The following is a 72089-nucleotide window of genomic DNA, read 5'->3' as shown; positions in this document are numbered from 1 at the left end:
TTCCTGGCCTTTTTGCATTACTCACTTCAGGATATTTTAAGAAAGAGGACTGTGTTTTCTGACTGTAAATATGAGTGCAGCAGGTTGGACCAGGATACACCAAATATTTTTCTAACTGAGGGAGACCAGTGTAGAATTTAGATGCCAACAAGATGACTAAACAGCCGTTTGTCTCATATTTACTCATTTAGGGCTGATGGGAGTGGAAAGAAACAGCTGGTGTGAGCTATTTCTATGGGGAGCAACAAGATACAGCATGCCATAGGGGATTATTTTAAACCCAAGGTACGTTATTGTCCCGGGTCTTTTATAGAGCCCTCATATTCTGTAAGCTTCTTTGTCAGTGTAGATACACATCCACAAAGAAGGTTTAGCTACGTTTCATTGCAGAGATTTTTTTTTTTGGTCAGCACACTTTGCCTCTCACACCCATAAAACACGTTTGTGTGATAAGAAAGAAGACTGTATTCAAAGTTAGAACTTAAGTTGCTTTAAAAAGAGCAATGATAGGGGCATCTGGGTGGCTCATCGCTAAAGCACCGGACTTCGACTCAGGTCATGATCTCCCAGTTCGTGGGTTTGAGCCCCGCATCAGGCTCTGTGCTGACAGCTCAGAGCCTGGAGCCTGCTTCAGATTCTGTGCCTCCCTCTCTCTCTGCCCCTCCCCAACTCGTGCTCTGTCTCTCTCTGTCTCTCAAATATAAATAAACATAAAAAAAAGAGCAGTGACAAAAAGAATTAAAAAAATAAAACAAGAAACCTCCCACAAGTCATGTTGTGCTATATCAGCCCCTAATGATGACAAGAATTGCTCCTGTTAATAAAGCACAGTCCTTATTTTTCGTGTGTGATGTAGAATGACTGAGTGGCCTCCACTTTTTTCCACAAGCAGTTGGTAACCGCCTCACAAAGCCTCCCAAGGCCTGAATGCTTGAGCGCATTTACTTTTCCATTACTAACACTTACAACACACGCTTCACAGCCAGCCTCGTAGTCTCCCCGCCACCAGGGAAATAGCCAGCTTGGGTTCTCTGGAGGAGGGCTTCAGGTAGTGGCCTACTTGTAGTCCATTTAATATTTAAGGAAACTTGATCCAGAAATGCAATCCTAAGGAAGGGTCTCCTTTCTCGTGGAATTTTAGAGCCCAAAGCAATTTGGGGGAGTTTCAAAGTCAGTATCCTTTTTAATGGGTATATCCTCAACATCTAGCAAATTGCCTGGCACTTAAAGGCTCAATTGATGTCAGTTGATTGATACCAATGGTTTTTTTTCAGATCCTCCTGGCTTTTGTTTCCAATATTGGTCCTCATTATTCAAGATTCTTGCTGTAACCATGGGAGGGTATTGTGCGGGTACTGAGTGGAAGAGGTATCGAGCGTGTGGCTTTTTTGTTTGTTTTTTCTTTGCCAAACCCCTGCTACTTGTCTTTTGTTGTAGTTGTTATGGTGGTTGTTCTGTCTGTGCTGCTTTGTGTTATCAGTTTCTTTCTCCAAAAGACTAGCATGGGAAAACATATTAGATGTCTTTTCTTAACTGCTACATCCTAATGTCAATCTCCTCCATTGCCAATACTCACACACACACACACACACACACACACACACAGGTTTGGGTCTCCTATGAGGGACTTTTCTCAGGACCTCAGGCATCCTCAGAAATTCAATCATTTGCTTCTATCATCTACCCCATTCCTCAGTAAGGAAATTTTGCTTCTTAAGGAAACTCTTAAAAGCTGCAGGGGTGCCTGGGTGGCTCAGTCAGTTGAGCATCTGTTGGGCTCAGGTCATGATCTCACAGTTCGTAAGTTCGAGTCCCACATCAGGCTCACTGCTTTCAGCACAGAACCCGCTTCACATCCTGTCCCCCCTCTCTCTACCCCTCCCCCACCTCTCTCTCTCAAAAATAAATAAACATTTTTTAAAAAGCTGCAAAAATTTCAAGTCTCTTCATCTTCATTCCCAACATGTCTTTCATGATGACATTTCAGTCCTATGCTTGGAGCTATTTTATAGAAGGCCCTTTCAGACCACTTTTATATTACAATCTCGAGAGAAATTAAATGTTTCGGCCAAGGTCTCATATAAATTAGTTGCAGAAATAAAATGAGGAGCCAGGTTTTTTGACTCCCAGTTCAGTGCACTTTTCACTACACCTGACTGACGTCTTCCATCCAGGAGACATGACATTCTCACAGGAAAAAAACCAAGGCAATATTAACAACAATAATCACATTGTACAATGATCTCTCTAGTGTGATAAATGCCCACCATGTTGCTCAATGAAATAAAATGGTGCCAAGTCAAACAGCATAAGCTGTGGCCAGAGGTGATTAGAAGGTAATCATAGGAGTAATGCAATCTCAGATAAACCATAAAGCAAATATGACATTGATCAGAGGCTCAAGGAAATACTAGAATGGTGGTGACGTGAGAATTTCTGATGGGGAAGAGCTTAATGAGAGCTTAAGCATCTATGATGTCTTTTAAAAAAATCTACTCCAGCCTCAAAGTACACCTGCTTTCCCATAAATAGCATCATTTGCTTACATTGTGGCTGCCATCCAAAATACCCTTCCCTTTCTATTGTCCACATCCTACCTTTCCTTCAAGATTATAGTTTTCCCCATGAAACCTCTGAGCCTTGGCCCACAATTTTTTCTCCTTACTCTGAAACTGTGTGTTGACTCTGCAAAAATCTTTTTCTTTTTTCAAAAAAAAATATTTCAGGGGCTCAGTTGGTGAAACGAGTAACTCTTGATCTCAGGGTTATAGGTTCAAGTCCCAGTTTGGGTATAGAGATAACTTAACACTGAAAACCTTAAAAATACATATATTCTATGTTTTCTTTCCCCCAATTAATTAGAAACCCCTGTGCCTTCCAATTATATGTTTTTTTCCAAACATCTTAACACAACTCAATACATTTCTGATAATGAACTTACTCCAGGGTCAGGGAGGAAAGTTAGGTGGCAGTTACAATGAGAGGTGTGGAGCATTCTGGGTGTGTCGCAAAGGTGCGGGACCTGCATTTGTGGTCTGGTCTCTCCTTGCATGCCTCACTCCTCTATGTAGAAAGTTATCCATGACCATGAATGCTCTGCCTGAAATTCTAGAATGATCCAGGAGCTTATTCTGCCACGAGGACAAAGACTTATTATACATTCAGCTTTCTGGATGTCAATCAAAAGTCAGGAGCAATAAATTACTTAAAATTATAATACTTAATGAATCTGAAATCAGAATACAGGGCCAGAGAATGAATTTCTTGCCCTAGTTTTTAAATTTATGTTTTAGAGAAAGAGTGCATTATCTTTAAGGAAAAAAAAAAAGAAGAAGTCCAGGAGCACCTTGGTGGCTCAGTCAGTTAAGCACCCACTCTTGATTTGGGCTCAGGTCATGATCTCACGGTTCATGAGATAGAGCCCTGAGTCGGGCTCTGGCGTGGAGGCACAAAGCTGGCTTGGAATTCTCTCTCTCCTCTCTCTGCCCCTCATCCACTCATGCTCACTGACTATCTCTCTCTCAAAAATAAGTAAACATTAAAAAAAACGTTCAGCTATTACAATGACCAAAATCTGGAACACTGACAACACCAAAGTAAAAAGACAGTAAAAAGGGGTGCCTGGGTGGCTCTGTCAGTTAAGGGCTCATGGTTCATGAGTTCAAGCCCCACATCGGGCCCTGGACTGGTGGCAAAGGGTGCTCAGGATTCTCTCTCTCCCTCTCTCTCTTTACCCCTTCCCAACTTGTGCTCTCTCTCTCTCTCTCTCTCAAAATAAATAGACTTAAAAAAATCTATTTAAAAAAGACAGTAAAAGGATTAGTGGTTGCTAAGGTTGACAGGGGAGGAATAAATAGGCAGAGCACAGAAAATTTTTAAGGCAGTGAAAGTACTCTGCATGGTACTGTACTGATGGATACATGTTCTCATACATTTAACCAAACCACTAGTTAAGTTTGCAACTGTAAACCCATAGAATGTACAACTCAAAGAGAAAAGTGAACTGGATTAGGAATTACAGACTTGGGGTGATAATGATGTGTCAAATGTTGGCAAAAATGTGGAACAATTCCATCGTTCATTGCTGATGGAAGGGCAAAGTGGTAGTCACTTTGAAAGACATTTTGAAGGTTTCTTATAAATCTAAAAATACTCTTACCATACAATCCAGCAATCAGACTCCTTGGTATTTACCCAAGGGAACTGAAAACTGAAGTTTATATAAAAGCCTGTGCATAGATGTTTATAGCAGCTTCATTCATCATTGCCAAAACCTGAAAGTAAGCAAGGTATCCTTCAGTAGGTGAATGGATAAATAAATTTTGGTACCTCCAGACAATAGAATATTTTTCACACTAAAAAGAAATGAGCCACCAGGCCAGAAAAAAGGCTCAAAGGAAACTTAACCGCTTATTACTATGTGAAAGAAGCCACCTAAAAAGTTATGTACTGTGTGATTTCAATTCTATGACATTCTGGAAAGGGTAAAGCTATGGAGATGGTAAAAAGATGAATGTTTGCCAGGGTGAAGAGGGGGAGGGATAAATAGGCAGAGCACAGAAGATTTGGGGGCCCGTAAAATTACTCTGCATGTTACCCTAATGTTGGATTATGAACTGCAGACTTTGGGTGATAATGATGTGTCAATGCAGACCCATCAGTCGCAACAATGCACCACTCTGGTGGGGAATGTAGACAATGGGGAAGGCTATGCATGAGTCAGAAACAGGAGGTATATGAGAAATCTCTACCTTTCCTTCAACCTTTGCTGTGAACTTCAAACTTCTCTAAAAAAATGAAGTCTCCATTTTTAAAAAAAAGGCACACAGAAACATAAAAATTCGTTACAGTGATATACCTGCTGAAGTATTTAGGGGGGAATGTACTGGTATCTGCAACTAATCTTGAAATGCGTCAAATAAATACGACAGACTGTTGGATGGATAGATGGACGGATAGCAGATGGACATAGCGAGAACAGTGCAATGCTAATTCTTGACTCCAAGAGGTGGATTTATAATGTTCCCTGTAAAAATCTCAACTTTTCAGCATTTAAAAAAATATTTATGATAAATATTGAGATAAAAATCTAGTTATGATGTAAAAAGGCAACAAACATAGATGTTCCCTCAATTTTACTCACTGATTAATCTGTAAGCAAATGGTGATCTGTCAATACAGTCCATGCACGCGTGTGTGTGTACATACATGTGCTGTGAATCTGACAAATTCCATTTGTTAATAAAATCGACTAGTATTGACAAGGTTCAAAAGACATATATTGATATATCAGACTAAAATACATTGAATCTGACAAATTCCATTTGTTAATAAAATCGACTAGTATTGACAAGATTCAAAAGACATATATTGATATATCAGACTAAAATACATTCATGTCACTCGTAGCCTGCCTCGTCTATGCCTGGTGAAGGAAGCTCCTGTCCTCTTGGGCAGGAGACACATTTTGAAAAGAGTAATTCATCTGAAGCTTAAATAAAAATATTCTATGTAAAAAAAAAAAAAAATCGTAATTCCTGGGTGGCTCCGCCAGTTAAGCATCCGACTCTTGATTTTGGCTCAAGTCATGATCTCAGGGTCATGAGATTGAGCCCTGTGTTGGGCTCCATGCAGATGTGGAGTCTGCTTAAGATTCTCTCTCTCCTTCTCCCTCTGCTCCTTCCCCTGCTCGTGCTCTCTCTTTCTCTCTCTCTCTCTTTAAAAAAAAAAAAAATTTCCTTTTTTTCTATTATAAGCATAATACACACTATTTACAGAAAAAAAGGATATAGGAAAAAGAAAAAAGTTTTAGAACATATTTTTTACACTTTTTTATGTGCATACTTTTTTACTTACTTGCTTCACATGGTTGAACTTGCTTATTTTGATAATATTTATTTCTCATTCCAAACACAATGCATTATCATTGTAGTATTTTAGAGAATACAAAAAACACTAAGGGCAGTAAGGTATGGGTCAACATCATCCTCTGTGTCACCTCTGTGACTCCCATACAATAATTTGTACATTTTTAATGGAAAGCTGAACAAAGTAAGAATTCAATCATGCAAATCACCCTTGAAAAATAATCAAGAATAACTTTCTCAGTTTCTGGTTTCTCTGGATCCAGCCTGTCTAGAATCAGGCACTCCTTCCCAGGAAGTACCTGTTCTCACTCCTTGCTGTGTCCATGGTCCGAAGTCTCTGGGTTTCCCCAGCCACAGAGAAGGCATCATTTCTTACCTGTTACCTCAAGCAGTCTCCCTTCAGGCTGAACATCACTTCCCTTTAAAATAGCGTAGGAGCACCAGGGTGGTTCAGTTGGTTAAGCGTCTGACTCTTGATCTCAGCTAGGGTAGTGGTCTCAGGGTTCATGAGTTCAAGCCCCACATCGGGCTGGGCACTGACAGTGTGGAGCCTGCTTGGAATTCTCTCTCTCTCTCTCTCTCTCTCTCTCTCTGCCCCTCCCCCACTCATGCTGTCTGTCTGCCCCTCTCTCTCTCAAAATAAATTTTAAAATAGTGGCTTGATTGCAACCTGGATGGAGCCTCTTACAGAATGATCTTGAGGTTTCATACTTTTCTCTTCTTGCCTGTGCAGGTGCACACCTCCCTCCCCAGGGCAGGGGGAGGCACAATCTCAGATCTGATAGGTAAAAGCTGGGAGATTTGGGCATTTTCTTTAGCTTTCTCATCCCTACCACAGGAATAACGAGAGTTGACACATGAAATGGTTGCAAAGGTTAAGCGAGTCAATACATTCAATGCTCTCAGAACAGTGCCAGGCACCCAGTAGCCCTGAATAAACATTAGCTGTCATATGGGTTCTCCTTGACCTTCTGAGTGGATTTCTTCTTTTAGCCGTTGTCAGTTTCTCCTTGCTATTTTTTTGGTCATTACTGTAGAATGAGATAATATTTTGAAATGTTTTGGGGCGCCTGGGTGGCTCAGTCGGTTGAGCGTCCGACTTCAGCTCAGGTCACAATCTCATGGTCTGTGAGTTCGAGCCCCGAGTCAGGCTCTGGGCTGATGGCTCAGAGCCTGGAGCCTGCTTCCGATTCTGTGTCTTCCTCTCTCTCTCTGCCCCTCCCCCGTTCATGCTCTGTCTCTCTCTCAAAAATAAATAAATGTTAAAAAAAAATTTTTTTTTAATAAAAAAAAAAAAAGAAATGTTTTTGTGAAGTGTAAGGGCTTGGCATTAGCATTAATCTCTAGATTTTCCCCTAGGAACAGGAACATGCTGACCAGGGACCGTAGAGACCCACACAGACCTGGGCCCCGCTTTATCTGCATCGCTTTATCTCTTAGTCCTTGCAGGCCTGCCTGAACAATTCCACTGCTGCTCACCCAGTCTGACTTTGCTTCCAGTAAACCACACCTGCCCAAATCCCAAACCGATCTTTAGCTCCCCCTGACTGATCTTTCAGAGCACTTTCTGGCTGCATCACTGATTTCTGGATGTTACTTTTTATTTTTAGGTAGCAAACTCAGGAGCCAATGTTTTATTAAATGATAAACTATCTCAGAAGCATGCTCTCACTTTTTATTTAACCTTGTACTGTTCCACAAAAGAATACACATAAATAAAATGAGAACTAGAAAGACATAAAATTGCAATTGTCACAGATAATATAATTATCTCCTTAGAAATCACAAAGTAATCTATCAAGTATAATTCATGAAAATTTAGAGATAGCTGGATATGAGATCAACTGCATGAATATATACCAGCAAAAAACGTAGAGATACAAAAGATAAATAATCAGAATACTATTTGTGGAATTATTGGTAGACCAAAGGAACAACAGAATTAAGGGCCCAGAATCAGACCCACATGCATTATTTTTTAATGGATGTTTCCTCTCTTTCTTGTATATCTGTCTTTTTTTTCCCCCAGGTGAACTGTAACATCATTGGAGATAATATTTATTTCTTCTAAGTCACCTAACACAGAAAGACTAATTTTTTGCAAATCTTATTTTTGTTTGTTGTTTTTAGTATCAACTTTGTCTTGGGCAGGATATATGTAGATATAAATACCGGTGAGGTCAGGAAATTAGCAGTAGAGGACTTTCCCAAAAATTAGAGAGATGATAGTGCAAATAGGAATAAACCCAGACAATGTGAATCTCATATATCGTCTGACCTGTGGAGTGAAGCTACTATACCTTTTTAATGCCGATTTCACTTGCTACTGTGATAAGTCTGTGTTGTGTCCCAAGAAGCTGCTATGTTCTCTGGTCCCTCATGTCCCTACCACCTCTTGAGCCCTAAACATCATGCCCTACCTGGGAATACTCTTCAAAAGAGCTGAGGGCATTTTGGAAAATACAAACCTGAATGAAGAAGAAAATAAGATGTCAATAACCTTACTTGTTTTTATCCTGCTTGTGAATATTCCCAATGTAATTATAGGTTATATAGTGATATATGGTACTATGCTTTTACATAGCCATATAAGTTATCATGTTCTTCTAAAGTATGGAAGTTCTACTCAATAGGTTATCATATGTCCATCATTTCCCTTTTATTCAATACTTGGGGTTTTTCTGTCTTTCCTATTACATAGAATGCTAGGAAACATAAGACTTTATACATGCATATTCGTCAAAATTTCAACATTCGTCAACACACATTCTAAGAAACATAATTACTGGGTGCAAGGTATGAGTATTTGTACTCAGACACTTGATAAATATTGTTTTTTCCAGATTGCCTTCAGAAGAGACCACAGAGCTTTTCTTACCACAATATGCTAGTCACACTTTTCAGATCATTAAGTATTTTCTTAAGTGTATTTTTATTTATTTTGAGAGAGAGATAGAGAACAAGTGGGGGAAGGGCAGAGAGAGAGAGAGAGAGAGAGAGAGAGACAGAATCCCAAGCAGGCTCTGCACTGACAGCTTGATGCAGGGCTCAAACTCAGGAACCATGAGATCATGACTTGAGCTGAAACGAAGAGTCAGACGCTTAACTGACTGAGCCACCCAGGTGCCCCTCACTAAGTATTTTTTAATTGTTTCTAAATCGATAGTTGAAAATGAGAAAAGGGGCACCTGGGTGGCTCAGTCGGTTGAGCGACCGACTTCAGCTCAGGTCGTGATCTCACAGTCCGTGAGTTCAAGCGCCACATCAGGCTCTGTGCTGACAGCTCAGAGCCCGGAGCCTGCTTCGGATTCTGTGTCTCCCTCTCTCTCTCTGCCCCTCCCCTGCTCATGCTCTGTCTCTCTCTGTCTCAAAAATAAATAAAAAAACATTAAAAACAATTTTAACGAAAATGAGAAAAGTTTATTGAAAATAGAATTACCATATGATCCAGGACTTCCGCTGCTGGATATTTACCCAAAGAAAATGATAATGCTAATTCAAAAAGATATGCGCGCTGCTATGTTTATTGCAGCATTATTTACAACAGGCAAGAAGTAGAAGCAGGCCAAGTGTCCACCGGTAGATGAATGGATAAGGAAGAGGTGGTGCGTATCTACAATGGAATATGACTCAGGCATAAAAAAGAATGAGATCTTGCCCTTTGCAGCGACATGGATGGACCTAGAAGGTATAAAGTGGAGTGAAATAAGTCAGAGACAAATGCCACATGATCTCACTCATATATGGAGTCTAAGAAACAAAACAAAGAAAAAGGGAGACAAAAAACAGTCTTTTTTAAAAATTTTTTTAAAAATATTTATTATTTTTGAGAAAGAGAGAGAGAGGGGGAGGCAGTTTTCTGCCTCTAGAGGCAGTCTTAGTGCTTCTGCCTGAAATCCCCAGTGTGTCGTCTTACCAGATTCACCATTTCTGCATTGCCCTGTTCCCTACCTACCCAACTTCCAAAACTCCCTTATTATGGAGACCCTGTTCTCAGGGCTCAATACTTACTGCTTTGTAGAAAAGGAAGATAAGGGTGGTGTATGTCTATGGGTTTATGTCTGCTAGGTTGGGGGTACACAGGAGTATGAAGAAAATACTCTCACCCCAAAATGTAGAACTGGAAATGAGAAGGGCCACTGCATAATGCTTCTTGTTCCTGAGAGTTGAAACAGGATTTGAATACAGGCCTGTTCGACCACAGCATTCAAGCTCCATACAGCAGACACTGCTTCCAGAAGCTGATCCATTTTCATAAAAGAAGAAGAACCAAACACATCTCTGTCCCCTTTACACTACCAGACACACAAAAGAGAAAGACGTGCTTAGCCCTCAAAGATGCAAATATCTACATATAGATAACACAACTTGCGTGGTAAATTCTAGAGTAGAAATAAGGTAAAGGATTATATTTAAAAAAAATTTTTTTAATGCTTATTTATTTTTGACAGAGAGAGAGAGAGAGAGAGAGACCGAGCATGAGTGGGGGAGGGGCAGAAAGAGAGGGAGACACAGAATCTGAGGCAGGCTCCAGGCTCTGAGCTGTCAGAGCCTGATGCGGGGCTCGAACTCACGGACTGCGAGATCATGACCTGAACCGAAGTCGGACGCTCAACCGACTGAGCCACCCAGGCGCCCCAAGGATTATATTTTTCATGCAATTATTAGACAATCCACGCTCACACTATAATAAACTATAATCAGCTAGAAAGAGTATTCGGGGTAAGAGCTGCAGTACATTAGGTGTGGTCTGATTCATGCCGAGACAGCGAGAGTATCACTCCCTTTGGTCTGGACACTGCAGCCCTGTTAATTCAGCCCCAGATCAAATTCTGCTCTTGGCAGTCCCAACACACTGGTGACTCATGCTGGGCTGGCAGGCAGCTGAAATTGCTAATCCCTCTCACACGTGCGTCTCCCCCATCCTGGCCTGGTGGGTTGCTTCTCGGAGCCTGAATGCTGCATTTTCATATTCCCTAAAACCATCTCATTCACAAGGACGGAAATCTCACACGCGGCATAACCATCGCGACAAAGGGAAGAAACAAGCTGAAACTGTCATTAATCTGCCCTGTGAGGCTAAGTAAGAGACTAAGTAAATCAGAAAAAGATGCAAAAAATTAGGGAATTCTCCAGTTTCCCTCCAACCTCGGATGTCTAATAAATCAACAGTTTTCTTCTGTCCTCCTCCTGAATAAAAATAAAATTCTCTGTTGCCATATTTTCTCTGCAAAGAGCCCCGTTAAGGACCTTTGGGGAATTCTTAAACACAAGGGAGAGAGGTACCGTAGGCCCTCTAGGCAGGTCACCTACCCCACCTCAAATGTAATTCTAAATGTCCACGTGGCCCCTAAGAAAGATGCCCTCTTCTTTCAAAATGACTGGGCCACACTAAGGGGTAACCAACCTTTCCTGCGCATCTGCTATATTTATCTAGGTTTAGGTACTTTCTTTAAATATGCTATTTATTTCATTGTCATGACAACCTTGTGAGTTATATATGACTCGCTCTGTTTTATAGTGGCAGAGCTAGAGGTACAGGGAGAATAAAGATATTGTCCCAGGTTGCACAGAAAGTAAATAAAGGAACTAGGATATGACCATCAAATTGTCTGAATTTAAGGCTTAGTCTATTCAACAAACTATATAGATATCCCTTGCCAATACATAGAAAGCAGCCAACTCCCAGAGAAAGGCTCCAGGGTGGAAAAAGTGAAAAGACACTTAATGCGAAGGGTAGATAAATGAGGTAGTGTGCTTACTTTGGTCTTAGTTTCTAGAGCAAGGCCAAACTCATGATAGATACTCAGTAAATCACTGAAAATTAATAAATAGCCAGGAAATGGTCAGGTATTTTCAATTTTGCTTATCAAACAATACCTTGCAACTAATTAGCAGAAATCTATCAAGTTTTTACCATATGTTCAATACCTCACGGGGTATCATGGGTATGTGGTGATCTAAGACAATCTGATTTGAGTGAAGTCCAATATGCATGATCAATATTCCCCAATTTAATCAAGTAGCAAAAGGTATAATACTTGATTGTTCACGCTACAAGTATTTACAGACAAAGAGTACTTGAAAGGATTTGGGGATGGTGTCAGGCCGCTCACATGACATGGTGCTCACATGATGTGAGCCTTGAAGGAGAGATAGAGATTAGTGCATATCACGAAAGGAAAGCATTGTGAGGAAGGGAGGCGTAGGTACAGAATGGGGAAAAGGAGAAACAGAGACATAGGAGTGATAGGAAGCGACGGTAAGCTAAGGCAATGTTACCTGTTGTAATAAACAGGAATGTATAATGCATGGAGGATCTTACTGGAAGCTTTTTAGACCAGATCAGAAGTGGTACTCGACACATTTCCACTCACATTCCATTGACCGGAACTCGAATACGCGATCTTACTGAGCAGCAAGGCAGAGTGAAGAGTGTTGTCTATCTGTGCAAGTACAAAGAGGAGAAAGTGGTTTTGGTGAATAGCCAGTCTCTGCAAAGAAATGGAAGTAATTTGGCAAAAAAACAAAAACAACAACAACACATAGAACTCAAGGTTGAGACCTGATCTCTTTATGCTCAAGTTTTCTCAATTGTAAAATGCCGCTAAAACTCTCGATAGAATACTGGTAGAGTTGTTTTTTAAAGGGGCACAATGAGGGGCACCTGGGTGGCTCAGTCAGTTGAGCAGCCCACCAACTCTTGATTTCGGCTCAGGTCACAATCCCAGGGTCATGGGATCAAGCCCCGTGTCTCTCTCTCTCTCTCTCTCTCTCTCTCTCTCTCTCTGTGTCTCTTTGCCCCTCTCCTCTGCTTGCACTCTCTCTCTCTAAAAAAAAAAAAAAAAGTTAAGTTGATATTGTATCAACTTAAAAAAAAAGAAGATGGAGAATACAGTAATTCATTCAAGGATCAATGTAACAGGAGTTTCAGCTGGGAAAAATAGGAAGTTATCCCTTTAAGACGACTTCCCCTGAATCCAAGAATTTGCCAGCCACATGTTAGCGACTAGTTAAATATTTATTGGCTTGATGAATAGGGCCTTATTTTCTTAGTATCCAGAAACTGTATATCAAGGTCTTATAGAGAAAAGAGAATTTTGTGAGTGACGATGGAAGACAAAAGGAAAGAAGGATGAGAGACAGAAAAAAACAGGAAGAGGAAATATACAAGGATCAGAGAATGCTACCTTGCTTTACGCCTGTATGTAGTTTTTGCATATATTAAAGTATTTAATAATGGTAACTAATTAGGAGGGATGTGTTATTATATTCATTTTGCAGAAAAAGAAACAGAAGTCCATAAAAACTGTCAGTGAACAAGTTTGCATTGTTAGTAATTGGCCAAACTAGACTGAATCTTAATCAAATTCCAAATTGATGTTTTTTGAAGTAGTGATCCTCACTATTGCTATTAATTGGCAAGGTAGAGAAAAGATTAAAGAAATAATCTTTAAAAAAATTTTTTTAAGTAAGCTCTAGGTCCAACGTGGGGCTTGAAGTCATGACCCCAAGATCAAGAGCCGCATGCTCTACCAACTGAAACAGCCAGGCTCCTGGAAGGAATAATCTTTAAAAAAAAAAAAAAAAAAAAAAAAAAAAATCTCTTTGGCAAAATCAGACTCAAAATCCCAGAGCTTGAAGGGCCATTAGAGGCCAGCTAGACAAATGTCTTATTCTACAGATGAGAAAGTTGAAGACAGGGGAGGAGCTGTGTCTTGCCAAGGGTTAGAGACCTTTAATGGCAGAGCCAGACCTAGAAAACACAGGTTCCCCAATTTATGGTCCACTACAAAAGTTTCAACTTTTCGGTTGGGGTTGGGGTGGGAAATTGTGGGTTTTTTTTTTTTAAGTTTATTTGTTTACTTTTGAGAGGGGGGGGGAGGGGCAGAGAGAGAGGAAGAGAGAACGAATCCTAAGCAGGCTCTCCACTGTCAGCACAGAGCCCGATGCAGGGCTTGAACTCATGAACTTCGAGATCATGACTTGAGTCAAGATCAAGAGTCTCATGCTTAACTGACTGAGCCACCCAGGTGCTCTAGAGAATTATTTTTTTAAAGCAGCATGTGGTGCTGTAAAGTCACACACTATGCATGGCAACGGACATCTAAAAATGTCCCCAGAATTATGTTTCCCCCTGTGGGTGTTTGTGGCAGAAATAGACACCAAAGTAGAGCTGAATCAGTGAGTAGTGTCTGAACTAAGTTTTACTCAGGGGCACTAAGTATGCTCATATTACAAGAAGTGTCAGTTGTAGAAGATGTTCAGGATTCTTTTCTTTTTTTTAATGTTTATTTTTGAGAGAGAGAGCATGTGTGTGCAAGCAAGCGGGGGAGGGGCAGAGAGAGAGAGGGAGACACAGAATCTGAAGCAGGCTCCATACTCTGAGCTGTCAGCACAGAGCCTGACGTGGGCCTCAAACTCACGAACCGTGAGATCATGACCTGAGCTGAAGTCAGATGCTCAACCGACTGAGCCACCCAGGCGCCCCTAAGATGTTCAGGATTCTTAGGTGAGTTCCAGAAGTGATTGCCTGGCATAGAGGAAGGGAACCTGAGCTGAAAGTTAACAGATCTGACACTTTTTTTTAAAGTTGATTTATTTATTTTGAGAAAGAGACAGTGTGAGCAGGGGAGGGGCAGAGAGAGAGAGAAAGACAGAGAGAGAGAGAGAGAGAGAGAGAGAGAATCCCAAGCAGGCTCTGTGCTGCCAGCTGCAGAGCCTGATGTGGGTCTCGAACCCACAAACCATGAGATAATGACCTGAGTGGAAACCAAGAGTCAGTCGCTTAACTGAGCCACCCAGGCACCCCAAACACCTGACTCCTTATACCTGAGTGCCCCTGGCTACCTCTGTGACCTTAGTCCTCACTTCCCTTATTTCAGTAGCTTGTTATATCTTATCTCTTTCACAACAATTGCATAAGCTGAGTACCTCACATTTTCAGAAACCAAAGCTCTGAGAGGTTGTCTTGATGAACGTCATACAGGGTAGAGACTAGGTTGCAGGGTTCTTGACTATCAGCTTTATACAAAACACTATGCCAGTAGTACTAAGTGTAGTCCCCATCAACATCATCCAAGATTATGTTAGAAATGTCAATTATTGGCATCTCCCAGACTTCCTGAATCAGAATATTTGGGGCTGGAGCCTGGAATCTGTTTTAACAAGCCCCCTACGTAATTCTGATTTGAGAAACACAGTGCCATTGTGATGTGGCATGGACATCGCCACGTGTTAAACACTGTAGAGAAGAGAACCCAAGAGATAAGCTAGAGTGAGAGGTACAGGTCAGGAAAAAGAGGTGCTAAATCAAGTATAAGAAGGTGGGATGATGACGCAATCAGATTGCCTGGAATACAACCTATTATTCTTGGATTAATTTGAACTTTTTGTTTTGAAAAAGCATAGATTCACAGGATGTTGAAGGATAGTACAGGCAAGTCCCATGAACCCTTGGCCCAGTTTTCCCAATGGTTATATTTTAGATAACTATAGTGAAATATGATAATCAGGAAGTTATCATATTTGGTACAATGTGCGTCTATAGTTCTATACCATATTTAATACATGTGTAGATAGATGTAACCAAGATACTGAACTATTCCATCACCACAAAGATCTCTTCTAGTTACACCCCCCTACCATTTCTTACACTTGTCATCCACTACTTTGGACTCTGTTGCTATAATCTTGCCATTTAAAGAATGTTATATAAATGGAATAACATAGTATATGACCCTTTAAAGATGGCTTTTTTTTTTTTTAACTCAGCATAATTCCCTTGAGATCCATCCAAGTTGTTAGGTATACCAATAGTTTACTCTTTCTGTGCTGAATATTACTTAGTATGGATGTACCAGTTTGTTTAATCATTTACCCATTGAAAGACATTTGGGTTGTTTATAGTTTTTGGCTACCATGAATAAAGCTTCTATGAACATTCACGTACCAGTTTTTGTGCAGACATAATTTTTCATTTCTTTGCAATAAATGTCCAAGACTATGATTGCTTGGTTGTATGACAAGTATATATATTTAGTTTTAGTTTTCGATTTTTAGGAAACTGTCAAATGATTTTCCAAAGTAACTCTACAACTTCATGTTCTCACCAATGGTGTAGGAGATATTCAGTTTCTGTGTATCCTCGTGGGTATTTGGTATTGTCACTATTTGATTGTAGTTCTTAAGAGTGTGTTAGTCATATTTCATGACAGTTTTAGTATGCACTTCCTTAATGGCAAGTGATATTGAACAAATTTTTATAGGCTTATTTGTCATCTGAATCTTATTTTTGGTGAAATACATCCTCTTCTATTCATGACTTGTACCCATTGTCTAGTCAGATTGTTTGCTTTCTTACTGTTGAGTATTGTGTATTCTCTATAAACCCCTTTGTCAGATAAGAGGTTTGCAAATATTATCTCCTTGTCTTAGCTTGTCTTGTCATTCTCTTAATAGAATCTTTCCCAGAGCAATTTTTTTTTTTTTGCTTTTGATGAAATCCAATTTACCAATTTTTTTTTTAAGAATGGAGATTTTAGTGTCATATCTAAAAATTTTTCACCAAGACCTAGGCCCCAAAGATTTTTTTCTATGTCATTTTATGAAAGTATACAGTTTTATATTTTAAATTTAAACCTGTGATCCATTTTGAACTCAATTTTTTTAACTTTTGACTATGAATGAATTTTGAACATACAGATGAACAGAAATATAAACTCTCTAAACCCATCAACTAGATTTAACATCATGTTATGAAAAAAAGAAGGCAGGGAAACAGAGCAATTGTCTAAATTGAAAGACCAAACAGTCAAAAGGAATGAATGGAAACTGATTAGATCATAGTTTGAATATAACAACCATGAAACACATTTTGAGATACTTAGGGAAAGCAGAATATGAACTAGGATGGTATTAGATAATATTGATACAATTATAGTATTTTATTGGGTGTGATAATAATCTTGTCATTAAATAAGAACATGTTCTTACCTTTTAGAAATGCATACTGAGGTATTTAGTGGTAAAGTATCATCATGTCTGATATCTCTTTTTAAACCTTCAGCAAAAACTGATGAAGTAAATATGGCAAAATGTCCGATTGTTCATCGCCTCGCTAAAGGGACTAGGACAGCTGTCCTAAAACCTTGGTCTTCGAAGTGTGGGACAAGGGACAGTAACCAGGTAGAGTATGAAGCAAAGCTTGGGACAGACTTCACCAAGAAAGTGAAAACAGAGGTAGCACTAATTTAATTCAATCTAATGTATTGATTGCACTGAGCAATTCAGTGCTTATTCCATACAAAGCACTGTTCGGCATTTTGGAGAATTGGAAGGTTGGGAACACAGTTCCTCCTTTCCAGGAAACAAAGTGATGTCTTGAAAAAGTTACAAATTGTGGTAGGAAGGGTCAAGAAAGGTCTCCCAGACAAGGCAAGTGGAGGAGTCAGGAAGGGAGGGCATCGAGATAAAGACATCACCTACGTCAATGCATTCATTTATTCATTCACCGAATGCTTGTTAAGCACTGCCCCTCCCTCCGCTGGCGCAAACTCAAGCTCTCTCTCTGTCTCTGTCTCAAAATCAATAAAAAAAACTTTTTAAAAAAGAAAAGGAGAGGGACACAGGAGGAAGAGGGCCATGTGACAACAGAGACAAGATTGCAGTCTACAAGCCAAAGAATGCTGAGAATTGCCAGCAACCGTGAGAAGCTAGAAAGAGGCAAGAAGCATTCTTTTCCCCAAGCATTAGGGAGAACATGATCCTGCCATCACCTTGATTTCAGACTTCTAGCCTTCAGAACCGAGAGAGAATACATTCCTGTTGTTCTGAGATGCTTAGCTTTTGCTACCTGAGTACAGCAGCCTTAGGAAATGAATACATAGGTCACTCTAAGAATAGTGACTCAGTTTAAGATGGAAGAAAAAAATCTTCCCTGGTCTAGATATTATACTTACTATACCATATCCTACTAACCATATCGATTTACCTGATTTATTGACCTTGCAATTCCCAGAAACCATTTTCTCAACCTCTGTTCAACTACAGTGTCTGGAGGGACATGGGAGGCCATGACTCTGAGATGAGCTTGATAGGGACAGCATCTAGTCCCTAATTTTTTGTGATCGGTGTGTTCTCTTAATTTATAGTATTTCAACATGACAACATATTCTTAGGGTGTTAATGATGAACCCATCTTATATTGTGCAAACGTCAGTGGAAGCTTTAAAGAGCAATCTTTTAGAGTTTAGATTTGTACATCTGTTTAGTGAGAAGTTATCGCTACACATAGGTTCCCTGGCAACTGAGCTATTTTTGCCTCCAGAGAACCGAAGAGGAGCTGCAGGGTATTTAAAACAACAGACTCCCAACTGCTTGGAATTATGAGTCTGTGTCCTTAATATCTTCCTGGCCAGCTGCCTCCTGCTATAATGGTCTGGAGCCCTGCTTCCAACTGGGACCAGACACTTGCCCAGTGGCCTGTCGTGGAGGTGGTGGAAGCCAGCCTTCGTATCGATGAGACGCTCAATATGTGTTTGTCACATGAGAGAATGCTGGGAAGAGTCAGAGACGAGCGTTACCTTGGGGATGCTCTAAGGGTTATTTCAATTATTTTCCACAAACAGTGATGACTGATGACCGCGACAGCAGCATGGCACCCGGGCCTGAGTGAAACCCTGGCTCAGAGATTCCGGCTGTGGTGTCTCAGCGGGTTTCTTAGCCTCTTTCGTGTTTCATGCTCAAATGTCTTAATTGGTAGAATTGCAAAATAGTGCGCACCCAATTTGTTGTGGGAATCACCTAGGGCAGGGCCTGAGGGATAAGTCGGATTTGGGGAAGGAGGGCAGAGAAATCCTTGCTTTGACTCTTTTCCTTTTTTTCTTCTTTCCTTCCCTTTCACAGTCACCCAGGAACAGTGGAGCCCTTTATTTTTTTTATTTTATTTAAACAGGGTAGGTTTTGGGGCTCCTGGGTGGCTCAGTCAGTTAAGCGTCCAACTCTTGATCTCGGCTCGAACCTGCATCCAGCTCTGAGCTGACAGCGCATGGGGGCTGCTTGGGATTCTCTCTTTCCCTCTCTTTCTGCCCCTCCCCCATCTCTCTGTCTCTGTCTCTCTCTCAATAAATAAATAGACTTTAAAAAAGTAAAATAAAGATGGTAGGGCTTTCTTTCTAAAGAGATGGGAGCGTCACTCCCTTTCCATCAGTTCAAGGTGATGAGAAACGCCACTGTCCTGCATTCCTGTCCTCAAGAAGGTGACACATGGTTGAAAAGGATGGATGTGCATTTTCTCAAACTTCATCACTATTAGCATCATCGCCTCCTCATAACCATCACACCGCCATCACCATTATCAATAATGATTAATATTTACTAAGTGCTTACCGTGCTCCAGGCACTGTGCTACAACCTGTTTATGTAGAGCTCATTTAGTGTCACCAGAACACCTTGAGTTAGGTACTTTTCCTTCCCACTACCATTGGAGAGGCACTACAGCGTGGTAAGTGGACACTGAGTCACTGGGGCTAAACTTGCCGAGTTCAAATCCCTGTCCGCTGTGTGTGAGCCTGGCACCCAGGGCATGGTATTTAATCACTCTGTGCCCTGTGATGCTCAATTAAATGGGGGTGACAATTATGATAAGAGTACCTGCTTTATAGGAGGATTATGAAGATTACATGAGTTGAAAGCATAGAGTGTTCTGAGCATATTTCACAGAGTAAGAATTCAACCAATGCTTGCTATTCTCCTTATCTCTTTCTTTTGGAAGGAGAAACAGACTCGGGGGTTAACTGACTAGACAGAGCTTATGCCATTTTTAAATAGTGGCGCTGAAATCCGACCATAGGCAATCGGATTCTGCAGCTTGCACGCAAAACCTCAACACTCCGCATCTAAATTGAGTTTAATCACTAAAGCCGGCAACCATTAGAGAGCTGGCACCGTGCCATCGCAACCCAAAGGCTGGGGACTCGCACAGCTGATAGAGGCTCACACCACATTCCCACAGGCTGGAGTAAAAGCGAAATACAACTTTGTTTGGAGATTCCCATGACACCCTCCAAACAGGGTGGAGACGCCCTGATTTAAAACCCTTCAAATCCTGGAGATTGGATTACGGGAAAAGTCAAGAGCAGGGATATGGGAATCTCTCATTTGCTGTTTGAAGTCTGAACTCAGCTGGAGTTTTAAAGGGCACGCAAAAATTCCTCTTTGCCTTCTCTGTCCTCTGGAGTTCTGTAGACTAAGCCTGAGGACAGCCTGTTCTGAGGGTAGATTGAGAGCAGAGGTTGGACACCCAGGGTGGCTTAAGTTACTACCCCGAGTGTGGAACCCAGTCTCTCTGTCAGAGCCAGTGTTTGGGTCGCCCTGCCCTGTAATTAGCCGGGCTGTCGAAACCCACAGATTTGTCAGGCAAGGATTCCCATAATCCCACCCTAGCACTCACCTTCAGGGTCTTTCTCCGATGCATTTAGCAGCAGCTGTGACTGAGGTTTGACACTGCTTTTTGATGATGACATAAAAGCACTGACTCTGTATTTCATGAGAACAAACACACTTTTCTTCCTCTTTGTTATTTTTTATTATATGCAAACGCTTGAGCCAAACTTTTCTGGACTTCGAGAGTGTTTTTTGTTTTGCCTTTTTTTTTTTTTCTTCTCAAATCTGGCACCCCCAAGCAACTGCATGACAGAGTTGATTCAGAACTAGTCTCCAAGTCTTCTACTTGGGGGGCCCAACCAGGCCTAAATGAAAACCATCATTGCCAACCCTAGGGGAGCCTAAAGTTTGAACACAAGCTTTGTCATGGGGGCAGGTTGCCAGGGACCCTCCTCTTTGTTACAGAGAGCTCAGGGTACTTAAGTGTTCCAGAACGCCATGTCCTCTGCTAAACCTCCAAAAAGCTATGTGCATGGCATATGGATCCATGTATATATATATATATATATATATATATATATATTTTTTTTTTTTTTTTTCAAAAATGAAGACAGAAGATTAGGTGTCTTCAAGTAACCTTTGTCTAGGCAGTGATCTCTGAACAAATGAAACCACTGTCTACCAAGGGAAAGTCAGATAGCATTAGTCTTTCCCTCAGACCAGATCTCCATCACTTTCACTGACTTCCTTTCCACAGCTTGTAGACCAGACCATTTGGCTTTTTATTCAGAGACCTGGCTTAGTGTTAATGTTTGTCCACTGCTTCTGGAGTTCTGACCCCCCGACATACAACTCGTCTTCACGGTGTACAAATCATGACTCAGACCCACTAAACAGCCAGGCGCACATGAACTTCAAGAATTACATGTATAAAAAAAAAGGATTTTATAGGTGACCTCATTGGTCTGGCCTTTTGTTTCTAGTTCTCCGTATAACTGATAAAGACCTAGGATTACAAAATATACTTTGCCAACCCCTTTTCTCTTCTGAGCTTTTAGCTTTTCTCTCTGATGTAGATAAACACGATTGTGTCTAAAGTTTCTTTTGACCTGAAAGCATGCTTCCTATTGATATTTTAGTATCTCCCTTCGACAAAGGAGCTTCCTTAACCTCATGGAGGAAGTATTTTAACTATAGAAATATAGCAGGAAAATCAAAGCTCTTGCAATTCTTCCTGATTCCTCAACTAATGATCAATTTCATAGGACATTTTTAAAATTCTAAAATATCTAAAATTAATTGTAAAATCATAAAACCCTGATCATTAATATGGGTATTAATCAAGCAATCTGGGACTTGAAGACCAAAGATCTCTTCCTTTCTCTTACTCTCCTTTGATTTCCTGCCCTCTGATTGCCACCTTCACAGTAACCCTATGAAGGAGTTCCTTAGATGCCTATTGTTTTGGGGACTCCTGGGTTTTTTGGGGTTTTTTTGCTTGTGTGGGGTTTTTCTGTTTTTATTTTGTTTTGTTTTGTTTTTGATAAGAGGATTTGTGCTACCTTTTGGAGAATTACCTCCTTTATATTGTGTACAGAATTGATGGCAATGGCTATTGAAGAGCTCTGCACAATTTCAGCCAAGGAGTAGTCATGTGACCTATCAGAATAAACTCATGGACCAATCAGAATCTCCCTTGTGATAATTTAAAGAAAGTGGGCTGAAGGTCATTCCTTGTGGGAGGTGGGCATGGAAAAGAGTTAAGACTCAGGATGAGAATTCTCCTTTAATGTCTCCACCCTCTTTACCTGGTTCTCTGGTCTTTCCTCATTAGCAACTCCAACACATTCCTTCTCTGCTTTGATTAGCCAGTCTTGTTCCATTGCAATCAAGAAAAAGATTATTTAAAAAGGAGGAAATTTAGCCTCATTGAGTCTGTGTGACCTACTCAGTGTCACCCATCTTATGAATAGCAGAGCTGGGATTCTAATTCACACCTTTGGCCCCAAATTAGTCCAAAACCTATGCTTTTAACCACTCCAATTTTAGATGCATCAACCTTTTAGATTCTCTAAGCTGCATATTGTTAGATAAACACATATCTTTGTTTTTTGGTAATCAGAGTAACATAAATGGACTCCATTATTTTAACACCCCATAAAAATGTGTTTATTGAGATATGATTTAATGTAATACTATTAGAATTTATAGAAGAAAACAATTGTAAGGAAGTTATGAGAAATTGGAAAGAGCATCAGACTTGAAGGAAATAAATCTGTTTTGAATTAATGCTGCCTCATTATAGACTTTAGTAATTTTTTTATATTGCTGAGTCCCCAATTTCTTCATCTATACAATGGGGTTATTATGGAAGATGAATAGCAAATGTCATTATTCTGAGGGATATCTCTGTTGTTGCCACTTAACTTGATTTCTATTAATTAATTAAATTCAGTAAAACACAATTTTGGCCACTTGGTGAACAAATTTATTTTAAGTGAGAGACTTTCCTGGTTTTGATATCTTGAATTTGGCATTCACTCCCTCAACCCTATGTTTCATGACACCTTTTTACTAAAAAAAAGGCGGGGGAGGATATTAATGTTTAATTTATAGGCTTGTTCAGTGTTTATGAAATCGTTTATTCAAAACTGCTTGTCATTTGGCAGGCTCTCAACCAAAATTTACTTGTCATTGACTTAAGGATTCTGTATTTTTTGCTAAATTAAGATAAATAACTCTTATGTACTCACTTGATGACTTATTTACTCACATGATCAGCAAATACAAAGTCTTCAGTCAATAAGCATTTCATGGAGGTAAGATATGTTTACAAAGATGAGTAAGAGGGTCACTTGGGAGGCTCAGTAGGTTAAATGTCTGACTTTGGCTCAGGTCATGATCTTGCTGTTCCTGAGTTCGAGTCCCGCGTCAGGCTCTGTGCTGACAGCTCAGAGCCTGGAGCTGCTTCAGATTCTGTGTCTCCCTCTCTCTCTGCCCCTCCTCCATTCGTTCTCTCTCAAAAACAAAGAAACATTAAAAAATATTTTTGAAAAAGATGAGTAAGATACAGCCCTTCTCCTTGGGCATATCACGGCCTGTTAGAAAGTAGAGAGAAACTTTTAAATCATTAAATATAGTATTTTATATTAAGGGCATTATTCCTGGAAAATACAAGTGCCATTTGGAAATAAAAGATGGAGTCACTGACTCCCAGATGGAGTTTAGCGACTACCAAAAGGCTTCACAGAGGTTGTTACTTCACAGGATGACGTGACAAGTTGATTGAACTAATCAGGACTGGCGAAATAGTCATGAATAGGAATCAGTTGAATTAAAGTGATTGTCTACTAATTTTTACCCCCAATCAAAGCCTCCATCCACTGTATGATTTACATCTGTCAACTTAGTTTAAACAGGAAAAAAAGAAGAATTTATCAGTGAGTTTAGACTAAACGAAATAAGACAAAGACACTGGTCCATACATGTTCTCATTCATGATGGTAGAAAGAGACAATGAGATTATAGCTGGGGCCCATATTTGTCTGACTCCAGAAGTTCAGCTGGACAAGATCAACTCTGAAGAAATAATTCAATGTTTATATACAGATTCTCACCCAGTTATATTTCTGTAGACTGCTCATTATCTGGTCTATGAAGGAAATGATTCAAGCATGGAAAGGGAAGGCAGATAATGCCTATGGCATCATTGGATTTGTCCCTTTCCAGATAGTATTCCAATGGAGATGCTTTCTTAACTGGACCTTGTCCAGGCTGGGCTTCTATCCCTGCACTGAGATATCAGCTCTATATGCCCGGAAGTAATGTTTTGAACAGTTTGGAAGGTGGCCATCTGATGGAGTCACGGCAACATAAGCAGCCTTAATCAAGGCCCCAGAAGGTCAATGGAAGCTTTCAGCCCGCTTCACACTCCTTAATCTCTAGCTGTTTCTTCTGCCAAAAATATACTTGGGGAAAACTAGTACTGGTTCCAAATTACCATCCAGTTCCTAGATTCTTGGCAGGACTGGGTGGGACTTCTCCTGGGTGGAGTTGAAAATTGGGCAAGCAATAGCTGTGGTCATCAATGCACACAGAAGTAGCGTATTTCCCTTTTTAAAGTTATCTTCTCCAGATACTCAGAGATAAAAAGAAGGTTGTCAGCTATCAAAGATAGTAAAAAACAGAAAACCCTCTTTGTGTGCTTAAATCCACATCTATGCAATATTGATTAAAACATGGAAAAAAAATTTAGATCCACAGTCTGTATATAAATAACCAAGCCACACAGTTTCAAGTATTTCCTTGGGTCTAACATGTGGGGTAAGTTCTTCATGGAAATGAACAGCAGAGAAGAGGAAAATCCCTTTTTAAAATTTGAATAACAAATGAGCCATTCTTTATACCCTTGATGTCCTCTGTTACCTGTTCTATGCTTCAATTTGGAGCAAGCAGGTACAAGATTTACGAAAGTTGAGCAGTTAGCACCATTACTTTATACCTGTATGTACTTAGCAGTATTCACTGGGCACTTTCTATCTATCCAGCACTGTTCTAGGCTCTGAAATACAGACTATACCCCTGCTCTCTGGGTTTTATTCTAGGAGCTGAGAGACAAGAGTCAAGTAAACAAATCGATAAATATTTTAGTTTCCATTAATGGTAAAAATGTTGAGGAAAATCACAGGATGATGTGTTAGAAAGTGACTAGGAATGGAGTTGTCACTTTAGGGAGCAGAATCAAATAAGGCCTCTCTGAGGAGGTGACCTAAATAAGAAACCAAGCATGCTAAGTTCTTAGGCAAAATACATAGTAACAGGTAGTGATCTTGAAGTGGAAACAAGCTTGTCTTGGTTGAGGACCAGAAAGAGTTCCAGTGCGTTGTATAATAAGGAAGAAAGATGGGAATTCAACAATAGGTCATGGAAACAGAAGGCAAATCACGAAGGACCTTGTGGAGCATAGTATCTCAAGATAAGAAGACACATTTGAAGGATTTGAAGGCTTCTAAGCAGGCACGTGACATGATCTCCCACTGACTGCTCCATGGAAAAATAACAAGGAGTGAGAGTGGAGGACAGATGGATGTCTGTGACAACAGGCACAAGATGATGGCAGTGCAACTAGGGTGTAGCAATAAGGATGATAGAAAGTGTCCATTAAGACTAAGGGCCCTAATCTCACTTCAGCCATGGTAAAAATCTGAATGCCTCTTGACGCTCAGAACTAACAACAGGAACTCAAATCTGAAGGATTTTTCTGAATTTCCGATGGCCTTTCCCTTCCATTATTTGTATTGACCCCAACAGCAGCCTTATAAGGTTTGTGGCAGGGGAGTTGTTATGCTTTTACAAATGAAAAAAACTAGGGTTTTCACTAAGAGTCAACCGGAATATGGTGGAGGCAGGACTCAAATCCATCTGATGCCAACACCATGCTCTTCCTACTTCTCATCTACCCTGTTCTAGACATTTCAAAATATTTATTTTGTCAGACACAAAATTGTATTGAGTGCTCTTCTCAAAGTCAGAACACACTAGGCAATTATAGCAGTTCACCTGCTCTGTGTCTAAAGGAAAAGAAGGCCACCTATTCCTAGAAGAAATCTTAAGGGCATATAGAAACCAACAATTGGGTGATTTAAAATGCACATTTGAGGTACATTGAAGGACACAACCAGTGGAATTGGTGGCTTTTGCAAGATTGAAATCATGGCAGGTCCAGAAACGGATGCCCAATCCCATTTCAGTGGTACCAGAAAAGTTTCAACTCACCCTCTCACAGGGAGAATGAATTGTGTACTGGCCACACATGAGGCATTTGCTCTGAGGGTCTTACACTTCAGGTCAAGGTCTAAAAAAAGAGCTGGGCTTCGGGCTCTGTGCTGACAGCTTGGGATCCTCTCTCTCTCTCTCTCTCTCTCCGCCCCTGCCCTGCTTGTGGCTGCAGCTCTCAAAATAAATTAAAAAATGAATAAATAAACATGAAAAAAATTAATGAAAATATTTTAAAAATAAAAAAATAATAAAATTAAAAATTAAAAACACCAACTGTGAAAGGGACACAAACAGAATTTAAAGTGCGCCGTATCTGTTAAGTTCCCGGGCCCGGAGAAGCTGATGCTGCCTCATCATGTGATAGTCAATTTGTACCATAGTGAATTATGAACCTGGAAACAAAATAAAGATAAAATGCATTCCTAAGAAGAAAAATTCCTTGGTATTTGAGCTAAACATCCCAGCCCTTGGTTCAGTGGTTTGCTGCGTAAAGAAATTTTAAGAAGAAAGTAGGGAACAAGTGAAGGAAACAAATTAAGAAAAGGAGCATTGCTTTAGTTGCATTAAAGTTAGTTGCTTTGGAAGGAGGGGGAAAAGAAAAGAAAATTTTACTAAATTTCCATTCTGTGGCAACTTTCTTTCCTAGGGTACTTTTCATAGGCTGTCTTGACACGGTAACTTTGAGATGTGTCACCCCCATTATCCAGATGAGGAAAATAAGAAGTGGGATAATTTTCTCAAGTTTAAGTTAATCTGCAACCAAAGCCCAAATACACAATAAGTCAGACCTCCACACTTGTTCTGGCCTTATGCACTTCCAAAGTGGGAAATATGGCAACAATTTGTTTTAGGGCAAGAACTTTGGAATATCCATTTTTGACATGTTAAGATATTTCTTCACAGTGCTGAAAATTTCAGGTATTGTAGACTGCCCAGGGTGGGTTTTTATTTAAAATCCAAATATCAAAGCTTATAATTTACAACCCCTTTTGAGGGGAATGGATTTAAGAATAGCCTCAAAATGTCAGATGTAAGAGTAGGGTAGCTGCCCAGAAATCGCTAATTTGAGGTTTTCTGCAGTATAAAGCAGGCCAAAACATCTGGATAAAAGAAACCCAGATTTGTAGCCAGATGTGCAACCTTGAGCAAAGTGCTAAAATAATTGGATTGCAGTTTGATTCCTTTGAGATAAGGAGCCTTCACTCTCCCTCTCTTTCTTTAGGTCCTTGCCTCGTTCCACCAAAGATTTGAGGCAACTGAGTTGGACTGAATGAACCTCAAGTTTCCTTTTGTGACTGTACTGAGAGCTTCTCTTAAACAGCCACTCAATTTTGATCCCAGAGATCCTTTTTTTCCAAGATTTTTATATCCGTAAAACTTTATGTTTTTTTTTTTTTGTCTTAATTGAACAGACACATCACGTGTTTTCTAGAAAAGTGGGATGTGTCCCTACGTGACATGCTCATGCCTCTGTTCCTTCTGAGTAAACATGTATAACTGTGATTCTATCCTGACCTGGTTAAGAGATGAATGTGTTTGATTTTACCTCCCAACAACCAATCAATCCAAGATAAAAGGCAACCTTCCCTTTGGCTTATAAAGTAATTGTGCCTATTTTCAGTCAGTTCTCTATACAATGCCAAATTCTTTCAGAGAATAGGCTCCCTACTCATTGCATATCTCCCCAACGTATCAGGATTGAACTTCTTGTTGCCCTAAATAGCAGAGCAAAAACATGTCACCTAGGTTTGCTGAAGCCAGAGCAGGGGGAGAGCTTTCTGACAGCAAGTGGGTGAATTGAACTCTTTTGAGAAGAGCCTGTTTCTGTAGCCCACAGGCTGAGCCATAATGAACCTGAAGGCTTCTCCCCCCTAACCCCTGATGTCTCCACACCTGGAGCTGATTACTCAAGAAATAAGGAGCTTAAGCTTTGCATGTTTTTTCTAGATCTTGAAAGAACACAAATCCAACTTGTGGTGTCAGGAATTATATACTGGAGTTACCTAAACTATACTGCAGGACAACAATGTTAATCCAGACGTTAGTCAACATCGCCATGGAATGGATGCCATAGTCATCTAAGTGTAGGAACTTCTCTATGCGATGAGCCTCTCTTACAGATTCACAAAACTCATCAGCACATTGAGGTTTCTGAGAATGTCTGCAATAAAGAAACTTGACTAGGGTAAAGAGCAACATATGTACACGAGGGAGCAACACTACTTTAGTGGGACCACAAAAAATAGTAGGATTATGGGCTGCAAGAGAGGACATAAACAGATCCTTAGCCTTGAATGCATTCGTAAAGATGTAATGCTTTTATCTTGCTGACAATGAGACGAAATTAAACCTTTTATTCAGAGTTAGGTCTTAGAAGGAGAAGTTTGACAGAAATGTAGAGACTCCACTGGATGAAACAGAAATGAGGAAAAGAGGTAGACAGGAAGTGTTTTTAACAGTTCAGGCAAGATATACAGAATGTCTTAAGTAGGGTGAGAGACGAAGTTGAGTGACATGGCAAGGGTGGGGGGGGGGGGGGGCGGGAATCAAATGGTTGTTGTGACCAGAAGCTGAACATGGTATTTGGATACCTGGAGGGAGACCTACAGGGAACAGGATAAAAGGAGCCAAGTGCCTGGAAGAGCAATGCCAGTTTATTATAAGCACACGTGAACCAAATCATACTTGTTTATGTGGGACATTCAAACCCAAACCTCCACCGTGTAGCTCAGTTTGCAATGTTAGAACCCCATCCAAAATTATCCGCAGGTACCGTGATCTATCACATTCAAACACTTCATCCTAGAATTTCTCCCTGTTGGGTTATGGTCTTCTATGATCTACTGTCAGATGTTCTTTCTATAGCTAAATCTGAACTCTTGGTTAAATACTGCCCACACCTTAATTAAACTTGTTAATTCTGTGGAAAGGAACACATATCAAAATCACACCACATCCTTTTCATCTGGAAAGTCTTCAGTCCCCATAAAGCCACACATCCTTAAAGAATCACCCCAGTGCCACACTATATTGAAGCCTATCTTTACAGAACTATTCATTCATTTCATTCCTTCTTTTTATATCCCCATGCCATTCTTTATACCTTTATTATTCCATTTTGCACCAAATGTTTGTGTAATCATCATATCCTTCTTACTCAGTTATAACCTCTTTGAGTATAAATTTTGATTTCTGGCTCATAAGAGGTGCTCAGTAAACTGCATTAAAACCAGGTATCTGCCAACATCTGTATTTGATACTAAATGTAGAAAGCTCAACAGGAAAATGCAAATATTTGAAATGATAGTTATCATAGGGATGATACTTAGTCTGAGGAAACCAATACACTAGATTAGAGCAATGCTTCTCAAACTCTAATGTGAGTAAAATCATCTATAGATCTTTTTGTTTTGTTTTGTTTAAGTTTATTTACTTATTGGGGCATCTGGGTGGCTCAGTCAGTTAAGCATCCAACTTTGGCTAGGTCATGATCTCACATTCTTGGGTTGGAGCCCTGCATTGGGCTCTGTGCTGACAGCTCAGAGCCTGGAGCCTGCTTTGGATTCTGTGTGTCTGTCTCTCTCTGCCCCTTTCCCACTCATGCTCTCTCTCTTTCTTAAAAGTCAATAAACAATAAAAAATTTTTTTCAAGTGTATTTATTTATTTTGAGAGAGACAGACAGTGCGAGTGGTGGAAGGCAGAGAGAGGGAGAAAGAAAACCGAAGCAGGGCTTGAACACACAAAGCCATGAGATCATGACCTGAGCCAAAACCAAGAGCTGGACGCTTAACCAACTCAGCCACCCAGGTGCCCGCATCTAGGAATCTTATTAAGCAGGTTCTGGGGCCCAGCCCAAGATTTTGATTCAGTGGGTCTGGGGCAGGGCACGCATTTGCATTTCTTTTTTTTTTTTTCCCCCTAAAGTTTATTTATCTATTTTGAGGGAGAGAGAGTGTGTGCACAAGCAGAGGAAGGGGCAGAGGGAGGAGAGAGAGAATCTTAAGCAGGCTCCACGCCCAGCACAGAGACCAGTACAGGGCTTCATCTCACAAACCATAAGATCATGACCTGAGCCAAAATCAAGAGTCATGCACTTAACAGACTGAGCCACCCGGGCGCCCCACGCATTTTCATTTCTAACCAAATTCCAGGCGCTGCTTGTGCTGCTGGACCACGGACGGCACACTGAGTATAAACTGTTTAAAAGGTAATTCTGACATCAGAATGCCTGGACCTAAATTCCACCATCACAATTTAATAGCTTTATGGTCTCAAGATATCAACTCTAAGCCTCAAATTCCTCACCTGTAAGTGGCAAAAATAGTGGAACCCCTTCAGACTGATAGAGCTAAAATAGCCCGTCTGTACAATGTGCTCTGGCAGTACCTGATGCATGGTATGTGCTCGAAACTTAGGTGTTGGTGTATTTAATGGTACAGATGAGTCAGTAGATTCCTATAGACTAATAAGCGTCTTTAAACCATGGCCGGCAGGCCAGATCTGGCTCGTTGCCTGTTTTAGTAATGATGGTAAACTAGGAATAGTTTTAAGATATTTAAATGACTAAAAAATATTCAAAAGAATACTTCAAAATGCATGCAAATTATAAATTCAAATGTCAGTGTCCATAATGTGTTATTGGAAGCTGGCCACACGCATTGGTTGGCATATTGCCTATGGATGCTTTTGTAGTCCAAAAGAAGAGAAGAGTGGTCACATGACAGACCACACAGCCAGAAAAGGCTACCCTGTATACTGGCTCGTTATGTTAACTTTGCCAGCCTCTAACAGAGCACCAAGTGAATCACTGATCACTGAGATTAGAACCATCACTGGAGTGGCAATAATGGTCAGTGGCTTAACGTTGTTTTATATTGTGTGTGTGTGTGTGTGTGTGTGTGTGTGTGTGTGTGTGTGTGTATAATGTAACCGTGCCAAAGTAATGAGAGATTCTCAGGAACTAAATAATAAAAAGAAAGTCAGGAAGCAAGATGAATTTGAGGGATGAGTGGCAAAATGGATTAGCATCAGAGTTCCTCAAGCCAGGAAATGCTATTAGATGCCCCGACCCACTTTTTTAAAAAAAGCAATATTTATTGTCCTTTTTCTGATTATAAAAACAATACAGGATCATGGTATTTGGAAAATACAAAAATGTATACAGTATAGAAACCTGTGATATTCCCAATAGTAGAGATGATATTTAAACATGTTTCTTTTTACAAATTTAAGATGTTACTGTACAAAATGGTTATAAAATTTTAATGTAACATTTTTCCAACATCCTCATGTTCTCTGAAAACATTTTAATGGGCAATAATGTTACATTGTTTGAAAATGCCATAATTCATTTAATTATTGCCCTCTATTGGAGTTCAAGTTATTTTTAAGATTTTTTTATTATTTATAATAATAAAGTTGCTTATGAACTTTCTGAAAATCTGTGATTTTTTTCTCCACTATGATAAATTATTATCATAAAATAATTTTTGTCTAAATTTGGGATGCTTCCAAGGGAAATATAAGATTAAAGAAAAGGCAAGATTATATTAACTGAATCTCTCTCTCTCTCGCTCCTCTGTTTTCCAGATTTCCAAACCACACTAATTTGAGGGATTTCTGCTTCATCATTAGTAACATGAAATGATTTCTATTACCTTTTACCAACTATGTTTGTTTATTTTCTATATACCCCATTCTTAAATCTATTCCACTACCATCAGGAAAACAGAGGTTTTGTTTCATTTGAAATTTCCCCTTCCCTTAGAAAAAAAGGCAATACTCTTATCAAAAATATTTTATTTACAAAAAATCAATTATACTATACATCCTATACTGGAAATACATTGAATAATTGCTACAATAAATACAGGCAATTAATTCAATCTTTTATAAGAATGAGAGAATTTGACATTTGAAAGTTATCAAAGCTTAACTTAGAACATAAATAGTTAAAAAGGCAAACTCAAGTTTTAGTTTCATTTATTGGCATGCTGTGTTTTTTTTCCCACAAACTCTCCCATCAGTGAGTTTGAGTTGCAGAATGGTATGTACCTTTTGTACTCCGAAGGTAGAATGTGCAGCTTTTTCTTAAGTAGGACAGATGGAACATAGGCATCTGCACGGAAAGGAAGCAGAATGACAGAGGCACATAGTTGAACCCTTTGCCACATTCACACTCTGCCTCATCACAACATTTTCTATGCGACGACTCATGTGTTCGATTGTGTTTAACACAGGTCTACACAGCACCAGCTACAAGGCAAGATGGGTCATGTCAAATGTCAAACTGGGTAACTGAGGCCCTTGGAGTAGCTAAATTAGCCGGGTTAGGGGTACCTGGTCCATCAATTTCTTTTATGTGCCAATTTTGATACACTTATTAAACCTTGATAGTATTTTTATTATGTAAACATACCTATGTAGGCCAATAACAAGACAGATGAAGCAATTATCTGCATAAATTCAGGAAAAAATCCTCCCTAGAAAGAAGAGGAACTTAAATGTGTCAATTTTCATATCTAGAGGCTACACACTTATTAAAATGTATCCAACTCACCAGTGTAAACCTCATGGGAACATGTAAAGTGAACTGGTAAGCTGGAAAAAAAAAAAAAAAAAAAAAGACCAGCAAATTATGTTCAATATGTGGACAGTATCTGGTGAATTCAGGCCACAGAACAAAATGATGAACTGCATTGTATTTGTTTGTCCAAATAATACAGATAATTTTCTTCCACTTTCCATTGTACTCAGCCTGAGGAAACACTGCCAGAAACCCCAAAGGTTATTAATCTCTGACACCCGGTCCAGTGCTGATGCCTAGTGTTTTCTTTCAAGGACTAGCATTCCCTTTTTTTGTTTTTTTAATCTTATGAAAAATTGCACTTTTCTACCCCTTTGGCCTTGATTTTCTGATTTTCCTTTTATTTTGTACACCTAAGTACGTATTTCTACTTCCAAAGTGTGACAGGTATATTGGCCTTTTCTAAAAGAAATGAAAAGAAGTTAAAATATTGAAAGTTTAAATATTTTTCACAGAAAGAAACTATTCCATTTTAAAAGGTAGAGAGAGAGAGAGAGAAATATTTTATTCTTTCTATCATGAACAACATCAGTCAACCAAGCTTCACATTTTGGGTAGATTTTTTTTTTTTAAGTATGAATTTTTTCAGAACCTATTTTAATAATAATAAAAAAGAACAGGTGTATTTTGGCAGAGAAGTAAAATATAGAATATGCAAAATTTGCTTTAAAAATTGGCATACAAAATTTTAAAACACAGTACAGTTATATAAAAATACAGCACAGCCAACGGCCTTTAAAATTTCCTTTGGCATTTCATTTGGTAGAGTTAAACAGAAAATCCTTTCTAAAAAAAAAAAAAAAAATTAGCTATCAACACAGTCCATAAGTTAGGTTGTATACGTTGAAAGAACTTTTCCTTGAGTTTCCAAAATCCTTTTCTTCCGTGATAACCCACATAAAGCATGGCTAGTGAGGTATATAGGACAAACACTGTTAGGCGGATGTACAGTAAGGAAAAAGTGCATAAACAAAGAATGTTTCCCATTTTCATAGAAATAACAGGTTAAACTCTGAGTTTCTTCTCATTGATGTCTTGTTTTACTTTGGCAGAATCAAAATAAACCCATAGAAATGTCTTTGTTCAAGTCCCAGCAGCAGTGATATGTCTCCTTTGGTGGCACTATCTGATGCCACAAGAGGAACTAAGGTTTTGTGTGTGTCTGCGTGTGTGACTGCAAACGTCAAACAACGTGAGATCATACATCGAGCACCATGTCATACTGTTGTCCCTTCTTCCTCCTGCCACATTTATTGATGAGAACCACATACAGCGTCAAAAGCATGACCCAATAGCATGCATAGAGCAACGTTCCAACAATTAGAACGGTCTGTTTGGATTCTGAGAATGGCTTCTTAGATTCCTTATAAATGGTGAAAATCACACCGCCCAGGAGGATTGTAAACCAAACTGATACTGGAATGAGTCCTATGAAATTAACAACAATGGTTTTCCTTCCAGATGTGCCCCACCCAGCTTTGTTTATCGTGGCAATTGCAAACATCTTGGCGGGAAGTAAACTTGACATGTATAACACTGAGTAGAGGGACATGAAGACCATGACAATATTTCCTCTAAGGCAGCTGGCAAAGGATGACTTTATGAGACCTACTAACTGGACAGTTAACAAGAAGAGGAGGATGTTCCAAATTTTTCCCCTGTAGAAGAGCTGAATTACTGTGGCAATGAGGAAGAAAGGGAAGAATCCAGTGATAACTGCCTCATAGGTCATCCACAAGTGATGTTTATGAAACCACATCGCATTGTACAGCCACTCTCGGAAGTATGACTTACTCCAACGGGTCTGCTGGTTTAACCATCTCAGATATTCTATAGGTGTCTCCGTAAGGCACTTGGATCGAGCTGTGTATTTTGTTGCATAGCCCAGACTCAGCACTCGGTTCGTTAGATGCCGATCGTCACCAAAACTGCATTGGCTGCCCATAAATTCCTGATTGTACCAGTCTTCCACAAATTCATGCAGCAAGGAGTTTCTGTACATTCCCAGAGGCCCACTGATGCACTGGACACACCCAAAATAAGACTGGCAGGCCCTTTCTATGTTAAAAGCCATCCAGTACCTCACACTGCTGAGGAAGGAGATCCAGGAATCATACTTGTTTAAAATCTGCAAGAAGGAAGAAAAAAAAAAAAAAAAAAAAAGAATAAATAAAGGTAAGCCTTAGCTAAAATACCAACAAAATCTGTGCTGATGTGAGGTTACTGCCTAGAGCGAAGTGTGTTATTTGATCCTCCTATGAAGCATCCTTCTTCATTTTGACACAGTTATCTTTTATTTTCTCTGATTCTATGTTACTAGATTAGTCTGATCAATTGTGTCCATGCATTGGGACTCCTTGATGAGCAATAGTTTTTCTACTTCATGATTCTCTCCTCTTTTTGCTGCTTTTTGTCCTTCTTGTTGTTATGCTATAATATTTTTAGGCTTTAGTTCTCAGATCCTAAAGTTTCCCACTCTTTCCTACCATCCAAGATTTGAAGGTTTTTAAGTGCTCTTCTCTCCTGTTCTGGTTAATTTCCAACTCATTCAATTCTATTAATTTTCCTTCTCCTTCTTTCTCTCTTTTACACAATGCCAGTGATAAATTGCTTGTTCTGGCCTTTCCCCAAAACTTAAATCCTGAAATAATGCTCTATGCAAAAGCTACTGAAAATTAGCAGCTTTTTCTTGGCAATATTTCTAAATTCTTTCTTTCATCTCAGTTTTGTTCAGTTCTCATCTAGATTTTGCATGCTTCCTCTTTTATCACCAGGCTGCTTCTTTGTCTGCTCCAGGCATTGTCTTTGCCTTCAGTGTCACCATGAATGTGTAAAAATGGGTTATACAGCAACGCAGAACCCAAATTGTAAAAGTCAAGTTTCCACGTGCTTCTCACCTTTTGCCAAAATCTGATCACGTGTTTGCAAAGCACTCATTTTTTTTAAGTTTATTTATTTATTTTGAGACAGAGACAGTGCAAGTGGGGGAGGGGCAGAGAGAGAGGGAAAGAGAGAATCCTAAGCAGGCTCCCCGCTGTCAGCAGAGTCCAAAGTGGGGCTTGTACTCATGAGACTGTGAGATCATGACCTGAGCCGAAACCAAGAATTGGACGCTTAACCGGCTGAGCCACCTAGGAGCCCCTACAAAGCACTCATTTTAATCTTCACATATTTTCACATATTCACATATATATTCATTTCCAATCCCACATATTCCAAGTAGCCTTCATTAATATTTGTTTACTTGTTCCTCCACTTATAGCAAATACTGGGAAATAAAGAGAATTAGCAGGGCGACACCTGGGTGGCTCAGTTGATTAAGCAGCCGACTCTTGATTCTGGCTCATGCTTGGAGTCTACTTAAGATTCTCCCTCTCTGGGGGCGCCTGGGTGGCGCAGTCAGTTACGCGTCCGACTTCAGCCAGGTCACGATCTCGCGGTCCGTGAGTTGGAGCCCCGCGTCGGGCTCTGGGCTGATGGCTCAGAGCCTGGAGCCTGTTTCTGATTCTGTGTCTCCCTCTCTCTCTGCCCCTCCCCCGTTCATGCTCTGTCTCTCTCTGTCCCAAAAATAAATAAACGTTGGAAAAAAAAAAAAAAAAAAAAAAAAAAGATTCTCCCTCTCTGTTTCTCTCCCTCTGCCCCTCCTCCCTCTCAAAAAAAAAAAAAAAAAGTGGGAAATAGATCATAATCAGAAAATCCACTTATTAATTAATTATTCCTTTGCCTTTCTTACCAGTATAAATTTGACTTGCTTCTTCTCTTTTCTTTCTTTGTATTCCAATTTGGATTTTTAATCAAGCATATATTGACCAGCTTTTAAATACATAGGTATAAAATATAGAATCCATCATCTGCCCTTCTTCCTTTTTTTTTTTTTTTTTTACCTTCACAGCTAAATGAAGTCTAACATCAGATTTTACCAGAACATTAAGTTATGGTTCAAGAAGATACGGTAGAAATCATTACACATTTAAATTAAATATATATCACTTATCAGCCACAGCAAACAAAGGTTACATTCCAGGGTTAAACAAAGAAATCCTAATTCTGTTTTTCAATTTAGGAAAGGAAAGAGGCAATAAAGTGGGTCAAGGCACATACTAATGTGTCTCTAGCACCAAAAGCCACATCTGGCAGAGAGTTTGGTGTGTAATAAATACGTGTTCAATGAATCAACGAGTAAGAGTAAAACTAAAAGCGACTCATGCTGAAAGTGAAGGCTTACACACCTGGACATCTCCCCCGACACCTCCGACCATAGGGTCTTCTTCTAAAACTTTTACCATTTCCACAGATGACGCAGGGTCAAGCATGGTGTCTGAATCACAAACCTGTGAAGCAAAAAGTACAAAATGAGTTAAAGGAAGAAGCAGGAGTGTAGTCAATACAGTCAAAATTGGGCATATATATTATGTCTTCAGCCTTATTGTCACGGGGCCTCAATAAGCAAGTATTTATTGCAAGGGATGACCGTTTGTTATGTCACAATCGATACAAAGAGCGAGCTCAGTATTGAAGTAAATGGCATTGCTGGATAGAACAGCTGAAGTGACGTGCTAGGTAGGTCTTGTAGGCTAACCAGCTCATCTTGGTTTACCATGGATGTTCCTCATCATGGCAGTGAAAGTCTTATCTCCCAGGTGACATCCCAGTTTTCCAGGATTTAGTAGACATCTGGGTTGGTCACCATAGATGGGTTTTTTGTTTTTTTTTTTTTTTTTCCCTTTAGGGAACTTATCCTTCAGGTCTGAATGATGGTCATAAAATCCTAAGAGTGTATTGAAAGGGAGGCATGTTTAATAGTGACTTTCCTCCCTATCTTCATATGGTAACTAGAAGACAGGAAAGCCATTCTCCTCCATTCGGTCGTATAGTTCTGAAGCAAGTTGTCCATAAGAGCAGGACTTAGCAACTGACACAACATCAGAAAGGGAGGGAGCATATCTGCAGACCACCTTTTTATCCTAAAGCATCAAGTATTCATCCAGCCCTTTGTACATAAAAGCAAATGTAAATTATCTGAAGTCAATCTAGACATGCTAATAGTTGTTCTTAAAAACAATCTTCAGGGGGGTTGCCTGGGTGGCTCAGTTGGTTAAGCGACAGACTTCAGCTCGGGTCATGATCTCGCAGTTTGTGGGTTCAAGCCCCACGTTGGGCTCTGTGCTGGCAGCTCAGAGCCTGGAGCCTGCTTTGGATTCTGTGTCTCCCTCTCTCTCTGCCCCTCCCCTGCTCATGCTCTGTGTCTCTCTGTCTCTCAATAATAAATAAATGTTAAAAAAAATTAAAACAAACAAACAATCTTCAGGGGCGCCTGGGTGGTTCAGTTGGTTAAGCGTCCGTCTTCGGTTCAGGTCATGATCTCGTGGTTCGTGAGTTTGAGCCCCGCATCGGGCTCTGTGCTGACAGCTCGGAGCTCCAAGCCTGGAGCCTGCTTCAGATTCTGTGTCTCCCTCTCTCTCTGTTCCTCCCCTGTTTGTACTCTGTCTCTCTCTCTCTCAAAAATAAATAAAGATCAAAAAAAATTTTTTTTAAATCTTTATACGGGTCCAAAAAAGCAATTCTGAAACCAAACCAAATTATGACTTCAAGAAAGTTATTGGGATTAGTCTATATTAGTGAATCTCTGACGAACATTCCTGTTGGAGGCCCAAGGGGGCCAGGTTACAAATACTTTTCTTTCCAGCCTGATTTCTGAGCCAACTGGAAAATGAAACAGAAGAATAAGGGAGATGAGAAACCAAAATATCCCTGGTATCATCGTAAAGCTGATACAGAGCACAGGGCTTATACCCTGTGGAATAGCAGCCTTCCTAATTACATTTTCCAGTATTAGACAGACTTATCAAGTCCAAATAGCACCTAAGTGCGGGCAGCCTCCTCTTACAGATAAAGTGCATGCCCTTCTTTTTTTTTTTTTTTTTTTTTTAATTTTTTTTTTTTCAACGTTTATTTATTTTTGGGCCAGAGAGAGACAGAGCATGAACGAGGGAGGGGCAGAGAGAGAGAGGGAGACACAGAATCGGAAACAGGCTCCAGGCTCTGAGCCATCAGCCCAGAGCCCGACTCGGGGCTCAAACTCACGGACCGCAAGATCCTGACCTGGCTGAAGTCGGACGCTTAACCGACTGTGCCACCGAGGCGCCCCAGTGCATGCCCTTCTAAAGGTCTGGCCGATGCCAGCTCCTTGGTGGCCACCCACTCCCAGAAGGAATGGGTAAGAAGGAGCCAGCTCCCCTTCTCCCGGACTCACCAATCAGATTAAATCACTTCTCTTAGGGAGGGAGGAGTGACACAGCTGAGAAATGCTACCGCCTTTCCCGCAGGTAGGCTATACCTGTGGATAGAGCTTCTTCCACATGATCACAGAAAACCAGAAATAAGAGAAGTGCCCCCCACCTCCCCATTCCTGATTAATACCAATAAGACATGGTATTCCTTTCTGGGGACTACAGCAAAGCCTAGTAGATAAAAATGGATCAGGTTGACATGTAATGAACCAGTTCCACAACCCCATCCAAACAATAAATAATTGGTAGAGACTGGAGTGTTATCAGCAATTCCATTATTTTTCCATCAAGTCTGACTCACCAGAATGGATTTAATCAATATTTAGCCTATTTATTTACACCAAAAGTAATTATCTTTACAGTTCTCCATACTACTTTATTAAAATAGTAGGGATTTCATATACCAGTTTGGAATGGAAAAAAAAATTTAGAAAATAGTTTGTAGAAGCATAAAGTCTTGAGTTAAAGGGGATTCTCTCTCTCTCCCCCTCTCTCCCTCTCTCTCTCTCATGAGTCCCTGACATAATTAATTAAGGAATTTCAACATTTTAAAAAATGTGTGTCTCAGTTTTACTGACAGCTATTCTTTTCTGAAAAAAGTATAAATTAATTTTTTTCAAAAAAATATATATTATATATTAATGAATAACGTTGGTAAAATAGCGATTTAAATGCATGATTGAAACTTGTATGGGGTGCCTGGGAGGCTCAGTCGCTTAAGCGTCCGACTTTGGTTCAGGTCATGATCTCACAGTGTGTGAGTTGGAGCCCCATGTTGGGCTCTGTGCTGACAGCTCAGAGCCTAGAGCCTGCTTCTGATTCTGTCTCTCCCTCTCTCTCTCTGCCCCTCCCCACCTCGAGAACATGTGCATGCATGCACGCTCTCTCTCTCTCTCTCAAAAAATAAACATTAAAAAAATTGTATAAATTAAGAAGTATATAACAGTTATAATCTCTCTGTATTTAGTTAATCATAGTAATTTTAGGGTTAACATCTGAATTTCTTATTTTACTCTAGTTATTTAGGACCATTCATTTTCTCAATAAAACCATTTATTTTGTTTTATTTTGTTTTGTTTTGTTTTTAGTATTCTCTTTTGGTCCAGCATGATCTCACTTTATCTAGGCAAGAGCTGGGCATTAGTTTTTCAGTGTAGAAAGTAGGATTTTACTAATACTTGGGTTTGGACACAAGCCTTAGAAGCAGCCTAAACAAATTTCACCCAAAGTGACGCTTTTGCCTCTCTGAGTGCCTGGTCCACCACTGGCTTGTACATGGATGGCTGCAAGCCTGTCCCGCCTGTAATACGGGTAGAAGGGTGGGGGCAAGAGTTCGACCCACCTTTAGCTCCAGCATCCTGAGCTTATGGCCACACCCACCTCTATTGACTCAGGCTGGGAAAGGTAAAACCAGAAAGCTAAAATAAGACTAAAAACAACAGGAAGGGGCAATCTAGAATTAATGCGCAAGTCACTCCGCCTGCTTGTGAGCAGGGGCGAGCCAAGGGAACCGCCCCTTTGAAATGACCTTGAACCACACTTCTGAGGCTCTGAATGTTTAAATTGGTCCTGCCCCTCCCACTTTCCAACTACAAACAGCCAGCAGTTCTCCGAGAGAGAGAGAGAGAGAGAGAGAGAGAGAGAGAGAGAGAGAGAGACTGTTCTGGTGGGTTTAACTGTGTCGGAAGGGAAAGCTCCCAGAAATCTCCTGGGAAGGGGTTTGCAGTGGCAGGATCAAAGAGCTTTAAAGAAGTTCGATTTCTGTTAGGTGCTTCATCAGCACATAAATGAAACGTGGAACACTACAGAGGAGCCGAGCATGGCCCGGAGCAAGGAGGACACGCAAGGTGAAGCATTCCATTTTAAAAAGAGGAGAAAGGAAAAAAAGAGGTCCAACTTCTGGATGCTATTTGGTGACAGAATGCCAGCTAGAAAGCCATCACTTACGACAGTCAGCATGTATGTTCATCGACCTAATAGTTTGTATTTATTAGTATATCAAGAGTGTAACTTTAGTCCCTCTGAAAATCCGTAGAGTGGGAACAGGCTTTCTAGTTGTCTCCCCACCAATTAATAATAAGTATGTGATTTCATAAATGTTGGCTATTTAGCTCTAGGCTAGAAACGGTGGGGGACAAACACCAGTTGACGCAGAGCTTGACCTCACCTGGGGACAAACTACAGGCCATGATTTACACACAGGAAACAATTAGAGAACAAATCAAAACATCTCACTGTCCACACTGAATGTCTCAACTATAATTTGTTTAAACCACATCATCACTAGTCATAGGATTTCTCACTAGGAGTTATGGAAATGAAGCAAAGTTTTCACTAAAATGAGTGGGAAAGTGTCAAGGCAAAAAGACACATTTGGGAGGAAACAGCCACCTCAGTCTTAACCACAGAATCCAACTCAAGTGCTTAAGATCATCGTCCTTCCCCAGTGCAGTCAAGAAGGAACACCCTCCCCTTTCCTTCCTATCTAAACCAGGGTTGATGGGATGCCTCGGTGGCTCAGTTGGTTAAGAATCCTACTTCCTACTCGCACTCAGGTCACAATCTCACGACTGACTTGTGAGTTCGAGCCCTGTGTCAGGCTTGGTGCTGACAGCTGGGAGCCTGGAGCCTGTTTCAGATTCTGTGTCTCCCTCTCTTTCTGCCCTTCCTCTGCTCTCTCTGTCTCTTTCTCTCTCTCAAAAATAAATAAAACATTTTTAAAAATTAAAAAAATAAAAAAATAAACCAGAGGTTGACAATCTGAGGTCTTCAAGCCAAGTCTAGCCTGCCACCTGTTTTGTTAGGGCCTGTGGGCTAAAAATGGCTTTTACCTTTTAAAATAATTGAAAAAATTAAAAAAATAATAATATTTTGTGGCACATGGAAGTTATATGAAATTCAAATCCCAGTGTCCATAAATAAAGTTGTATTGGAACTCAAGCATATTCATTTTCATGTCATCTATGGCTGTTTTCACACTAAAACAGCAAAGTTGAATAGTTGTAATAGAGACCATATGGCCTGCAAAACCTAATATTTACTATCAGACCTTTTACAAGCAGAGTTTGCCAACCGTGGGACTAAAATAATTGGTTGCAGGGGGAGGGTTCTCTTTCATAAATTTTTTTTAAGTTGAGATTAAATACGTTCTAAGCCCAATTTTAATTCTAGTGGATTAAAAAAAAAATCCTGGGGCGCCTGGATGGCTCAGTCGGTTAAGTGTCCGACTTCGGCTCAGGTCATGATCTCACGGCTCGTGAGTTCGAGCCCTGCCTCGGGCTCTGTGCTGACAGCTCAGAGCCTGGAGCCCGTTTCAGATTCTGTGTCTCCCTCTCTCTCTGCCCCTCCCCTCTACATGCTCTGTCTCTCTCTGTCTCAAAAATAAACGTTTAAAAAAATTTTTTAAAAATCCCAATGCCTCCATCGTCATGTGTTATAAAGAACAGTAACTGCATAAAAAGTGTGAAACATTAATAAAGTAGTTTTTTTTTTCCTTTTGTCAAGTTGTGCCTATTATAAGGATAAATGCCCTCAGAATCAAGAAGCGTCAATTAAGTCTTGGGTCCTGTTTCTCACTACTTCTGTGACCTTTAACAAGCCACTTACCATCATCATGGTACTGGAGTGAGACACTGCATATCAAAGTACCTTGTAAATTTACAAAGGACTGTAGAGAAGTGTATTATTAGTTTAAGGTAATAAGCTTTACACTTTTATACTCCCTAAGTAAACCCATAACCTCAGGGATTATGACAATCCTTAACACAAAGAGATGGCTCAGTAAAGAATCTCTAAAATGACCATGGGAACTGATTACATATCAAGGATGTCTTATCCCAATGAACAAATTCAAATGTGTCTGCAACTATCTATAATCCAGTTACAAACAATTAGTGTATAGTTTATTACGTAAGTTATTAGACTATAAATTCATTCCAATTTATCTCACTGATCTTAATCTACCTCACTATAATTTAAACAAAAATCTCCTTTAGAAATAGTGTTACCGGGCACCTGGGTGGCCCAGTCGGTTCAGCGTCTGACTCCTGATTTTGGCTCAAGTCATGATCTCACTTTTGGTAGGTCTGAGCCCTACATCGGGCTCCATGCTGACAGTACGGAGCCTGCTTGGGATTCTCTCTTTTTTCTCTCTGCCCCTCCCTTGCTCATGCTCTCTCTCAAAAATAATAGATAGAACTTAAAAAAAAATAAATAGAACTGAAAGAAAGAAATTAAGAAAGAAAGAAAGAAAGAAAGAAAGAAAGAAAGAAAGAAAGAAAGAAAGAAAGAAAGAAAGGGGCGCCTGGGTGGCGCAGTCGGTTAAGCGTCCGACTTCAGCCAGGTCACGATCTCGCGGTCCGTGAGTTCGAGCCCCGCGTCAGGCTCTGGGCTGATGGCTCAGAGCCTGGAGCCTGTTTCCGATTCTGTGTCTCCCTCTCTCTCTGCCCCTCCCCCATTCATGCTCTGTCTCTCTCTGTCCCAAAAATAAATAAACGTTGAAAAAAAAAATTTAAGAAAGAAAGAATGAAAGAAACATTGTGACCTATTCTACCAAATGCTGTTCAAATTCTAAGACTCAAGTCTAAAATGTCAAGTCTCCATGTTTCACTTTTTTGAATGTGTTTCCTTTCAGACTGCCTGGTGGATCTCCCCACCCCCAACTCGAGCCCCATACCACTTCAAAGGGCACTGAGAGCTACACAGATTAAGAGGAAATCTTAATTACTCTGGCTGCCTTCAACGAGGAAACAGGTTGAAAATAAATCAGGACCCCTTCTGTTGCTACTGCTTTTATCCTTTGCCTGCTTGCAAGGCTTGACCCTTCATCTTAACCTTGACCCAGTGAGACTATTTTTTTCTATAGTGTGTGGAATTTACTCTTGGTCATGACCCTGCTACCAGCTTTCCTGACACAGCTTTACCACAAAGTAAATGGAAAGTCTCCCTCACTCTCCTTTCCCTGGGGACATTTATCTAGTGAAAAGGAGTAGGCCAGAACAACAACAACAAAATTTACCAATAGTTATTTACTAGCAAACGCAAGATGATGCCAGTTTCCTTGATAATACCAGAGTAAACACACTATTGAAAGAAGAGAAAGCACCATGCAAATATTGGAACCAAACAGATCTCAATCCACCATTCACCAAGTTTATATGAACTTGGACTAGCTTGTTGACTGTAGTGTCCTTACCTCACTTTCCTAAGCCTCCACCTCTCAGGTGAAAAATATGGATAACCACATCCACCTAAAGTTTGTTATATTGGTAATTTAGTTCGATCACGTATGTAAAGCACTTAATATTGGCTAACTCATAGTAAATGCTCAATAGAAGGAAGACATAAAGTGACGAACCAAAACCAGAAGTGACAAACCAAACACAGAGACACCCACTAAGGACACTAATCCAATGAGAGAAGGGGTCCTTCGTACAATCACTGTAAATAAGTGATGACTCACCGGGAGAGCAGGGAACCAATCCCTACCTAGTCCAATACCCAATAAACTTAAGTTCAGCAAACTCAATTCTGAGCAGGCAATGTAAAAGTCCTTACACTGGGTTGTTTACTAGAGAAAATTAAAAAATTAGAGAGCAGTTTGCAGCCGATTATGATTCCTTTGTAGCCTTGAATGTACCTTTGGGGAAAGTACATTCTATTGTGGGAAAATTCATCCTATAGCAAAGAGTAGACCCTGGACCCATTAAAACTTAAAAAAATGTTTGTTGCATCTTGACTTCATATCTCATTGACATTGAACCTAATGCATGTGATACTATTTAAAATGGGAACATATTCTTTGGTTTCGGAAGTACATAAATGTAGAAGACAGAATTTTATTTTTCAAATCTCAACTTGAAAACTGAATTATCTGCTGAAAAGGAGTACATAATTTGGGTGGAACCACATACATGCAGGAGATAGGGGAGACCAAAACATTAGGATGGAAAATAACCTTCACAAAAATAGGATATTGCACACAATTTAAAATTTCTCATATAACCAACAAGGTCACTCAAAAGGTTATGATGGATGGTAATTAATTTTATCATAACCAACTTCTAGGACTTTATCAATATTGCATGATACTTTCAATTTTTAAAAATCTTGATTTTCTATTTACTTGGATTTTGGGTAAATGGAATTTACAAGTAAGTCTATAGCTAAATTTACCAGCCTCAGATTCAGTGGCAAATACAAAATCATAAAATTTAAGAATTTTAGAGTTAAAAACACACTTTGAAATTTAGCAGTAAAACCATTCCAGAAAAAAAAATACCCTCAATGAAAAAATAATCATTCTTTTTGTGAGAAGGAGGCAGGATAAGGAAGATTACCCTCTTCTACACCAATTGAGTTTATGACAAAGGATCTCAAATCCATCCAGTGGAAAGCCTCTGTATCATAGACATCTAAGCAATTTGGCCCTTCTCTGTTGCTCTTTTTTAAAAGAATTAGGAAGATATATATCTTCCTTGGGAGAATGAATTACCCAAGTTGTTGTAAAATACTTACTGACTTTGGTCAACCTAGAATCTATTCAAAACATTCAGGTTAAAAAAGGAGTCATTTGGTCATTCTCTTTTTAGGAAGGCTTAAACATGAGTGAAAGTCATAGAAGGTGTAAAACAAAGGTGACAAGACAGCTGGGAACGCGGGAAACCAAATGTTGTCACCTCTAAGGCTGAAGCCAAGAGACACCCTTATTCCAAATGGCTGGAATTCTCATTCTAAAGAAGGGAATCAGGAAGTCCCATAATGGTAGCATTTAACTCAGGGCTTACATTCAAGAGCCCAAATTGGGGGGAAAGGGCATACTAAAAGTCAAAGTGAGGGACCTCTGGCTGGTTCAGTGGGTGGAGTGTGTGACTCTTGATCTCAGGGTTGTGAGTTCGAGCCCCATGTTGCCTGTAGAGATTACTTGAAAATAAAATCTTAAAAAAGTAAACCAAATGAAAGTGAAAAATATGATAGTAACTGTTAAAAATGTCAGAGAAATTAAAGCTGTACTGAAAAACAAACAAAAAAAAAAACAAAAAAACAAAAACAAAAAAAAACTGTACTGAGTTAGAGTTCCGAGCTGGGAATGATCTCGGAGATCATCTGTTCTACCAGCTGAGGCCCATAGCAAGGAAACAACAGATTCAAGTCTGGAATTCAGATGCCCCATTCCTATTTCACTGTGCCCCAATCTTATCCTCTAAAATGAATGATATAAAAAGACATAGAACATTCTCAACATTGGCCCTCAGAATAGTTCAGGCTTCCCATACAATACAGGAACCAAGCAAATACTACATACATACTTGTCAATTCTCATGATTCAGGGTAGTTATGTTCTACAAAGTTTCCATGAACACTGATGTAGAGAACACCAGAAAAAAAAAAAAAATGGCTTCTAGCAGAAATATAAGGTTAGGTTCCTCTGAGGCTCTGGTCACATCTTTGTCTACTGATCAATACCTAATAAATACCTAATAAATCAATACCTAATAAATCAATACCTAATAAATAACTGTGTTATTTGTGTTCCCATTTAACTACATCTTACTATATGTATTTGAATCATTAACAGTGAACTTAGGGCCAAAGGTACTGTACCTGATGCCTGAACAAAGCCCACCTAAGAAATACATTTTCTCCATAAGGCAATCATAGCTTTGTGCTCAGGAACACTAGACAGCAAGCACTTCAGCACTACACTTGGGGGGGCATTTTAAACAGCTACGTCACCAACAAAAAGCACAACAATGTGAAAAACATGATACTAAATACATTATGAAGAAGTTACTTGTTTACAGTATAAAAGCTGAAAAAGGCAGAGCACAGTCTTCTTTGACCTCAGTTGAGAACATGAACATCAGGTGAATCAAATTTCTTGCTGTTCTGCACGTCTCAAAATGATCACAAAAGCACAGCCAAGTACTGATTTGGGGGTTACAACTACATTTTAATGAGTTGGGTAATTTACAAATACAGACTCCATGAATAACAAGGGTCAACTCTACTATTTTGAATAATTTAGTCTTCCTTTTCTCCTGCTAAAAGGGTCATGGAGGGGCGCCTGGGTGGCTCAGTCTGTTAAGCGTTCGACTCCTGATTTCCACTCATGATTCTGAGATAGCGCCCCACATTGGGCTCTGTACGACAGCGCGAAGCCTGCTTGGGTTTCCCCCTTCCCCGCATGCATGTGCTCTCACTCTCACTCTCTCTCTCTCTCTGTCTCTCTCCCTCTCTCAAATAAATAAATAAACTTAAAAAAAAGATGAAGTGAAGAGAACTAGCCAGTGCAAAGATTCAGCCGCATCTGAGAAAAACAATCATCCGCGCCATCTCTGCCCAGCTAAGCAGTGTCTTCAGCCAGGGTAGCAAGGATGTGAGCAGATGGTCCTACTTCTGCCCCAGCCCCCATTCTCTCTTGTGTATGAGCACCTAAACTTTACTTCCTTCCTTCTGTAGCCAATCTGCTCTCCACATTCAGTCACTTGTAATGCTTAGTAGCCAACATCCTTGAACCTCTCTCCTTGGTCTTTCTGTGGCTTCTGCTTTGCAACTCTCAGACCCTGGGTCAGTCAGAATGGATGGTGAGAACGTACTGGTTTGACTGTTATAATGTTTCCACTTTTATAGCACACACATGGTTAAAAATTGGGGATTTTGATGAGGAATGGCAGGATGGAGTCCCCTGATTTCAGAATGCCAAATGGTTTTCTACTCTTGTGTCAGTCCCCTTGAACATTTGGAATGGATGGAGAATTCTAGCAGGATTTAGGACCCAGTTAACAGCTGGTGCTCAGGTTAGTCTATTTGGAGGCCTCAGCCTGATGGAAGGAAAGTTCTCAAGCCTGATTAGGGTTCTAGCAAGGAGCCCAGGCTAACGTTCCATAGCTTGTATTATTTTGTCCTGGTCAGGCACAATGTCAAGTTGTCAAGGATACAAACAAAGTTCAACACAAGAATGATGGAAGAAGCGGCTTTGGGAGGAACAGGCTTAAAAAAAAAAAAAAAGAAAAGAAAAAAGAAAACCCACACAATGACATCTTGATTAGAAACGACAAATGTAGCAATTGTTTTAACTAGAATTAAAGGCGAAATATCAAAACATGTTTCTTCATTTTAGGCTTCAGTCTTCAAACCCTCTGTAAATTCCCCAGCCATCCCATCACTTCCTTTAAAAGGATCATTTCATCCTCTATCTGGGCCTGAAGTTACACTATGAAAATACATAAAAATGTCCTGAGTTAACTAAAAGTACCTCGATTGTGAACATTCTAGAAATTAGGAGAAACTTGGGAGTGAAACTCTATCAACTCCCTAGAAGAGATTAATATGCAGACTGGTATCAACTGAGGGGGAAAAAATGCCTCAAAACTCCTCAGATAGTAACCAGAATTAACCCCGTGGTAATCTCAAACCCTTTGTGAGACCGGCTTATTCTCTCCATGAAACTGAGGCTTGGAAAGGTGGTCCTGCTCCAGGCGGGTCATCCAGCTGACTCTGAAGCTGGTGCCCATTCTCCCCCAATCACACAGAGCATGCCATCCCACTGGGCGTGACCTTGTGACAATCAGGGACCCTAAAGTATATGATGGGTCTTCTGAAAAGTCGGATTTCACTGATTGGAGATTGGGAGAGTGTCCCAATGGATTCTCTTAAACTGCAGACATTTCTCCCTTCTCCGTATCATCATGGCCAAAATTTAACTGAAGTATCTGCAAGAAAATTGCAGTTAGAAAACTCACAGGGACCCTACTAACATTCTAAAGAAAGCTTCAGTGAGAATGAGGAGGGGAGAAATCCTGGAGCAAGCGAGCAGTCAGGGAATTAATGACAGACACAGCCTGTCTCATTTTCATGCAAGCAAACACCATCACAAATGCTTTCAAAGGTCAAGTGCAGTGAGTGAGGTAATGCTGTTTGGGGAGTGAAATAAACATTACTTCGATTTTGCTCTGGGAAGGGTTTTTGTGTGTGTTTGTTTTTCTCCCTTTTTCATTTTCCTTCTCCTTCTGTCTCCCAGCTTTGAATGCCTTACCCTTTTAAATCAAAATTGTTCTCACCACCCCCATTTTGCCCAGTCTCCGTGAAAAACGTTTTATAGCCATCCCTTGAGCCTGCAGATTTTCTCAAGACCCTTCTGCTCGGCAGACACTATTTTCGTACAAGGTCTGGAGATTTTAAGACTGTGGAAAATGACGTTGGATTTGACTTGGCAGAACCAAGGGGGCAGAGAAGGTAAGGGAGGGGGAGAGAAGGAAGGAAGGAAGGGTCTCCTGTTCAAAATAATCTCAATTTCCAACCAATAACACCGCGTAAGTTCAGCATTTTCGTAGATAGTCTTTAACAGTTTCACAAGATTTTTTTTCCCTCGCTTTCAAAATGTGCTTTCAACAGTCACGCGGTTTTCAAACGAACTGAAAGGAGTACTGTGTTCAGAGGGACAAGGATGGGCTATAGCATATGCCTGGAGAGACACAAAAGCTGCTTTATTTAAATGTATGTTTGCCCTGGCAGGAATTCGGAAACCTACCTGTACATAATCCACACTTCGTCCCAGCGCTCTGAAGGCCGTGTACATGACTTCTCTTTTTCCACCCCATTTTTGCATGATGCAAATACTCTTGTTGGACAAGACCAACTGGGTGACATGCTTCGAGCTTTCCTTATGTGACTCATCCGTCTCACCAGGACCTTTCTCATGGAAGTTGTTCTTCCAGATATAAGTGGCTGATTTGTCCCTGCCCATGACTTCACTAAAGATGTCCATCATGTAAAGGTCATCTTCTGAGTTCCCATCTATGACCATGACAACTTTAATCCCGGGGTAGGTTAGCCTTTTCACAGATTGCAAACACTTTCGCAAGTAGTCTGGATCTTCTTGATACGCGGCGATGCAAAGAGCAACGGTTTTGTTCAATTTGATGGGCGTTTCTAAGGATTTTTTCATTTTTCGGTGCTCCAAAAAGGCAAACAGACTTTGGATGATGAGGTGTGATGCTAAAAAGGCACCATACAGTCCAAAAGAGAAATAGTAATTATCTGTTTGGATAAACTGGTAGCCAACAATGTAAGCAGCTGTGATTCCAAGGAGGAGGGAGACTCCAAAAAGTGTGGTTCCAATTATTCTCAGGATACAGAGAAACCTCTCACAATGCATCTGTAATATAATCAAATGATACTCTTGGTTAACCACTCTTGTCCCATACTTGTCATACACATGGTTTCACGGGGAGTGTTGGACTAGAAGCACTCAGGAGCTCCAACCTCACTTTCTCACTTAACTAGCTAAGTGACTTTCTGCACCTCAATTTGCTCATTTGCACAACAGGGATACGGATGTCCTTCTGGTGGACCTCAGAGTGCTGTTTCAAGGATCAAATGAGATGACGGTGGCAAGGCTCTACTGAAAAGCACAATGTGTTAGGGGAGCCTGGGCGGCTCAGTCGGTTAAGTGTCCAATTTCGGCTCAGGCCACGATCTCACGGTTCGTGAGCTCAAGCCCCACATCTGGCTCTCTGCTGTCAGCGCAGAGCCTGCTTTGGATCCTCTGTCTCCCTCTCTCTGCGCCCCTCCCCGAATTGCTCGGGCAGACACACGCACACTCTCTCAAAAATAAACCTTTAAAAAATAATAATAAAATAAGTTAAGGAAGAAAGAGCATCGCGCTTCATTTCAACAGGTAAACTTCCCATCCTTTTAAAGCCGTAATACGAAAAAACTTAAAAAGAAGAGAGTAAACAAAAAATAAAAAGATGCTCCTAAGCTGAAAAACAAAAAGCTGTGATACATTAGACCTGAAACACATTTCAGCTCTTAGTAACAGCCAATTTTGTACTCCTCCCTATGGTCTGTGTATCTTCTGAATAAGGTTTTGAACAACCAGAGTAGAGAAGAACTATATAGTGTTCTGTATTTCCTAAAGTATCTCCAAGGCTGAACATAGAAGAGGTACCCGGTAGACTTTTGTTAGTTTGTTTTTCTTTTGGGCCCAACTTTTCCTGGACCCAACTCCAGCGTGTCAGGGAAAGGAGGTTCCTCACCCAACAAACAGTTCTCCAGACAACAGTGGGTGTCCCACAATTTAACTCAATTCTGACACCATCCCTAATAGCATCAGACTCCACAGATTAAGGGTTCAGTCCCACAAGACTGCCACTCACCTCCCCAACTTCAGACACCAGTCCCAAGCCCAGGTTGTTACCTATACTTCTAACCAACTGGCTCTAAATCAGAGGTTCCCAAGACCTGCCCACGTTGGGTTTGATTAGTTTGCTAGAGTGGCTCACAGAACTCAGGAAACCTGCTTACCCGCTTGATTACTGGTTTATTATAAAAGGACATTACTCAGAAGCAGCCAGCTGAAAGGGGGGTATGGAAAGGGCACAAACTTCCATGTCTCTCCAAGAGCACCACTCTCCCCAAATCTCCGTGTGTTTTAAAATTTGGAGTTGACTTCACCCTAAGACAACCCGAGGTAATGCAGAACAGCCTGGAGACCAGGATTCTAGCTTGTGGACGTTATTTTCTTTTGTTGGATGGAGATAATAATATTTGTCAGGGACCCTTCACAGAGCTGCGGCGAGGAGCCAAATCGAAGTGTTTCTGAGAGGGTTTTAAAAAGCCAAAGCACAATCCAGTTTAAAGTATCGACATTACACTATATGCTAACTCACTTGGATTTAAATAAAATAAAAAATAGACAAAGTATCAGCTAACAAGGAAGCTAAAACAACCAAACACAGATGTGCTTCCCTTCCAGCACTTCTACAGGACATCACAGTATGTAACCTGGGAGGCTGATAAAGGGAACCCCAACACGAATGGAAAGTTCACGGTGCCGGGGAACAGTTCCAGTGGGAGGCAAGAGAGCACAGCATCCCTTGTTAATTAAAACAGCTGACAGGATGCTGAAAACTCCCACCGGGCACCTTAACGAATGCCTAAAGGTGCTGGGAGCACCAGACTTGGAACTCGTCGTTTCCAAGACGTGAGTCATTCTCACAAGAGTGAAAAATTTCAAGGGGACTGCAACGCTCAGCCAGGGAGAAGCTGAAGTGTGTGCTTCGCTTGGGTTTAAAATCACCATAGCCAGCAAAAGTACCGCCTGCCATTCTTTTCCATTATTCACATTTTCCTTGCTTTTATCAGCACACGTGGACAAAGAGAGTGTTTGCGTAGCATCTGCTGGCCACAGCTGGAGGGGGAACACCCTCTTACATCATAGGAGTCTACAGAATGTCCCTTTGAAGCCTGGGAAAAGTTGCTAGTACACTGCAGCAGCCTGGTTAAAACTGAACCTTTCTGTTTCTGAGATGTATCGTATTATTGCCCGGTAAGACACATGCAGCGTATGTCAGTACAGGCCAAAGGGCAAAAGGCACATTTTCAGAGCCAACTTTACGGAGGGAATACATTGATCTCAAGGAGTGACACACAGTGTGTGTTTCTTTATCATTTCCCCCGGGCAATTGCATAGATATGGGCACCATATGTGTGAGACTTTCTGAGACAATCCTCAATTCAGATACTCTGCTTCATAAGCAAACTCTCCTCAGACATATGGCTTCATTGTTCAATTGGAAAATACGGTAGTTCCGTCCTGGAGCATAAGAGTTTACTGCTAAAGAGAGAGACGACTTAGAAATCTACCTTCCGTAAGTATGTAAAACATAGAAGTTGGATTTTATTTTAATTATTTTTTTGCCCACATCAAACTTGAATTGATTTTTAAGCTGCTATTTGATTGGATACCAATTATTCACCAGTACAAGTCTTCACAGAATTCTAAGCCAAACCAAGCGTAAAGAATAGATTGATGCACCCTAATGTAAGTTCCACAAAGTCAACAGATTTTTCTAAATCTACTTTTGCTAATGTGCCCCAAGGACCTAAAACCCTGCCTGGCTTACAGGTGGTATTCAGTAAATATTTGCTGAATGAATTCATGTAACTTTATGCATCAACATCGTCATTGACCTCGTTGTTATATCTGCTAACGTTTATTCACCATTCATTAGGTTCCAGGCAGTGGGCTAAGTATTGTCTGTCTTATTGAATGGCATGATCCCATTTAATCCTAACTACTTTAGGTGATAAATGTATTCTTAATCTCATGTTACAAAGCATACACATAGGATGAGGAAACCAAGACTCTAAGTATTTAAGTAACAGTCTCAAAACCAGAAGTAGGATCCGCATGGTAGCATAGAGCCAGATTACAGTACTCTCAGTAAATATTCGCTGAATAGATTTGATTTGTCATGACAAAACAGGCAGCTTCCTTTTGTTTCCGGCTAATAAAACATGTTGTGCAAGGACAAGTTAGAAAACTCTTTTTCCCGTTATTATGGAAAATGGGGAATTGACACTCAGGTAGATACAAGATTAGCCAACACGCAGAGATTTCTGGATTCTTAGACTTTTCTGCGTGGATGCAGCTAAAAGGGACAGAGAATGGGGTTATCCCAGAGAAAGCTGGTGGTTCCATCTATGCAACAGCATGTTATTACTGCCTACAGCCAAAATCCTGCTTTACCTTAAGAAAGGCACTGCTACATTCATTGTTCCACCTGCAGAGCAGATAGAAGCCTTGCTGTGAGCTCACATACCCCAAGTAGGACTCTATAGGTCAATGGATATCGGAGCCTTTCTTCCTCCTATTCTTTCTATTAACCAGAAGGCAAGGTGGGATGAGCTGGAATGACAGCCGCTCCCATGGCACTAAGGGGTGCAGGGGTGAGAACTGAGTTCCCAAAGCTTCATAAAGTGGTCCTTCTGTTTTAGATTTGGGGAAAAAGAGGAAGTGAATTCAAATTAGTCATCAGCATCAGCATTAGTCAGAGGTCTCAGCTTACCATTCTCTTCTAAAATGTCTCCTCCACCCTACCTTCTCTTCACTCCCTGTCACTCTCCCCAGACCACACTTGATTTTCTAACTAGCCCTATGTACGTTCTATGGCTACAGGGACTTGATTATCTCAATCAACTGTGTGTTCTTGTACCAAAGACAGAGGCTGGCACATAGTAGGCATACAATAAATATATTTTGAATAAATGAGTAAGTCCTTTTGCACTTGGGTGGGTCCCTCTCCTTTCTTTACTGCAGTGGCAATGAATACATGTTGAACCCTTAATACCCCTCATCCTAAACGTTTTTTTTTTCTTTTAATTATTTTATTTTTTTAAGTTTTTTTATTTTGAGAGAGAGAGGGAGCACAGAGAGGAGAGTAGAGGGGAGAGGCAGAGAAAGGAGAGAGAGAGAATCCCAAGCAGGATCTGCACTCTCAGCACAGAGCCTGATGTGGGGCTCAAACCCACGAAACTGCAAGATCATGACCTGAGACGAAACCAAGAGTGAGATGCTTAACAGACTGCGCCACCCAGGCGCCCCGTTTTCTTTCTTTTTATTTTTTTTTATTTTTTTTTAATTTTTTTTTCAACGTTTATTTATTTTTGGGACAGAGAGAGACAGAGCATGAACGGGGGAGGGGCAGAGAGAGAGGGAGACACAGAATCGGAAACAGGCTCCAGGCTCTGAGCCATCAGCCCAGAGCCCGACGCGGGGCTCGAACTCCCGGACCGCGAGATCGTGACCTGGCTGAAGTCGGACGCTTAACCGACTGCGCCACCCAGGCGCCCCGTTTTCTTTCTTTTTAAAAGACAAGTTCCATAATCTCTTGCCCAGCTACCTAAACGTAATGGTTTGTAAGAAGTACCAGACCAGCTGTAGAAGACCTTTGGATAATAAAGTTAGAAAAGGCAAATGGCCCTCCAAAAGCATTTCCAGAAACTGTCAGTTACAATTTGAGGAACCTTATGAATTCAGGGGTCAAGTGTGGGTCATGGTGGATAATGAGATCATCTTTTATCTACTTGAAATCTGGAACTCTTACAATATTTATGGTGCATTGATCCATACACTGTTTTGCGTTCGGCTCTAATAATGTGTGTGTGTGTGTGTGTGTGTGTGTGTGTGTGTGTGTGTGTATGTCCTGGTCCCTCTGGAACCAGACTGAATTGGGATAGATTCCTGGCTTTTCCTTTTAATGGCATGGCAACATTGGGAAAGCCACATAATACTTGCCATCTTTAGTTTCTTCATCTATAAAATGGAAATAATCCCACTGACTTCACACAACAGATTCTTAATTTAAAAGACAGAACTCATTTAAGTACCTAAAAAGAATTATCAACAGCTAGAGCTCAGTGATGTTAGATCTCTGCCACTTGTTGCCTGCTCACTAACTACCTAATCAGCCTGACTCACTCCCCTGCCCTCTAATCCACTGCTAGTTAACTGTGGCATAGGGAAAAGACTAGCAGGACTGGGAAGAAATGGGTTCAAGCCCAAGTTTGGCCTCATATTAGCTACGTGACTTCAGGCAAATCACCTGAGGGTTCCTGTGAATGAGCCATGTGTCCTTAGACAATCGATATCTCTGAACTTCAAATTTTAGGGACAGGATGGAAACTTTATTTTCATATTGTAGCCACCTATAGCTGAGTGTCTATAAGAAGGATGAATGTAGGTTGCAATGTGGGCATGTTCTTCATCATGGTCATCTGAAGGAGGAGTACAAAGAGTACATTTTTGGTATCTACTCCTGAGCCTCAGTTCCTCATCTGCAAAATGGGAGTGCAACTTTTTTGCAGGCTTACTGTAAGTAGGTAAGGACTATATATATTTATTGCAGCTTCAATGGGATACCAATGGTTTTGATGTAAAGGAAGAGTAACTTAAGGGATAAAGTACACTTGTCTCTCTTCCTCATTATATTCTCAAATCCACTGAAGACCAAGTTGGTGTCTTTTTAACTTGTAGCCAATATTTACACATACCAAGGCTCAAAGGCCAAAAGGAGATACATAAAGAATATTTGTTTAGAGAATGCATTGCTCAAAATCACATCTCATAAAGAGCAGGACTGGTTCTGGAACACAGGTTTTCTTTACCCCTAAACTCATTGTATGGAGGATGGGGGGGGCTAAGCCTCAAATCATATGTAGATCAGGATTAAGAATATTAACTTAGGCAGGTGACACTGGCATGGAGCACGGAAACCCACGTCTTTATACTACAAGACATTCTTTGCTTGTAGACATTTGCCTGCTAACAGTGGATTAGGAAACCATGGTGGTGAGCAAAGGTTACAAAGTCGTGGTTCCCAAATTTTGATGTACGTCCAAATTAATTTGGGGGATCTGTAAAAATTACTGATATGCGGCTCCTACAACATCCAGAGTTAATTGGTAGGGGGTGCTAACAGGGCATCAGTAATTTTCAAATCTCCATAAGTGATTCTAATTGCAACGACGTTTGGCAATCACTGGGTTAAAGTCTAAGAAAACCCCAGTGATTTATTTGGATCGATACGCACTCCTCCATGTATATTGCCTCTGCTACTGTCCTCAACTAGAAATCCGAGGTAAAAGTACCAAACGGAGCCTCTCAATAGTCTTCACGTTAGAGAACATTACCCTCTGGGACATATTAGAGCACATGACCCTCATCTTGTCCCCTTCTGACCTCCTCTCCCTCTCTGGCTTTGAAGTTGGCCTTTGTCTCTCCAGTCCCACTGCATCGATTCTGGCAGAGACCCTGGAGCCACGCTCGCAAGGTTAGGCAATAAGCCTTTCAAAGGCCTTGTCACCCCAGCTGTGTCTGCACCCACAGCTGTAGGTTTCGGATTTCTTCTTCATTTGTACCATCAGCAATGATCCATGACCCCCAGGATGCCAATTCGCCCAACTGCCCTATTGGTTCCTGAGTTTCACCGCCATAAACTTCATCCTAGAGTTCAGTGTGGCAAAGGGGAGAAAGTTTGCAAAAACAAAAAAAAAAACAAAAACAAAAAACAAAACAAAACTTGGCATGGAATCTTAGTTCTCGAAGTTCCTCCATTGGCTCTCGGGCACACTATCTTTTAGGTCAACACCCCATGTAACCAAATGTGCCACAAGTGCCAAGGCTCTTCACAAAATCCTTCCTGATCTCTCGCAGATGTGATTTCTCCTCAGTTTAAGCCCTCAGAAAACTTGACTAGTCCAGCCACAGCATAGTCCAGTTCAAGGGCATTATATTCAAGATTTAATGGATTCAATTTCATCCACACTCCTCACTAAACACTGTGACTTTGAGTTGTTCAACCTTTCTGAAGCAAGATTCCTTTAATTACAAAATTTTCTTGATGCGGGTTTGGCCCATATACATTAGATATAATGTATATAAAATAGGGGCGCCTGGGTGACTCAGTGGGTTAAGCGTGGGACTTTGGCTCAGGTCATGATCTCACGGTTCATGAGTTCGAGTCCCATGTGAGGCTCTGTGTGGATAGCTCAGAGCCTGGAACCTGCTTCAAATTCTGTGTCTCCCTCTCTCTCTGCCCTCCCCCACTCACACTCTGTCTCTCAAAAATAAACATTAAAAAAATAAAGTATCTAACTCAGTGCCTGATACATTTTAGACATGTAATAAACAGTAGCCATTATGTCACTTTTTATGGGTCCTCTTCTGTCTTGCCTTACACTGTGGTTATTTATAGACTTCTTTGAGTATATTTTTTGTATGACAAATTCCATTAAAATGTGAACTGCATCTTGTTTTTGTTTTTTAGTTTGCAGTAAAATGATGCATTTTAGAGGCATTCTTTTGTAAATATTTTATTATTTAAGTTAAAGAAATATTTAAGAGTGTGACCTCATTATATTTGTTTTGACTTCTATACCAACAACATTTTTCTAGATTGTGAGGGGCGCCTGGCTGGCTCAGTCAGTAGAGCATGCTGCTCTTGATCTCGGGGTCAGGAGTCCAAGCCCTACTTTGGGTGCAAATTCAAAAGACAGATTGTGGACAAGGCAGTATATATACAAACTCTATAAATCTTTATGTATTGGTGACATTCGAGATATACTTGAATAATTTAAGGTATATGCCGTGGGGCGATACTTATTCTAGGCAGATTGCCACTGGAGAGAAAAGGATTAAAACCAAGTAGAGGTGGAGGTGATTTTTCTACAGGGAGCTCTCTCCCCCAATCACCTGTCGTACTAGCTGCCACTGGCTCTGTCCTTGCAGGCTCCTAGTGGAACACAGCCTGAGTGAAGTTGGATTTAAAAACAAAAACAAGCAAAAAACAAAACAAAACAAAACAAAAAACAACCAAAAAACAAAACTGAACCCAGAAAGAGACAGTGGAGTTTATGATCTGTTCTCCAATTACATTAACTCATCACTCCCATATTATGTAACAGTCAGGATGCTGATAATGTAACAAACTACTTGCTCTTAGATTGAAAAAAGTAACTGTGTGACTAAGCCACAGGGATAAAAGGTACAGCGTAGGGAACAGAATCCCTGGTATTGCAATATGTGTGTACGATACCAGGGGCAGGGGGAGCTACATTGGTGGTGAGCACAGCATGAAGAGCAGACTTGTTGAGTCACTATGTTATACACCTGAAACCAATGTAACACTGTGTGTGAACTATACTTCCATTTTTAAAACTATGACAATGTAATATAGCTTTGCCAAAGGAGACCTACACATCACTCCCCAAGGGCTTTCCCCACAGTTCCAATAATAGATACTAAATGAATCAGTCTGTGCTTAAAATCTCAAAAAAAAAAAATTGTTTTAAAAGAAAGCTGGTAAGGAAACCATGTGTAAAACAAGAGTTTATGAAATTCAAAACTGTGAGGCTATTCTATAAACCTACCAAAAGTTATTGGTTCCAATCTGACTTACTTTCTAGTAAATTTCTTATTCGTTTGCTGCTCAATTCCTGTGTTCCAGGAAGGTTAACCTACTACATCTTTGCTTTGTGGAGAGTGACATGCAAATTTGATGCTAATCGTCTATTTAAGAACTTCATTTTTATAAGCTGCATAACTTTCTCTGGTAAAGAGTCAGTTCCAGGTACAACACAAGCAACTGAGGTAATATACTTTTGTCAATGTATCTACAAGCCAGTTTTCTATTCCCCTCAGGAAATACATAAATTAAAAAATGTGAATAGGAGTAATGATATTCTAATGACAATGCTATCATCCAGAAATATTTACCTAGAATTCTGAATACTTGTTCCAAAATTGCAAACTCACACATGACATAATATAGACACTAACATAAGCACGTTAAAGAGTTAACCTTTTATTGAAAACGTAAAAGGGCCAAGCAGTGGGAAAAACCTGAGATGTGGCATGATGGATATTAAAAATGTAGCACCTCAGTGGTTCCTGTAATCGTATCTAGCAACTAGAAAAACGCAGCAAAAATATAATTAATGAGTCAATTTGCACACATTGGTATGAAAAGAAAAAGTTTAGAATTTAAGTATTCTTTTCAATCCTATTCTGTAAAATTTAAAACAGTATCTACAAATAATTTGATGGACGCAAATATTTGTCCTAGCCAATTCTATATAAATGCACATTTTAATTTTAAACCTTTCGTCACTGCATATGTGTTTGAATAAGTGTTGACATTTTAAAAAGTGGTTAAAAAAAAACCTTCCTAAACAATTATAATCTTGTTTAACACTTCCAAAAGTACATTATCATACTTCCTCACTGCAGTGAAAAATCTGTGAGGGGGATAAAAAGGGGGCTTGAAATCTACAAAGGGCAGCGAAGTCTTTCCCCCTCTTGGCAGTCACCTCAGTTTCTCAGCAAAGCCCAACTACCAATACCCTTCACTTTACTCTCAGTACTGAGCTGAGAGTCTATATATACTCAGGCCTCCAGTTCGGGAAAGCCCTTCGCGGCCAATCAGGGCTCCCCGACCTATTGCGTCACACCTCCCCCCCAGGGTGTGACGTCAAAGGCAATCCCAGGCCAGCCACGTGGGTTGGAGCGCAGCGTTTCTGGGCAGCAGCTCGGGAGACGCCCGGCTGCAACGGTCCCCAAGCGTGGGGAACCGGGCAGGGAGGGGCCGGCAGGGCTCCTACACGCACCTTCTGGGCGCGCGGCTGCAGCGGCTCGCACGCCCTGGAGGCGCGCAGGGTCGCCGAGTCCAAGTACTCCGCGCGCGCGTTCGGGGGATGGAAAAAGAGGCGCTGGCACCTAAGCCGGTGTAATAGGACCCGGGTCTTGTAAACCCTCCTCCCCAGGCACCGCCTCTCCGCTCCCAGCCCCTCTTTCCAGCCTTAATTATCCTTTCAGCGCCGTTTCCCCTCGGCTGCGTTTCCCTGGCCGGAGGGGAAGTGCTCTCTCGCCTCCCCGTCCGGCCCGCGCACAGACCCTCCTTTCAGACCCGCCCTCCAGTTCACGGGGACCCGTTTCGGAGCCCTAGCTCAAGCTGGGCGGGAACCAGCGTGACCAATTCCGCCCAAGGTGTTGATTATCCATCCCAACCCTGCCTCTGGCTCGCCTCCCACTTCGCCCCAGCTCCCGCGCGCCCCCGTCCCCCCTCCCCAGGCCGGGCGCTGGGGACGGCACCCCCAAGCCCCCCACCCGCGCGGCCCCGCGCTGCAGCTGCGAAGAGAAGCGCCAGCGTGCTCGGTGCCACGTCGGAGTTGGCTCCCGGGACGTTGCAGCTGCCTGCGCTGCAGCGCGCGGTCCCCACGCACGCCCTGCCCCCGGGCGGCGGCGAGCAGAGGTTCGCGCGCCCTCCTCCCGCTCGGATCGGCGGCTGCCACCGCTTGTGTCCGGGACCCCTGGCCCAAGTAAGGCTTCCGGAGCCGGGCTGAGCCTGGGCAGACCGAGCCTGACACTGCCTTGGGGTCCAGGGAGTGCAAAGGACGGGAAGCCCGGGAAAGTGGGAGTGGCCGAGCGAGGCCGGTAGCTGCGAGGAGGTGGCGAAGGACCCTCCTTCTCGGAGGGTCTCGGCTCCCAGGAGCTGGGAGCCCAAATCACTTTAACCCTTTGCATTCCAAGTAAGAAGCGGGTTTCCCACTTACAAGTAAAAGGCACTGAGCTGGCTGTTCCAGGGTTTTCCTCCCGACGTAGAGTGTGGGGGGAAAAGAACGGAAGGGAAGGGATGGGAAGGGAAGGGGCAAAGGGGGGGGGGGGTGGCTGTGCGGAATGCATTTTCCTTGCACAGTGGAAATTCTGGTTTCCTAGCCCGGGAGCCCCTCTGCGGCTCCGGAAGATGAGGAGTGGAAAAGTACATCTCGGGACGTGCAGTCTTTCCCAGGCAGAGAGGTTACCTGTGTTCCCAGAAAGGCAGCGGATTTCTTCCGAGCGCCGCAGGGATGGGGAAAGCCAGGGTTATATTGCCAAGCCTGACAGTGATCTGAAATATCCCCTGATTTTCAGTCTGTTGGAAATTATCAGACCTCAAACTTCTCTGTCGAAAACTAGCTTTACAATATTTTAACACTTATGTGGGTAATTTCTTCCCTCTCCCTGGCCTATTCGGGGGCCCTCCTGGTTCACCATATCGCGCCAGTGTAACGTACCTTGTTCAGCTCTTGGTCATAAAGTTGTCCTCAGACTGTCTGTGTGGTCCCGGAGGGTCGGTGGCGGGCAGTTTCCAAAATTGAGGTAATAAGAGATCAGATGAATTTGAGACGACCGGCCAAAAAAAATAAAAAATTTAAAAACAACATTTAAAAAGGATGGGGGGGTAGTCTGAAATGTTTGGTTCACCCCCACTTTAAAAGGAAATTTCACCACTATTCTTTTTAATATTTCCGTTGCACTTCAGTCTAATTCTTAAAAGAAAAATTTGTGCTTTAAAAATAAATTAACTTTATTTTTATTTTATTATTATCATTATTATTATTATTATTATTATTTTGCTCCAGTTCCCCCTCCCCTGATAACGGAAAGTCTCTTTTCTTTTTCGTATCAAGAAAAGCCCGGTGAAGTCTCAGCAGAACCCAGGAAGCGCAGAATCGGGAGAAAGTCTTTGGCTGGGGCTGGTTCAAGTCCCTGGTTCAATGGGCTGCTGGAAGCCAGGACTGGGTAATTCTTTCCAGACGTCTTGACTTCTCCTTCCTCGCTGTTGTTGCCTTTCTGCCTCCTCCAACTTAAGGGGGTCTTAACAAGAGAGCTGGTGGGTGTTTTAATAGGGCGGAGGAGGGAGTGGGGGTTGAGGGGAGTGGAGAAGGGAGGTGCGGACTGGGGAACCCGGGGGGAGGGAACTGGGAGCGCGGGCGGGCGGGCGGGAGGCGGGGAGGGGGAGAGGAAGAAAGAGAAATTGGCCATTCAAAGCCCTCTCTGAGCTAGAGGCCGGTTCTAAACTCCAATGAATTCAATTAACTTGATTGCTAACGTGTGCAGAGAAATGCACTGCGCACAGGCTGGCCACCACCTGATTCCCTCCTTCCCTCCAGCGACGGAGCTGGGAGGCCGCGCTTTGCAGAAATCCCTCAGCTCCGGTCTGAGTTACAAGGATTCCCTCTTCGCGATAAACTCCCCAAACGGTTTAACTAATTTGCTGTGAGGCCAAATGGTGCCCTTAGGCTACTAAGTAACAGCCCTGGGGAGAGATAGCTGGGAGGGGTGTGTGTGTGTGTGTGTGTGTGTGTGTGTGTGCACCTGGAACCTCCGAACGCCGGCAGCGACTCCAAATAAAATCGGCTACAGGTCTACCGCGTGTTAACCCTTTCTTCCCAGTAGCTCAAAAGTTTCTGAGCAGGCGTCAAGTGTCAAAGTCCTCCCTACACAGAAGTTTCGGTCTTGGGTGGCGGGAAAAGTATAAACATAGTTATATTTTTTTCCTTCACTTGGCCTCCTCACGTAAAAACACGCAAGCAGCGAGCATTATAAATAAAACAAAATAAAAATCGTGCTCCGAAGAACTGGAAAGTAGCGCGCTTAGAAAAAGCCATTTCCAAGGGAATGGCTTAAATGGCTTCTGCTTCTTTCGAGCTTTCTAAGAAGATAACGAGTCAAAATACTTATATTTGAGACGCTCTTTTCTCCATCTTTTCCCCAACGCCCTAAAGCTGGAAAGAGTCTTCCCGGTTACTCTTTTCCCCTTTCTTTATTTCTCTTTGGTCCTCGCCAAAGCGTCTCCTGATGACTTAAAATGGACACTAGGTGGCACTGTTTAGGAAAAAATGAGAGCGGGTTTACAAATTCACTAATTTGGCCATTGAAGGTTCCGCTGTAATTATTGCAGGGTAAAAAGAGATTTCTTTCCTTTCCTTTGCTTCCCACCCCCCCGCCTTCCAAGGATCCTCTGAGGTGTGAACTGCTTTGGAACTCAGGCCTTGAAAAGTGGGGTCTTGCTCCTTATCACGTATTTTGGACAATAAGGAACAAGTCAAAACAGAAAAGTCGAGTAAACTAGGAACGATGCTTTTCAACAAGTTCGCGCTGGGTGTGGTGTTAGGGGATGTGCTTAGAGGTCAAGAATTTTATTGCAATACCAGGCCAGGTAGTCAGCCAACCCAGTCCCCAGGGGCCGACCTGCAAAGTACCGCGCGTTTCCGCCCCACCCGCACCACCACCACCCCCACCCCCCCTCCAGCCGCGGTTACACCTCTGGGAAGCATTGCCCTGGCCTGATGACTTCACGTTGGTCTGGGGAAACCCACTCACTAATTTTCCCCAACAAATCTTCAAGGCTTCAGCCTTTGTGTGAACACTGCCTGAGGTGATTCAACTCTTGAGGAACTGGCTTAAATTTGAGAGCCGGATTCATCCCACTTAGACTGGTTCTTGAATTTTAGTTGTATGATAGTTTTTAAAGGCTAAGTTGTAATTGAAAATATATTATCTGGGGGAGCGTCTGGGTGGCTCAGTCACTTAAGCGTCTGACTTCGGCTCAGGCCATGATCTAGCGGTTCGTGGGTTCAAGCCCCTCCTGGGGCTCTGTGCTGACACCTCGGAGCCTGGAGCCTGCTTCGGATTCTGTGTCTCCTTCTCTCTGCCCCTCCCCCACTCATGTTCTGTCTCTGTCTCTCAAAAATAAAGCGCTAAAAAAAATTATTTAAAAAAACATACTATCTGACTTATGTACTCTTACATATAATGCGGATTAAGCCGATTTAGGGGTACGGTGAAAATTGTGGCTGTCAAGTGTCTAGCTGTGGGACCCCACAGGAACACTCAATCTTAGCTCTAAATTTCTATGCTTATTATTTGTAATGCAGAATTACAGATTTTTGCTCAGTAGCACTTAGCTGCCCCTTTGCTAATAGTTCCAGCAATAAGAACCTTTAGTAAAACTGGGTTTCTTTATTAAACAAAAGCACATTTGTTGTTTGTCCCCTTTTACTTGCAATTCATGGCCCATAAAGAAAAAGTAAAATGTTACCTGACTGAATGAATATAAAACCTCATTACATATCCATGCATTTCTATCAGTTCCCCCTACCTCAAGAGAATAGGGAAAAGGCTAGTACAATTTCAAGCCAGAAATGAAAGTTCCTCAAGGGTAGAATATTATATATATATTTAAATGTATCAGATTTTCTTTTTTTTCTTTTTTAATGTTTATTTTTGAGAGAGAGAGAGCGCGCGCGCTTGAGTGGGGGAGGGACGGAGAGAGAAGGAGACACAGAACCCAAAGCAGGCTCCAGGCTCTGAACTGTCAACACAGAGCCGGATGTGGGGCTCAAACCCAGGAACCATGAGATCGTGACCTGAGCCGAAGTTGGATGCTTAACCAACTGAGCCACCCAGGTGCCCCAAGAGAGACCTGAAACCCAAACCCTGTCTTTGATTTGGGACTGTGTGATGTGGAATCTGTGTGATCCTGGAAGTGTATTCACCTCACTAGACCTTTGTTTCCTAGTTGAGAAATGAAGAAATACCTGCTTTACACTGTTAGGAGATAAGGGTAGGGCTAAAATCTACTCTTAGGTAATGTAAGCTAGGGGTTCCAAATGTAACCTAGTGGTTTCTAATTGAACCGTTGTGGGTATTCAAAAAATAGTACCCTTCTCCTGGCTTTCTATTCTGTATATTATTCTTGATGAGCATTGACTGAGGTTTTATCCTATGCTCATTTATTTGACCTACTTCAGCTTCCTGCTGTCATCTCACTGAATCTCATGGATTGAATATTTCTCTGTGCCCATGGATACACCCAAACTTTCACATTTAACCAAAATTCCCTTCTGAGTCGTAGGCCTGAATTATGGCCACCAGCCATGTAGTACTGATCCACAAGCAGCAAATTAGGGGACATGAGATTCAGTTACACAATCTACAGCACCAACCACCTGAATAACATTCGATAATTAATTTAAAATATAACTTCTATTTTAAACATGAGGTATTTGGATCAGCAGATGACAGGTGCTTCAGGTTTTGACATCCTAACTCCTACCTTATACAACTTCTACTTATTATGTTGTCAACTACACAAGACAACGTAGCAAAGAAATTCAGAGGTAGGAGTTTTACTTTAGTTAATGTGAGTTAGTATCTTGTTGCTGATCTCCCTCCTCCCACATCACAAAAGAAGTGCTCACTATGTCTGAGAGGCAGTTTCCAGAAAAAGGATTTAGTACCTTCACAATTCCATGCATAAGGGGCTCTCCACTTTTTGATGTAAAGGACCTCTCTATACATTCTTAAAAATTATTGCAGACTTCACAAAGCTTTGCTTATAGGGTTTATATTTATCAATATTTACCAGATTAGATATAAAAGCTGACTGAAAGTTTTAAAATATTTACTAGTTCATTTAAAATAATAATAAACACAATGGCTTGTCAACTTAATAACGCTTTTGTGAAATGTAACATTGTTTTCCATTTTTGCAATCTCTACTATCTGGCTTAATAGCAGACAGCTGGATTCTCATATTTGCTTTAACATCCAATTGTTGTTTTGACTGAAGTATACAAAAATATCTGGCTTCAAATAGATATGTAATTGGAAACTGGAGAAGTATCTTAGTAGTCTTTTTAGATATTCTTTGACACTATGTCAAAACTTGACCAGTAATAATTTTTATTTTTATTAAAACAATTTTTTTTAATGTTTATTCACCTTTGAGAGACAGAGAGAGACAGAGCATGAGTGGGGAAGGGGTAGAGAGAGGGGGAGACACAGAATATGAAGCAGGCTCCAGGCTCTGAGCTGTCAGCACAGAGCCTGACGCGGCGCTTGAACTCAAGAACCGCGAGATCATGACCTGAGCCAAAGTAGCATGCTCAACCGACTGAGCCACCCAGGCGCCCCAATAATTTTTTTTTAAGTAATAAAAATAATAAATTTTTTTCAATGTGGGGCTCAAACTCAGGATTCTAAGATCAAGAGTCTCATGCTCTATGACTAAGCCAGGCACCCCAACAAATAGTAATTTTATTTTTATTTTATTTTTCTAATGTTATTTATTTGTGGGGGTGGGGCAGAGAAAGAGGAAGACAGAGGATCCAAAGGAGGCTCTGCCCTGGCAGCAGTGAGCCCCAGGTGGGGCTTGAACTCAGGAACCGTGAGATCATGACCTGAGCCCAAGTCAGACACTTAACCAACAGCTTAACCAACTGAGCCACCCAGGCGCTCCCAAATAGTAATTTTATAAAGGTAAGTTGCAATGTTGTATCTGAAACAATAGTAATGTAAATAAAAAATAAAACAATAGGAATGAACTTTGTATACTCTGTTACATTAAAATCTGTTGGTTTACAATTTAAATGCATCCTTTACAACCATTCATGAATTTACATTGTGAATTGATTCTTTGGAAAATACCCTTTCACTGAGTAATGCAGGATTTTCAAATGTTGATGTATTTCCTTATTCTTTATACATTTGAGATGTAACATTCTCTAAACCCTAAGACTGTACCCCAGTAGGGATTAAAACACAGCATTTTTCAGCTTTACAAAACATATAAGTTTGTGAGTCTGAGCTGTGCAAAAATGGAAAGAGATTGAACTGGAATTTAGTTTTCTAGATCCCAGTTTGGATAATGTGAAGGAGTTTCCAGAATCACATAGATATCAGACTACTTTTCGTGTTAATTCCAAGGCTAAACTTTGAGGCTCTCTTTTTCATTCAGACCAAATTTTGAAAAGGGTATGGCTAACTGTGTTTATGACTAAATTTGAAGATGTGAATATAGGGAGATATGGAAGCATCTATCAGACATCCAGGAAATTAGAATAAACACATTGGAAAAGACCAAATACTTATTGATTCACTGATAAAGGTAGAAGAGGATAGTTTATATTTTATTATAGTTTTTGAAGATCTTACCATATCAGAGTAGTAAATTATCAATGGTTGATCATTTCAGATTACATCCTGATTATTATTAGGATTATATTGTAAGGATTATTCAAATGAAAGAGAAGGGATGGAAATCCCTTTCTCATCAGACACTCTTTGTAACCACCTTCTAATATTCCTTTCCATGAGTGAGGAAACTATCTTTAAAATATTATATGACTTGGGGTGCCCGGGTGGCTCAGTCGGTTGAGTGTCTGACTTCGACTCAGGTCTTGATCTCACTGTTCATGAGTTCGAGCCCCGCATCGGGCTCTGTGCTGACGGCTCGGAGCCTGGAGACTGCTTCGGATTCTGTGTGTGTCTCTCTCTCTCTGCCTCTCCCATGCTCTCTCTCTCTCTCTCAAGCATAAATAAACATTAAGAAAGAATAAAGAGGGATGCTGGGCTGGCTCAGTCAGTAGAGCATGCGAGTAAGATAGTGACTTCTAGCCCCACATTGAATGTAGAGTTTATTTAATTACATATATCGAAAGAAAACTTTATCTTTTGGAACTGCACCTTAAACCACTGAATATGTGGGAGCTTTACTTTCATATTATTGGTCTATCAAAATTTTTTGATAATTTTTAAAATTATTTTATATAAATTTTAATTTTTTAAATTACCTCCAGACTCCTATGTATTTCGGATTGGAGGGGGAGCAAATTCTTTATACAGTGTAAGTAACACATTTATAATTTGGATTTTTCTGACTTAGATTACAGAAAAGGACAAAACTATTTATCCTCCTTGATTTGAATGCCAACGATTTCTGTCAATGAGGATTTATTATTTACATGACAAATCGATAAAAGCAGAAAGTGTTACTCAAAGGGAAATGTGTAGTCTACTTGTCCTTTGATATTTTAATCCTAATCCTAATGACTAAGGAGATGTTACAATATCTGTGTCCACAAGCAGTTGCTAATAGTCTTAATTGTGAAATTAGATTAAGTAGCCATATTATTTAAATGATCTGCCTTGGAGATTTTCACCTTAGTCCTGAAAAGATTAACAAACTTTCCAGCTTTTTAAAATCTTAGAAAAGATATGCTTAATTTCTATAAACTAATGTTATTTCTGATTCCATATTCATATTTCTTATTCTAAACTAATTTATTTCTTACTAGTTGTTAAAGTTTTCTAGGTAGAGGGAGCCCGTTTTTATAATTAAAAAAAAAAAACAACTGACCCTGTTCCCAGAAAAGTGAATATTCACTCAAATTTTTCCATACTATTTCAGGGGGTTCACAGATTGCTTTCTCCAAAATCTGTTCATGGAGGAACTAAAAATTCCCTTGTCCAAAAGAAGTATTATTCAGTCTTTGAAAATATCATATCTTCCTAATTTGTTACGTCATATACTTAAAGCTTTAAAAAGAAGACAAAGGGGGGGAACCCTAAGTGAACCTTTTCTTTTCTCTAATGATTCACACTAATTTTCTTTTTAAAGCCTAAATTGGGGGAGGGGAAATCTCAAAGGACTCTTAGGTATTTGGGAGAAAGCTACCTGAGAAGAATAGGAACCAAGAAATACAAAGTTTTTCAAGAATCCATCCCATTTAGCCTTCCTCAGGCATTGAGAACTGATTTTATCCTTTTAGAAAAACAACAACATCCAAACTTTCAGGGTAAGAAGCCTGCCTTCAAATACAGGTGGCCGAAATCCTTGGAAGGAAAAACCCTGAGCCAATTCAGTAAAGTGAGACTTCCTACCTTTCTCCAAGAGAGGTGTTAGCTCCAAGACCCAATTAGCAGAATTACCATTCCAATGGCACCTGAGACCCGTACCGCCACCTTCAGTCCTAAAAATACCATTAAGAGGCGTCACTCCATATGCATCGCCTTAGTCACTTCCTGCCTACCACAGGTATCAGGATAATTTGGGGTTAAAAGCAAGCAATTGTGATGCTATTCAAAAGAATTCCATTTTTCTGAATTATGCACACGTCCTCACCCATAGCATTTTTTTTTTTTTCCGAGGATTTTAAAGTTTCAGAGTTCAGCCCAGATCGCTGGTTTTGAGAACTCAGTAGGCCAGGGTTCCATCTATGTATTATGCTTAAGCCAAGAACCAGCACACATTCTGATTCGGGTCTTGACTCACCTCTTGCAGATAGCACCTGTTGTTTGTTCACACCAAATTTGTCAGGCTGCTATTAAGCAATTTGGGAAGTAGCCTTATTGTTTGTTTTGAAAAGCCATGTATCTCCAAGAATCCAAGGTGAAAAGAAATTTCAGAACTCAAAGTGTGGACTGAGGGCGGCCTCCCCTGCAATTACTTGGCTGCTTTTAAAACTACAGACTCATGTTCAAACCCTAGACCTACTTCATGCAAATTCATAGCAGCGAGTCCTGGGAACATGCCTATTTTGAAAGATTCCTCAAGTGATTCTTAGGCACTCTGAAGCTTGGGAACTTCTGCTTTAGAGATGAAGAAATCATTTCCTGGGCTTTTTACACATAGCTCTTTAAGATTCGATTTTTGTGCCTAACTGTGATTGGATAACAAAAGAGTAAAAATGCCTCTTTTGCAAAATACAGCTGAATTGTGAGTTCCAAAGAATATCTCTTTTAAAGCCAGCATCTTTGTCTTGATGAGGCTTATCTAATCAATACGTTATCTGCTGGCATATTAATCCAGTGATTTCCACCCCAAGGAAGGTAATACCAAGTGTGAAAGTGAGAGCTCTAAACTCCCACCACCTGTCTCGGGCAACGCTATATGGTCTTGAGCAAATCGCTTAATCTCTCAAAGCCTCAGTTTCTCTCTCTGTAAAATGGGTATAGTAGGAAAACTTGACTTTAGAAGTTCACGTGAGAAGTAAATAAAATTATCCACCTAAAACTCTGATAAGTGTGCAAGCAATTTTAACCAAAATGATTGGTGTCATTGAAAACATTGTTAGGTTGAAATATAAGTATCTAAGAACTTGCTCCTTCGCTGCTATGGAGATATTCAGTCTTCCCAGCCCTAGTGGGCTTTTTGCTCCTGTCTATTTTTACTGATGAGGGAGCATGAAGCAGGCTAAGGGGCAAAGAACAAGCTAGCACACCCGCCCCCCCCCCACCCAGGTGGAATATGTGTGATATTTCTCAGACAATCCTGGCTGCCCAAGAACAAAGGAAAGGGGCTTAAGTGCTTGGCATGGTAATGTGGGAAACTAAGGCAAATGAAAAATTAAATTGCTTCCTGCCTATAACCCATTGACAAGTCCTTGAAACTGGCAGAGTGACCTCCCTCTAGGAGCTCAGCTGCCTCAAGGATGACACTTTGCTAGGGGCCAAAGAGAACCTTAGCTTAATTATCCCAATCTTGAGGATCCTTTAAATATACTTCCTTTATCTCAGCTAGCTTCCTTTATCTCAGGATATGCTGGCAATTGGACTCCAAGCTTATGGACCCCTGATATACATCTGAAGGGTCTCATGACTGAGGTTTTACAAAACAGTAATAAATGATGTTTTCCTAACAACAGGTAACCCCTCAAGGTCCTGGAAACTTTGCTTCCAAAATTCTTTAGAGACTTACTCTATCCCTGACCCCCTCCCAACCTGAGGGCATGTAACGAGTTACCCATCAGGATCCCATGCAACTCTTCCTGCCCATTGGTCCTGTCCCCATGCTTTAATAAAATCACCTTTTTTGCACCAGAGACGTCTTCAGGAATTCTTTCTTGGCCATCGGCTCCAGACCCCACAAACCCCCCAGGACCCCAAAACTTCATCACTAGCATTGCTCAGATTTCAAAAAGTTCAAAACCTGCAAATCTCAAAGATTTAAAAGCTGCAGATTTGGTTTTTAATTCCTAAAGAAAATCCTTTTACAATAAAGTTGAGTACCAGAAGTAAGTATGCAGTTCATAAGGAATTTGTTATCTAAGTATTCACCAAGTTCTAAGAAGCCCCATGTTTAAGAATTAAATGCCAAATTTAAAATACTTCTTTGTGGGGCGCCTGGGTGGCTCAGTCGGTTAAGCGTCCGACTTCGGCTCAGGTCACGATCTCATGGTCCGTGAGTTCGAGCCCGTGTCGGGCTCTGGGCTGATGGCTCAGAGCCTGGAGCCTGCTTCCGATTCTGTGTCTCCCTCTCTCTCTGCCCCTCCCCTGTTCATGCTCTGTCTCTCTCTGTCTCAAAAATAAATAAAAAACATTAAAATAAATAAATAAAATAAAATACTTCTTTGAAAGAATTCAATGTTCTTTTTCTTCCCCGACGTATTTACCAAATGAAGCCAACTTAGATGGAGCATCTGGTTTTCAGCACACTCTTGCTTTACACCTGTGTTTCCTGCTGAATGTTCTGAGAGGTCAAGTGACTTGCCCCAGGTCATACACAATGAGTCAGTGATTCAGGCCTGATTGAATCAAGGGTTTTTATGCCCAGGCTTCTGGCAAGTTTCTTTGGTAGGAGTGTCCACAAATAAATGGTTAACTGAGATAAATATTTACACTTCTGCTTTTAGAGCAAAGAGAGGAGATACATTTGCTATTTCTTGTGTCATTATTAAATTCAAATTTCTAAATAAAATAAGAAATATTCTAAATATAATAACTTGAACGTGGCTTACCAACTCTCTTCCAAATAACTAAATTTATGCTGTTTAACTGACGATACTGAGTTGAAAGTATAGCAGAAGAGTTTGTCTCTTGGAAACACTGGCCAAGTTGGTCTACGCTCCGTCCTTGTTCCCCAGTTTGAGTTACTGTGTTCATTGTTGCCAAGTATTCATTCCCCAAAAGCTTATCGATCATCTACTATGTGCTTATCAATCATCTGTTCTACAGTCTGGCCACTAACATTTGCAGGACTCAGCACAAGAGTACTAGTGAAGGCTGATACGCCATATATCTAAAGGCCTAATATCTATAAATCAAAGTGGCTTCCTTTTTCCTACTCCAGGCTACATCCTCTAATGTGATGGTGTAACCAAACCAACCAAGGTGAATTCTCTCCCTACTGAGTCAGAAACTGCCCCAGGTTGAGTTGTTGTACAAAGAAAACTCTTATTTGCAGTCAACAAAGAGATCACAGAATGGGTTCCAAAGCCTGGCTCCCCTGGAG

The 72089-nt window shown here is 40.9% G+C and overlaps 1 protein-coding gene across 1 annotated transcript; it reads right to left on the bottom strand.

Annotated features, from left to right (window-relative positions):
* Window positions 1-31813: 31813 nt before the first annotated feature.
* On the bottom strand, window positions 31814-61979 carry HAS2 (hyaluronan synthase 2). Its single transcript, XM_045453792.1, has 4 exons — window positions 61306-61979; window positions 49439-50065; window positions 36847-36948; window positions 31814-34745 (listed from the first exon to the last, which is right to left on the bottom strand). The coding sequence occupies exons 2-4, from the start codon at window positions 50063-50065 to the stop codon at window positions 33816-33818; spliced, it is 1659 nt and encodes a 552-aa protein (XP_045309748.1). The 5' UTR covers window positions 61306-61979; the 3' UTR covers window positions 31814-33815.
* Window positions 61980-72089: the final 10110 nt, after the last annotated feature.

Source organism: Leopardus geoffroyi, chromosome C3 (genome assembly GCF_018350155.1).
Source record: "Leopardus geoffroyi isolate Oge1 chromosome C3, O.geoffroyi_Oge1_pat1.0, whole genome shotgun sequence".
Taxonomy (NCBI): Eukaryota; Metazoa; Chordata; class Mammalia; order Carnivora; family Felidae; genus Leopardus; species Leopardus geoffroyi.
The sequence above is the reverse complement of the archived record's forward strand: the minus strand, read 5'-3'. Positions and strand labels throughout refer to the sequence as shown.

Excerpts from the sequence above, each read along its gene's own strand:
- HAS2 (XM_045453792.1), bottom strand. The coding sequence starts at position 50,065 with ATGCATTGTGAGAGGTTTCTCTGTATCCTGAGAATAATTGGAACCACA. Across the intron at positions 36,949-49,438 it reads GAAGTGTGGATTATGTACAG|GTTTGTGATTCAGACACCAT; the intron begins GTAGGTTTCCGA and ends TTTGCTTCACAG. Across the intron at positions 34,746-36,846 it reads GTGTCGGGGGAGATGTCCAG|ATTTTAAACAAGTATGATTC; the intron begins GTGTGTAAGCCT and ends TCCTTCTTGCAG.